The sequence below is a fragment of the Amborella trichopoda genome, chromosome 7 (assembly GCF_054954075.1).
Source record: "Amborella trichopoda isolate Santa Cruz 75 chromosome 7, AtrichopodaSantaCruz75HAP2 v2.0, whole genome shotgun sequence".
Lineage (NCBI taxonomy): Eukaryota > Viridiplantae > Streptophyta > Magnoliopsida > Amborellales > Amborellaceae > Amborella > Amborella trichopoda.
In genome coordinates, this window is record NC_142342.1 from 18,357,740 (window position 1) to 18,429,828 (window position 72,089).

Here is a 72,089-nt window from a genome sequence, read left to right on the forward strand (position 1 = left end):
CATTATTTTGGGGGAATAAGGCTCTGAGTGACTCATCAAGACTTCCACCTATAAAATGAGGCATTTCATAAGATTGGAGTCCAATAAAATAGGAGGCTAAATGGATACGTCTTGATGCTCAACATGTGCTTCATCTCATTTGAATGGTACATCCTTCTTATTTAATCTTGAGAATGGCTTGCAACGTCCCCAGAGATTGGAGATGGACCTCTTGAGAATGGCTTGCAATGTCCCCAGAGATTGGAGATGGACCTCTTGAGAATGGCTTGCAATATCCCAAAGATTGAAGATTTACCTCCTGATTTATGCTAGCTTCCATTGGAGAGACTTGAGTTCATGGAGGTTTTAGGAAATGGCATTTCTTGGGTGGCACTCACTTTGGTGGGATTGCTCTCCAAACCCTGATGCCGGATGATGAGCCATAGAAGTTTTCCAAACTTGGCGCCAAAATTTGCACTTCAACGAGTTTACTTTTAAGCTGATGAAGATGATGTCTATGGATGCCTCAGTCAAGGTTTCGGATGTGGAAGACCTATTCATTTGATTTGACCTTAAGATAATAGCATTCGACCTCTCCATGTAGTATATCTTCGAAGTTGGTGGTCATGGCTCACTGACAGGTGGCGCTAGACTATTAAGATTGAAGGGCATTACCTTATAGCAACAGACCCCTTCAAGAGTCAAGAAGGTCATCGATTCTAAGGCCATAATAACCATCCATAAATAAGAAGCCTTGATAAGCTGTTGTGGAGTTGATGAGTATTTTGGTGATAAGGAGATGGAAATCATCTTTGGCTCATGCCACATTTAGATCTTGGAAGTCAATGCATACCCGTATATGACCATTCTTGACCAGTACAACATTGACCTACAAATTTGGTTATTTGACTTCCCTTAAGAAGCCAACTTCATTATGTTTGTTGACTTCCACTTCAATTTTCAACTCTAGCTCGAGTCAAAATCTCTTCAACTTTTGCTTCCTAGGTTTGATCGATGGGTCTAACCCTGGCTTGCCGGTGGCCACAAGCGGATCAAGTCTGTGCATCTCATGATCGTGCCATGCAAATTCATCTTTATTGGTGTGAAGTCAGTTAGTGATTCTCCTTTTTCCATTGGTGACATGACAGCTGAGATAAATATTGCCTTGGGTCACCCTCATTTTCTAAGTTGATTTCTTCCAGGTCATCCACTGTAGCTTGGCCATTATCCTCTAACATGCGAGGAGCATACTCTATATCCACATCTCAAATGGATGCCTGGTCCTCAGACTCCTTAGTGATTTTCTTTGCTTCCAATTCGTGATCAGCAGGGGATGGTTCATGCTTCTTATGTTTCACTCAGATTTGTCTCCCTATGGGCCACAAAGACTGGGGAAGTGGGGCATGGATTTTCTTCTTTGTGAGATTCTAGCAGGGCCTCCTTTGGAACACATACATCCTTTCTTAGTTCTTCTGATGATCCTAGGCAATCAGAGAACTATAGACAGAATGTCATCTGATGCAACTATATGGACCATTTGCTCTATCCTCACTGAGTCTATGGGGGCGATATAGGCCCTACATAGCCAAGACTGGGAATTTCCTATGATGCAACCATATAAATCACATGCCTACCCTCATTGAGCCCAAAGGGCCGATCTACGCCTTACATAGCCAAGACCTTGTCCTCTATGATATCGAACGCTTGTGGCTTTGATTGCAACAAATGGTTCTAATCCACTCTTCAAACCTTAATTGCAAGCAGATTCCAAGTCCATCATCTTTATCATCTCGTGAGCTTGAGGCCATAAAGCTCCTATTTCGGAGGGGTCCTTTCATCGACAAGGACTTGTCTTTCCGATGTTTCCAATTGGTCATCTTTTTTTTATTCACAGACAAACCTTAGTATGGGCTTTGATGAGATGGGTAGTGGAGATGGCTCTTCTATTACTATCTTTCCTTTATCTTTGATTTGCATGTTGCTAGAAGAGTTTTGGCATTAAGAATCAACTTTGAGGTGTCATTCCTTAACTATACCTATGGTCATGGAGGGCCTTAGTGTTAAGGACTATCCTTGGTGGAGATGGGGGTTTAATTAGCAAGGCATGTTGGGTCGTGGTCTTCTACTCCACCATCATTACTCGGACGACAAGAGTTTTGAGCCTCGAGGTATACCTCACCCAATCAGGTTTATGGGGCCTATTTAATCTGATGGTCACTCTTTTTAGGACATGATTATGTTCCACTTGCGCAACTGAGGAGTGTGGCAATCTATGATCTTGAGGGAATAGGCACTGGAGGCGATTCCTCGAGGGGTTAGGAGGAGTTTTTCTTAGGCACCCGAAATCGTGGGAGTTAGAAGTTCCTCCTTTCCATATTTCTCTTCATTTTTTAACGTATTCTCCAAGGTCTTTGATGCATCTTCTATTCCCCAGTGGCAAGGCATGATCCAAAACTGGGGTTCCATTTGAGTCCTTTGATATTGGTAATAGGGGTGGCATGCTCTCCTTGTTATTTGTCTTGTTGACAAACTAATATTTGGTGTCGGCAGAGCGGGATTTAAGAGTAGGGAATGACCTCTTGTCATCATAGACTATGTATTGCCTCCCTTTCTGGTAGTATTGAAGCATTGATGCAAGGTAGATGCACAATTCCATTATCATGGAGCTCCGGGCGATCGAGTAAACATTATAAGAAGTATTGGCTTCAATGACATGGAACTAGACATGAATTCAGGTCGTTGATTTGAGCCAGAGTCAAATGCTCCAGTTAGCTTTTTGTTTGCTCGATTAAACACCTGAAATGTAAGATTTGAGGGTTGCAAGTTCTCGACTACCAATCTGATGTGTGTAAGCACTCTTTTGGGAATTAAATTTATTGTTTCCCATCAAGCATAATAGTCACCATCTCTTTTTATAATTCAAAGGAAGGAGCATCTTGCTGCCCATACATAGCAAGAGCAACACTTTCACTAGTTGTTGCTGAATTTGCTCAAGAAAAATTACGTCTAGGGCATCCAATTTGATCCCAACATGTATCCCTTGCGTGTGGAGTCTTCCCAAAACGGGTGCACTTTAACTCATCCTTTTCGTCAAATGTGGGGCTTCCACGTCCATGTCCACCAGTATAGCCTCCACCTGGACACCTAAAGTGTCCACCTTGATTATCGCTTGAACGTGAGAGTAAAGTAGATCTTTTTGTCTTGTCAATTAGCACTGCCATTATTTCGTAGCGAATTTCCTCACACTGAAGAAGAGAGAAAATAGTTATAAACAGCTAGAATGTTTGTCTCGATTGATTCATATTCCCAATAACTCATGTCAAAAGATAAAAAATATTTCTTTCTTATAATCTCTCTCTTTATTCCTTCGCATAAGATAAGCATTCTATGGGCTGATAATAACTTATTTCATCCCAAAAACCATGAAAATGCGCATAACAATCTTCATTTGACAAGTCCTCTTGTTTAAAAGTATTTATTTTTTTCTCCAATTCATAAATCTTTGCAATATCTTTGTTTTGGGAATAAGCCTTTGAAAATACTTCCCACATTTTCTTAGAGGTATTGCAGTTCATAAAAGTTCAACTCAGATTAAGCTACATAGAATATAATTACCAATTCATAATTCCCATATCATCAACATCCCAAGCTGAATATTTAGGATCCTTGAGATTTGATTTTTCTCCTCAATCTTCAATATATTCCAATTGTTTCTTTCCACCCAAGAAATAATCTAACTGACCTGGCCCATTCTAAATAATTTATGTCATCAAATTTAACTATGATAATTTGGAGTCCATATTGCTCCATATGTGACATTTTTTAAGAAGTCCTCTATTGTGGTTTAGTTCCTCAGATCTAATCAATAATAGAGATCGGGTTACACCCTCAGATCTCTTCCAAATAGAGATTTACAGATCTGATTACACATTTAGATCTGATAATTTTTTCCTATTTAAAAGAACATCTCAGATCTCCATTGAAAAAAGATATACATATCTGGTTACACCCTCAGATCTCATCACACCACTTTTCTATTCAAAAGGATATTACAAAATTACTACCAATGCTTTTATGATTAGGGTACATACCCTAATCCATATGTGAATTAGGTTTTCTATCAAACACATGATTTACATCAAGAAATCATCAAAATAACTCATCTTGACCAACACAATCATTATTGAAAAAAAAATCTCAAATTTCAAGGCATGATGATGCCTTCTACTCATATGGATGACATTAGCCCCAAATCATATCTCCACACACATTTTCTTTGATATTTTAGCCAATTATGATACTAAATTGAAAATAATCTAAGGAAAATTAAATAATAAAAAAGAATGAAAATAAATAAATTTAAGATACTAGAGTAAGAGAGGGAAAGAGAAGAGAGAAGAATGAGGAGAGAGATAGAAGCGTGAGAGAGAGAGGGAGGGAGGGAGGGAGAAGAGAGACTAGCATGATGGTCTAGAATGACTAGTACATACATCCTTATATGTTTATAAAGTGAACCAATTACAATATTTTTCATGGAAAAATGAAAAAAGGACTTATAAGTTTTAAATAAAAATAAAGACACTTATACTCCTCAAATATAACAATAATTAATTATTTACAATAGTATGTGACACTCTTTTGGTATGTGATTCTTTTATTTCTAATGATTTCATAATCCATTAAAGTTGCATAATAAGAGTCACATAACTTAAAATGCAGATAATTTATTTGTTCGTTATTACAGATAGTGTTTGGAAAAACGTTGATCTAGATCGAAATCGCTTGATCCGGATATAGTATCAGTTGAGCCGTGCCTGATCACTTAAAAAATAAATCCGGTCGTTTTGATACAAACCGGTGTTATGACATCACAAAGCCGTTTTGACATAGAGAACTAGTATGTTTTGGCATAAAAAACCGGTACGATGATGTCACAAACCATGTAGATTATGATGTCATGAAACGGTTTTCATGACATCATGCTTTGATTGTTTGTGATGTCATGAAACGGTTTTCCTGACGTCATGCTTTGATTGTTCGTGTAGATTCTGACGTCATGATCCGGATCCGGTATCGGTTGAGCCGTGCCTAATCACTTAAAAAATGAATCCAGCCATTTTGACACAAACTGCTGTTATGACATCATAAAGCCATTTTGACACAAACCAGTGTTATGACATCATAGAGTCGTTTTGATGCAAAGAATCGGTATGTTTTGACATAGAGAACCGGTATGATGATGTCACAAACCGTGTAGTTTGTGACATGCTTTGATTGTTTGTGACGTCATGAAACGGTTTTCTTGACATCATGCTTTGATCGTTCGTGTAGATTCTGATGTCTTCTTTGATTGTTTGTGACGTCATGAAACGGTTTTCCTGACATCATGCTTTGATTGTTCGTGTAGATTCTGACGTCTACTTTGATTGTTTGTGACGTCATGAAATGGTTTTCTTGACATCATGCTTTGATTGTTCGTTGTGACTGTTTGTGACATGCTTTGATTCCTTACATCATGCTTTGATTGTTCGTTGTGACTATTTATAACATGCTTTGATTGTATGCTTTGATTCCTGACATAATGCTTTGATTGTGCGTTGTGATTGTTTGTGACATGCTTTGATTGTTTGTATTGTTTGTGACTGTTTGTGACATGCTTTGATTGTTTGTATTGTTTGTGACGTCATGAAACAGTTTTCCTGAAATCATGCTTTGATTGTTCGTGTAGATTTTGACGTCTGCTCGTGTTTGTGACGTCATGAAACAGATTGTTCGTGTAGATTCTGATGTCTGCTTTGATGAAACAGTTTTCCTGACATCATGCTTTGATTGTTCATGTAGATTATGACGTCTGCTTTAATTGTTTGTGACATCATGAAATGGATTATTCGTGTAGATTCTGATGTCTGCTTTGATTGTTTGTGACGTCATGAAACGAATTGTTTGTGTTTGTGACGTCATGAAACGAATTGTTTGTGTTTGTGACGTCATGAAACAGATTGTTCGTTTAGATTCTGACGTCTGCTTTGATTGTTTGTGACGTCATGAAACGGTTTTCTTTCGTTGTGACTGTTTGTGACATGCTTTGATTGTTTGTGACCATGCTTTGATTTGATTGTTCGTGTAGATTCCTGCTTTGAATGTTTGTTTGTGACGTCATGAAACGATTTTCTTTCGTTGTGACTGTTTGTGACATGCTTTGATTGTTTGTGACCATGCTTTGATTTGATTGTTTGTGTAGATTCTGACGTCTGCTTTGATTGTTTATGACGTCATGAAACGGTTTTTTTTATTGTTCATGTAGATTTTGACGTCATGCTTTGATTTGATTGTTCATGTAGATTCTGACGTCTGCTTTGATTGTTTGTGACGTCATGAAACGGTTTTTTTGATTGTTCGTGTAAATTCTGATGTAATGACACAGTTTTCCTGACATCATGCTTTAATTGTTTGAAAATTGTGTGTTTAAATTTTTTACAAAGGTGTCAACCACATAGGTTAGTGAATTCACCACCTTTTATGGGCCCATTTTCTCCTAGATCTCTTCGATGTGGGACATTTCTTTAAATAGATCATTTCTTATCTTGTAGACTTATACCATAGGAAGGCTGACAATATCAATATCAATGCAGCGTTCACGCAAACTAGTGCTGGAGTTAGGAAAATTATCTTGTACACTACAACAACTCGTGGGTGTCTACACTATAGTGACGAGACAAGAAAACAAATTCATAAAAAAATAATAATAATTAAAAAAAAAGAAAATGATGTCCTATAATGAATACACACAAGACTGACATCGAAATAGGGATCCACGCTTCATAGGAAACCTTATGCTAATAAGTAATTAATATTTTCTTAAAAAAAGCCAAATTTTGTAGAGTTAAACTTAAAAAACATTAAGAGCTTAAGCATATTTCTGAAATAGCCTTGTCATTGGTCATTTATGTTTGATTTTTTATTTCAATTACAGAATTTACTATAAAATTAAAGTTTAATAATTATATATTGATAGCCAAATTTTGCATGTTGTTTATTAATTTATTTGTAATATAAATTATGTAACACAATATTTTTTCTTATAGTTGTAAATAAGATCTTTTAAATTAGATGATATTATAAGACATTTTATATTTGTTTTTGTTTGGATAATAAATTAATCATAAAATATAAACCAATAATTTCAATTTCAGTATATAATATTAGAGTTAGTTAAGTTGTGATAATTTTGGATGAGTAAAGCGAAATAATAAATATTTGATACTTTGATGTGATACTAATTTCACTTTATATGGAAAATATTTTTTTAATCGCATAATATAGAAGTGTTTTCCAAATATTTTCATATTATTTTGATGCAATATCATAATACTACATTGTAATTAATAATTATACAGATATCCAAACAGGAAAACAACATCTCAGTATTCACTTATTTTACAAAGTAATGAAAGTACTTAATGCACCACTCTTAATTTCTTTTAGAAACTAAAAGAACACTATTTTTAGAGATTTATAGTGATTTTTTTTTTAAAAAAAAAAAGATAACAAATACCGATTCGATCGATTCTCCGATCCGATCTACCTATCAGACACGGGCATAGGTGTGAATGATTCGGATCACCGATCTGCTTTTTTTAATGCTGATTACGAGCATTCTTGAACTAGCCCTCTCCCGCTAGAATTATGTGTCAGCTCTTTTTATTATGTGATGCATTGTCAATGATCTTAACCTCATTGAAGTTGCATATATGGGAGTCACATGACTAAAAATGCAATTCATTATTTTGAATGTGTTATTACATACACTCTTGAAGCGGCTCCCTTCCCAATATACTTGTTTGCCTGCTGTTTTTATAATTAGCATTTTTTTTGTGTCATTTGTATTATATATCGAACAATTAAAACTACTCCTTAGTCGATGATTATTGATGTTCATAATGTGACTATTAAATCTATACTTCTTTTTATTTTTATTTTATTATTTTTTTACTATATGGTGTGTATTGAAGAGTCATAAACATGGTCCAATTGTTCAATGGTGATTCAAATATTGACTTTTTCATTTTTTTTATATTCATTAAGTACTGATAAATTGGTTATGTAGTATATTGGTTTTGTATATATGAGATTGATTATACATAGTACTATACTGGTTATATATTAGAAACTTGCAAAATCCACTCTTTTAGACTAAATTAGAAGGCTTTTAATAAGAGTGTGGCATACATAAAATTACAACCTTAAACAATCAAAGTAAGGTGCACCATCAAATTTTATCATAAAATGTAATTTTCACGTAAAAAAATCATAGGATGTGCTGAGAATTTATTTTCATCTCTAATTATAAATTTTAAGATTCAAAAAGTAGTTTAAATCAAGTAGATCTATAAACACATGAAAATATTGAAATTTTGACAATCTAGAGAATATGCTAATCACACAACTTGTGTTATTATTTTTAAAAAAATATTAATTTTAAGTAAACTAATGCTTACAGTGCAAAGCGTCTTTTTTGTGGTGCTACTATGTTGTGCTACCTATTCAACTTGTGTGAAATTTATTTTAAAGAAGTTAACATGGATGTAGAATTTATTTAAACTAGACATGTTGTTTCGTTATAGAGTTTAAAGGAATATGTGCATTGGATTGCTTAAAAATTATAAAATGAAAGTTCTTTGTTATGATATTGTTATATTATAATGTATGTTTGTTTTTAATTAACTTGTAGTAGTGCAATGTGTCATTTTTATGTTGGCACTATGTTGTGTTACCTGTTTAACTTAACTTATGTCAAATTTATTTCAAAGAAGTCAATATGAACATAGAATTTATTTAAAATGAATCTATTGTTTCATTATATACTTGAAAAGGCCATGTGGCATAATGTTTTAAATGCATGGAAGAAAAAATATAAGTATTTTATTGTGGTCAGGTTTGTTTGTAATTGATGTTATGTTTTTTAAGTCAATTAAAAATTTTTAAAAACCTTTTAATTTATTTTAAAAGATATAATATAGAAATATGCTACGCATTGGCCTAGAAACCTCTATCTTTTCTTGCTATCTATTTTATTTTGTCTTTTTATTTTCTAATTTTTATTTCTTCAAAGTGAAACTTTAATAAATAGACGTATGGGTTTCTTTTTTATTTCTCTTCTACTTTTTGCTTTTCTATTTCATCTCTCTCTCTTCAATTTTCTTAAAGTTACTCTAAAAGGCTACTCTCTTAGAGAAAGCACTTAGATGCAAAATTTTAAGCTTTACCTGTATTTGCATGTGTGTAAAAATAAATCGAATAATAACATATTTTGTATGAGTATAGAAAAAATTGATAATCTCATATTGAATAGAGACAATCTAATTTTTCAATGGTCGAGACAAGAGAAAACAATAATAAGTAGCTTTTCCTGCTTGGATATAACATAGTCGCCTACCCTCAGATGTGATTATAAGGAATTAGAGGTAAGCAAATTTTATTGCTAAAATATCATAACAATAGGAAATATTAAAGAAGCCTACATATAACTTAAGGAAAAATTAAGGAAGCCTTCTCTCTCTCTCGCTATATATATATATATATATATATATATATATATATATATATATATATATATATATATCTATATATATATTAAAGAAGCCTACATATAACTTAAGGAAAAATTAAGGAAGCCTTCTCTCTCTCTCTCGCTATATATATATATATATATATATATATATATATATATATATATATATATATATATATATATATATATATATATATATATATATATATATTCAAGAATATTTTTTTTTTAACTTTGAGCTTGGATAATGAAATAATTGTACCCACCGAATTTCACATCCAAATGGTCAAGATTAATATGACCACCTTATGCCAAAGGTAAATGGTCCCATGCTATACTTATATATATATATATATATATATATATATATGGGAAGATGCCACAAAACGCCTATAGGCGAAAATGACCAGTGGTTTCGTCTGCCCTCATCACCATCCAAACTTTATCGTACGACTATAGTTGTCTAATAGTATTTCAATTTTTATTTTATTTTTACTAATCAGAATGATCTGAAATTAGGAGTGTGTATACATCTTAGTAAGGCGCACCTAATAAAAATATGAAAAACATAATTCATAATATAAATTGACCAAAATAACCATGTTAATTAAGATATACGCACGTTTAAAATTTCATGATTTGTAGAAAAAAAATGAAAATTGAAACACTACCAAACAACTGTGACCATGCGATGAAGTTTGAATGGTGATGAGGGTAGGCAAAATCACTGTCTATTTTCATTTATAGGCGCTGAAAAGAATTTTTCATATATATATATATATATATATATATATATATATATATATATATATATGTAAACATTCTAAATACAAACAACTATAATGAATAGTAATATAGGTGGAATATCAGCCGTTAGATCTTCATCGAGTGGTTCAAAATACATATCACTATTTTAATTTTAATATTTTTTATGTAAATAAGATTAATATGAAATTATGGGTATATATACGTAACACTATTTTTCACCATATAAAAATATAAAAAAATTAATTCCAAGAATTTAAAATGATCAAAATACCCCTATCATTTTTCAGGGGTATTTTGGTTACTTTATATTTTGAAAATATTTATTTTATGTTTTTTATTATGCACCCTAGTTTTTAGTTCACACGTCCAAAATTTCATTATGACTGGATTTCTAGAAAAAAAATTAAAATTCAGGTAGTGATATGCATTTTGAGCCACCCGATGAAGTTCTAACGACTTGGTTTCCACCTATATTACTATTCATTGTAGCTGCCAAGTGTTTGTGAGCTTATTAATTAGATCATACTATAAGTATTGTTGGCAATTAAATTTTTTTCTTGAATATTTTATTGATGCGAATATCTTTATTTTATCATTTTAAATATATTTATAAATCTGGTAATTATTTTTACCCTAAGTGATTTTTATCAATATAAAAATATAAAATTTAATGTCACGTGTTTTGAGTGAGAGATTGATTTTTCATCCAAAAAAATATTTTCTATTATAAATTATACAAATTTTGCATTATACCTATTGCATTATAAATTATAAGCTAGTATTATCAATTTAAACTCATTTATAATTTTTTAATAAAATTTCTAAAATTTGACCTTTTAGAACTACAATTGTAAAACAAAATTATTCAAAATATAATTTATATTTTTAATTTTTTTTTACCTTGTGTGAATATTTGTAGCTTTTTAAACGATGTAAATTTACTAAATTGGATGTGATTTCTTATTTTATAATATGAATAATTGTTTTAGATACTCAAGGACTCAATTGTCTTTTTCCTTAAAGAAGTTGGTCATTTGTAAAATTTCTAAAGTAATTATTGTTAATTTTGCCGCATCATATAACATGATATGTGGGAGCCTACTATGCAATTACTCTATCAAAATGGATAAGTACTTTTGAGATCTAATATTTAGGAATCAGTTTTTAATAAAAAATAAATACTTTCAATTCAAGAATTAAATTTTCTATTGACTAATTTTTTTTTCTATTTACTAAAACTTATATATATATTTTTCAATTGAAATAGAATATTACTAAGGGAACACAAATAGTTGTATCGGATAGACATACTTTAGGACCTTTTAAATGATTATGTAGAGTATAGTAAACATTATTTATGTAAATAAGGTTGCAATCTCCTACAAACTATACTCTTTATTAAAATGTAGTTTTTTAATTAATTAAACACCAAAATTAGAAATTTTTAAAAGTTTTATTAAAATAAAACTAGTATTCTTGGAATATTGGAATTTGCGTGAAATAAGTAGTCTTGGTACTTGCAAATCGGAGCCAATGGCATTTTGAGAAAAAAAAAAGAAAAAGATAGGATAGAATGTAATTTATGCATAAAATTAGAAAATGTTAAGCATATTATTTAAATATTGTTAATCTAAAAACAAAACGTTAACATTAATTTTTTAGGATTTTATATATTACAAATAAGTTAGTTTATTATATATTTTAATTTCTATTTAATGGCTAAGTTTGCTTTATATTTAAGAAGTTGGCATTTCATAGTTATACTGATAAGATGATTATTATTTGTTAAAAATAAAGCCGTTTATATGAAAATTTTTATCTTTAAATAAAATATTTATGCATTTATTAAAACTTAAAAATAGATTTGATGTTGCATTGTCCAACTCAAATTTCTATTTTATAGAGTGTTCATTTCAAATAATTTATGAAATTAAAATTAATGAAACATTTTCTTAATAATATGAATGATTCTATAGGTTCATATGACTATATGGTTCTTTAGCTAAAATATAGGGATAATTTGGAACAAAACAAAAAAGCATTCTTGTGGGATGACATTTTGGATGATGTCCTCCCTATTTAATGTTTGGAAGTTTACTTTGTAATGTGGGTCCTAGAGATCATATTGTATATTTATGCCTTGAGGTAAAAGACTTGTCTAATTAAAATAAATATTTTAAAATATAAATTGAAATATAAATTTTTAGTAAAACTTTTAGATGATAGATCATGTACCTAATGAACCATAATATACTTGTCTGTTGTATTTTTATTAGCTACTATTTTTTACCTAAGTTTTTATATTGTCCCCTTTATAAAATTAGAATGTGTATTCAAGCTCTGAACCAATTTCTTGATCGCCACGTGGAAACGTATAGCCTCAATTCAAACCTAACTTTTTCTTCTGTATTCTCCATACGAACGTAACTTAAAGGCGGATATGAATTTCTTGATATGAATTTCTTGAATGCCACTTAGTCACGAACCTCATTACATTTTATATATGGAAGATGCATACAAAAATATATTATTAGTCTTTAAGGGTCATGACGTAGGATATACACATATTGAGAAGAGTGTCAAAATGTCATAAGTGGATACACGGGCCTTCCCACTTTCAAAGAAGCTAAAGAAATAGTATGGATCAAATACTGATGAAGCCGAAGAGAATTTTGAATGTTAAGTAAAGAACATTGATAAAAAAGCAAAATCTCTAAACAACAATAATGTTTGAAAATTTTATTTTTTTTCCATTTAAATAATCTTAATGTTTCTTTGGAAAATGTAGATTGAGTTGCCAACTGGAAAAGAAAAACTATGAGGAGAAAAACTGAGGTTTTAGTTATTAATTTGGGATTGTACAAAGAGACCATTTATATTTTGTACATGGAGGTCACAATCATTTTCACTCATTAGATGTCAAATTAGATGGTTTAGAGTAAGTCACGTCCGAGAGTTTTTTAGAACTTTGTGTCTATCAATAACACTCTTACAACCACTTATTTTAGAATTCAAATGAGAAGAATAATTGTGATCTTCATGTACAAAAAATAAATGATACCTTTGCAGACAATTCCTATTAATTATAGTTGATTGTTTTTATGTTAATTTTTGTGGGTACGTGCACTTTAGTGAGGCACACCAAAATAAAATACAAAAAAAAAATTTAAAATAATAAAAATGACCAAATTACCTTTCTAAATATCATAGGGATATTTTTGTCATTTTTTGTATTTTTTTAATATTTTATTTTGGTGCAAGTTGATTAGATGTACCCACACTCCAAATTTCAAATGAATATAATTTAAAAAAAATATTAAAATTCAAATACTATCAAACAATCATGACCATTTGATAGACTAGATGGTGCTAAGCCATAAGCAAAATATTATAGAAATTCACTGGTGACTATTTGACAGTCTTTTCCCCCCTCTCTCTCTCTTTATATATATATATATATAACAATGATTTCATACAAGGTTGTATCATAGTATAATGCAACTACACTTCTAGAAAACTATGTTTTTGGCATTTGTATGACTTCAAATTTTGTACACACATTCTATTCATCCTCATAATCAATCTTATAGAAAAAAAATTCAATTTGCACCCTAGATATAGTCAAAATTAATACCCTCCAACAATGAATCTCGATCGTCTATTTGGTGAATTTCAAGATCTAGGCCTTGGCAATTTCAAAATTACTTTTTTCTTTTTTAGAGTTGTTAGTCTAATGATGATAACACTATATAAAAATTTTGGGAATAAAAAAAATCCTTCTGAGGCCTATATCTAACCATCTCACTAAAATGGACGGCTTATATTAATTGGGCTAGAAAAAAACTTTCTAGGGTGTTTTTTTAAAAATTTTCTTTTGTGTGATTGTTCTTTAGAATGAAAAGAGTATACATCTAAGAAATTGTGTCAAACAAATATCTCTAAAATGGTTTTTTAATGTGAGTGCATTATATTATGATACAACCGTTCCATGAAATCATTCCCCATATATATATATATGAAAAGCCTTAAAAACCTATAGGCAAAATGCTACAGTGTTTCACCCACCACCACGGGTTTGCTATGTCTGTAGAAGTTTATTGAACACACCCGCACACTGTCCATTACAGTTTCGCGTGATTTTTTTATTGTCCCTAGTACGTTCGTGACAGTACCGCCACGAACATGCTAGGTCGTGGGGGTTGAAAAACACACGCCGCCCAATTTTTTCAGATGGTGATGAGTCTATGGAAAAAGCAGTGTTCTTTTTTGCTCATAGGCATTGCATAGTATCTTCCTATATATATATATATATATATATATATATATATATATATATATATATATATATATATATATATATAAGATGGTTTTTTAAGGTTATTGCATCATATTACTATACAACGGTTGCATGAAATTACTGCCCTATATATATATATATATATATATATATATATATATATATATATAAAAGGCAATAATTTCATGCAACCGTTGTATAGTAATATGATGCAATAACCTTTAAAAACCATCTTATGGCCATTTGTTTGATCCAAATTTTGAAATATACATTCTTTTCATTCTAATGAATAATCACAAAAAAAGAAAAAATTGAAAACACAATCTAGAAAGTAGTTTCTTAGTCCAATTAACATAGGCCGTTCATTTTGGTGAGATGCTTAGATGTAGGCCTTAGAAGGATTTTGTTCACTTCCAATTTTTTCAGATGGCTTTAATATCATTAGATGAACAATTTTAAAAAAGGAAAAAATGATTTTGAGTTTATAAAGACTAAGATCTTGAAATTCACAAAATGAATGGTTTAGATTCATTTTTGGAGGGGACTCATTCTGACTATATTTGGGGTTCAAATTGAATTTTTTTTTTTTGTGGGGATTAATTATTGAGATGAAAAGAGTGTGTATAAACTTTTGGGTCATTCAAATACCACAAACATGGTTTTTTAGAAGTATCATTGCATTATACTATGATACAACCGTTGCATTGAATCATTGCTCATATATATATATATATATATATATATATATATGGGAAAAGATTAGATTAGCCCACTAGCTCATATGAATATATGAACCCAACGTCCCAGATTGATTTTGGGCCGATCTGACGATCACCGATGTCCGATAGTGTTTGAATTTTAGTTTTTTTTTTACAAATCGAAATTATTTGAAATTTTAGACGCGTGTTCATAAATAATAGGTGAATCTTCGAACAATATCAAAAAAATATTTTACATGAAAAAAATTGATCAAAATACCCCAAACCAATTTTGGTATTTTGGTAATTGTTTTCGTGGATATATATATATATATATATATATATATATATATATATGTTTTTTTATTAGGTGCGATTTGATGAGAAGAACACACACCTAAAATTTCAAGTGATTTGGATTCGTAAAAAAAATACATAAACTTCAAGCACTACAGAACATCTATGATCATCAGATTGGCCCAGATTCAATCTGAGCCGTTGGGCTCATATGTTCATATGAGCTAGTGGGCTAATCCCATATTTTTCCTATATATATATACACACAAAATTGATTATTATATTGTTTATTAAAATAATTTGCACTAATTTATAGTTGTATGCATTATCTTAAGATTGAATGTTGTTCACTTTTTAAGCCATATTATATTTTTTAGAAATTGCCTTTATTGGATAAATAACAACATCGAATCAACAAAATTTGTAATGAACAATTAAAAACAAATTTCTTTCCAAAATCCCAAAAGACGTTTACCAAATCGGTTATGTAACGTAAGAAAAGGGAAATTTATGAAAATACCGATAAGACATTAACTACTTAACATTTTACCAATATATATATTGATTTAATTTCAAAATACCCATCAAAATAATGATGAGTTGGAATAATGACAATAAGTGATCGCAAATCGAATCGGAGCGATTAACCGGACATGGGGCCAGAAGCCATTTAACGAGCCTAACCGGTCAACCGGCCAATTCAACCATTCTAACTGGGCAAGTCCTTGCCGGTAAAAAAATTATTGAAAAAAATAAAAAAATACAAAAAAAAGTCTACTAAAATATGAAAAGCATGAAGTTGAAAATTAATTTAAAAAAGGTATTTTAAAGAATTGATTTGTACCTAGGGTATTTTAAAAATTTTTTGAAGAAAATAAGAAAATATAAAAGTGTGTATTAATGACCAAAACAATTTATCTTTACCATAATGTAAACAATATTAAAAATATATTTCAAACCCAATTCCTTATTTATGGGATTTTATATATATATACTTTTAATTTGTTTATACCGAAACCGGAATCGGCCAAGGGCCGGCTCCGATCTAATCAAGTGGTTACCAGTTAGATTGCCCTGTTTATCTAGCATTGATGACAATGATATAAAATATTGAATAATATATCTCATGGGTATTTTGATAAATTTCCCGAAAATAATTACACAAGGCACTTATTACTAAATATGGGAAGGACAAGTTTGAGAAACACTTTATTGTAAAATTGTTTTCACGAGAATTCAATTTTTCATTTTCTAACCAAATATTATCTATGTATTATTATAAAAATATTTTTTTGCTAGTCCCCCATGAAAATACTAACAAGTTCATGAAAAAATATATCTGGTATGATACCCACAAGAGAGACTTGAGTTATGACTTTTAATGCACACTGGATGGGTCTTGTATGCCACTCATAACCTATGAAACACGCGCACTCAGTGGACACAAACATGCGGGTTGACACTTCCAAAAATGCAGTCACTTCCATGGAGCCTCTAATAGCATATGTCCCTTTCTTATACACATTTTGTTTTTGAAATTTAGCGTTTCTTTGTTTAGAGTCATTCTTCAACAAATAATACTTTATTTTAAAGAGAGAAAATATTTTGGAAAGATAAAAGTAGTTAAGAATAAAACAAAAATAGTAGTGTGATCATATGATTTTGGATGAATATTCAATAGCCATACATTAGGACCTAATTCAATAGCCATATAATAAGAATTTACATTTTGAATTAATAATTAGCTATTAGATTTTAGTTTTTTTTTTTTTTTTTCCATGTTGTTATGGCACAACATTGCCTTAGACTTTAAGAAATTTTTTATCAATAAAATTATGATTCACAAAGTAACATATTTTGGATTATTAATTTAATTTAAAATTTCTATGATGTTTATATGAATTGTTGAATACATAAATGCACTTATACTACATGTAAATTTCAATATATGTATATATAAATATCCATACATGTACGTAGACACTCGCATATTCTACATACATGTCATGTCCATATGTCTTTCTTTGGAGTTCACGTTTCTGAACACTCACATCCGTATAGAAAATTGACATGTATATCCATGTCTATGACCTAATAATTAAAAAACATTTCACCTAATAATTAAAGAGATAGAATATTCCAAAACGTTTGAGGCTAACAAATCCAAACTCAAATTAGAAAACCATAAAACATAATTTTGATATTTTAAAGACAGTGAAAATGTATAACAAAACTATTTTAAGAAAATGAGGATATTAATTTTTAAAATTCATAGATCGTGAAAATACCCAAATGTGTCTCAAGGAAACCACGGCATAAGTGGTTGGGGTGGTAGGTGTCATGACATGACATTTTGAGTTTTTTTTTTTTGACAAGAATAGGAAATTTTATTATATGATCAAAATTACAAGAGGTGCAAAAACCACCTGAAGGATATAAGCAAAGTAAAAGCCCCTCCCTAACAATAAAAAAAGACAAAGATGCCCCCTCCTAGCCAAACCATCGACAATAGCATTAGCCTCCTTATACACACGTTGAAAAAAAATCTATAAATCTCTGCCCAAATTAATGAAAGTCTCCAAGGTAGCCGGCTTCTTCTATTACAGCAGACATTGTGAGAGTCTCCCTCCACCACACAAAAGGCCCAATTTCCTTGTCTTTTACTAGTTTCAAGCCTTGCAAAAATGTAATGATCTCAGCCATATTAGCTGTTGGAAACCTACATGGCCCTTATAAGGAAAAATGATATGTCCATTTGAGTGTATAATAACTCCATCATGCCAAGTGAAACCAGGGTTACTCAAAAAACCTCCCATCAAAATTAAATTTTAGGCATCCCGATAATTGTGTCATTCATCTCACCTTCTATTTGGCATAAGCAGTAGAGCTTAGAATCAAATTCCTTAGATTTCAAATGAGATCCAATTTAAAGATGACCACCCTATCTTTGGTGATCGAGAACCAGCTCTATAGGCCATCTATAATTCTAGCTTAGTTTCTTCAACTTCCTAGGCTTCACTTTCAAACATTGTTCTATTTATTTCTTTCTAAATTTCCCATAGAATTGCAGCTCTAAATATCTTCCAAATCAATTGACCACACTTTGGTAAATCCGGAATCTCCATATGCAATAAAATATGTCTATGTTTTTTGGTGGCACAAGTTAAATCCCCATTAAACTGAAAGCCCACTCCCAAATGGATGTAGAAAAAGGACAATGTAAAAAAAGATGATCCCCGATTTCTTCATTAGTATCATTGGTATATATTGAAAATGTGAAATATAAGGGCCTAAATTTGAAACTTTGAACCTTTAAATCTACCCAAACCTTCATCCTTAGAGATCATCAAGCTAAAAGCCTCAGCAGTCCAAGTAAAAAGAAAAGGAGAAAGAGCATCCCTTTGTCTAATCGCCCTTGAAGCCTTAAAAATCTTTTAAGAGACCCATTTATCAAAACTGGAAAATGTGCCGATGAAATACAACCTTAAGTCCAATTCTTCCATCTAGCCCCATAGCCCATGCATCTCATCACCTCTTGAAGCACCTACCACTCCACCTAATTGTAGGTCTTTTCCATATCGAGTTTAAGCCAAGCTCCTAGCTCCCCACTTTTTACATTCTTGTGCAACAAGCATACTATCAATAATTATTCGACCTTTCATAAATGCAGATTGTGGCCTGAAATAGGCCAAGGAAGCACCCCTTGCCATGAAGTCCTCCACCATGAGCAACAAGTCACTTTCTCAGCAAATTCCAATATGAATGCTAAGGGAAATCCCAGTGATTTATTACCCGGCAATGAGAACACATCCCTTTTAAGTTCCTCCAAGGGTATAAGTTCTTCTAACTGGTTTGCTACATTAAAGGCAAAACTCTAAAAGTCGCCCCCTACAAATCCACTAAAAAACATTGTTTAGAAGTAAAGACCCTCTAAAACTGATTAACAAATTCATTCTCTCAACCCATTTGATCATATCCTCTGGAATACCCTGGAAATGGCTGCCTGAAAGATCATTTTGTCTTCTTTTTGAGCTTGTAATTGAATAAAAAAAATTTGTGTTCAAATTCCCCTCCTTCAGCCACTTCACCCTTGATCTTTGTTTCCAACACAATTCATCTAATTTCAATAGTTCATGCCATTATTATTAAGCTAACTTCTTTGCCCTTCTTGTTCAACTGTAATGGAGATTTTGTGCCTCTAAATCAATCAGCTAAATCAAGTTTAGAGTGTTATCAACTTTAACTTCAATATAAAATTTGTTTGTTTTCTTCCATTCCAAGAGCTTATGCTTGATATTAAGAAGCTTCTTATGCAATTAAAAACCCATCCATCCATACACGATAGTATTCTCAAAAGTCTGTTTAACCAAATGGACAACATCCTTTTCCTCTAACCACACCAAATCCAATCTAAAAGGGAAGTGACCCTGATCCCCCTTTCAATGTTGAGAAATATAGGGTTATGGTCTAAAGACAATTTGGGCAACGCATTTACTCACACCAAAGGAAACACGCTCTCCTATTATGTCGAAATTATAAATCTATCTTACTCATCATCAAATTGCTCATGCTATTATTGGTCCATGTAAAACAAGTGCCACTAATGAGGATATTTAGGGGACCATTCTGCATAATGGAGTTGTTAAATAATCTCATATATGAATTATGAGATGAGTATCCTTCCAACCATCTTAAAGTCACCACCAAAGCAACAAGGTAAATTCCAATTTATAGCAACTGAAATTGGATCTTGCAAAAATTGCTCCTTGAGAGAACACTGATTCCGTTCATACACATTGAAAAGGATTCATCTAAAAGAGGGAAACGAACCTTCAGAAACAAGAGCCAAAAATACATTCATAATAGATAATGTCAATACAGTTCAAAAGACTAGGTGCCCAAATATACCATAAACCCGATAAGCACTAACAAAATCCAACCCACAAACACTGACAGAACCCAACCACCAAACCTATCTAACAGAAAATAAGAATGACTAGGTCACTTAGTGTCCTAGAGAAAAAGAACATTAGCTCTATTCTTGTTAACCAGCATCAAAACCTGCCTCCCCCCAGGCCCTCTCTGATTGCATTCACGCCCTCTTATTCTTTCTTGAGTTCTATTCCTACTACAGACAGGGATACCCACTGATCTATAGAAAAAAGAAAGAGTCCTAAAGAAACCCAAGAAAATTCCAGTGTCCACTGTTTGAATGCACTCCCACCAACATCACACACACCCACACCCACACCCCAAAAACAAGAAAAAATGGTTGAATACGGGAAAAAACCTTAAACTGAAAAACATTTGACATGCACAAATTCTCAAGAGAATCCAAATCTTAAAGAGGTTGGAAACAATCCAGAGACATTTGATATGCACAGATCCTCAAGAGGATCCAAATCTTGAAGAGGCTAGAAATAATTCGATAGAAATAGGAAATTATGCATCGTGTGGTCGATGCTCAGTCAACTTGTGAATAGGATGGCAATTAGTATATTCAGTTTTCATGTCACTCGAAAAGTGGAGGTATTTAAGGGTCCACAGACACCTAAACTAGTTATGCACTGGGGCTTTTGGGTGCCACCAAAAGCATAAATGGTCAGTCCCTCAAAATGGCGTCTACCATGGTTCATTGCAAAGCAACCAGGCAAGTTTCAATATTTACCAGATCCATGGATGGAAGAAATTTGACTGCCAAACTGGGTAGGGCAAGCTTCAAATATTTCCCCGGAGGATAAAAGCATCCTAACAGAAAGAACCTCAGAGCTCTAATCAATGGGTGAGGTTTATGTAAGCCACCCACCATGGAAGGCATACCTCTAGGTTTTGCCTCAAAGATATAATTACAATGTCTGAAACCTAATGATGACTTGCAAATCAATTTTCATCGGTGGTTATGAAATTTAAAAGTTTAAAGAGGTACAGATCAAACACATCTATAAACACTTGAAAAATCTTGAAAATAGGCACTGTAAATAACTTATTATAAGATGTATTATTTTTAAGACTTAAAAATTCTTGTTTTTCTTTATATCCATATATCTATACCATTGGAGATTTTTCCAACATCAAATTACTCTGTTCAGTGGATTTTTGGGGTGCACCTTACTTTAGTAGTATAAAATTGACACAACTTTTTCCGTAATCAAATGCAAATGTAATTGGCATCAATGAAATGATGGAGATAAAAATATGATGCCAGGTAAGTCCCTAAATGCAAGTTTTACCTAGCTAAGTTTGGCCTGCTCTTTTTTCATTAGTTGGGGAAGTCAAAGATAGTTATCCCAAAGAATGAGATTGAAGTCAAATGCAATTGCAGAGAGAGTAAAAGAAATGGATATTTCAAAATAAATAAGAACAGCCTTGACCTCCCTCCCTGAACAAAAGGTCAGTAAACCAACGGCCACAACTCCGTCACTCACTATATTGCACAAAAACAATAATACATCACCACCCAAGACAGCTAAAAGCACAATCAGGCAGGCTGCAGGCAGAAGCTCTTTCCTCTCAATACTGTACACTTTTGAAGGTAAAAGAATCGACACCGCAATCTCAAACCCAGAATGCATCACCCCCAATATGCCTCGAGAAGAAACCATGCTCACTAATACTCTCCCTCAACCTGTAAAAAGCAGGCTTACTACGCGTTGTCCTCAGTGGACCCGAACCAATGTGCGGCTCTCCAATTGACCCTCCCTTCCTGGCCCCCACCAAAGTTGACGCAGATAATGGCCTATCCATTTCATCCAAAGGTCCTGAACTATACTCCATAGTCACAAATGATGGAGCATTACAATTGTATCTATAAAATGGGGTCCCCCCATTTGACCAGCTGTTATTGAGATTGCCCTTGAGCTCGGAATCTAGACCAGGGGATGAGTCATCCCTCTGGCTTTGGCCATCATTGCTACAACTATCTTCGGAATCATTGTAAACAAGTTTTAAGGCTTGGACCACTTCTCCCATGAATGGTCTTTGAGAGGCCTCGGGCTGGACACACATTGAAGCAATGGCCGCGACTTTGGCCATGTCCTCAAACTCATATTTTCCAGCAAGACATGGATCAATTAGCAGGGAAAGTCCTTCTTTGGTGGTTAACAAGGGGCGGGCCCACGTGACAAGGTTCTCCTGTCCCTGAGGTTGGGACATATCGACTGGTTTTCTCCCAGAAAGTAGCTCCAAAAGCACCACACCATAACTATAGACATCACTCTTGACGAGGAGATGCCCTGTCATGGCGTACTCAGGGGCAACGTACCTGCAATGGCAAATAAATTGTGCTTGGTGACCACGTACAGAAGAAAACCAAAGGTTGTGCTTGGGTAGACCACTTAATGGCAGTTAAATACAACTACATGATCAACAGAGATGAAAGCCCTACAAATCTTGGCTTATCAGTCAAAAGTAAACGAAGCCAACGGTTCATGCCTCCAATCCAACATATGAAGAATAATCCATTTACAGCCCAGGATGTAATGAACAACACTTGAACTTATAAAAGAAACAACAGCAAAGCCTAAGGTCTGTTCCAATACACTGGTAATCATCAAAACCTTCTGTCATATAAACAAAATCGCCCATATACAACCCATGATGCAATATTCATCGTAGAAGAAGAAACTTTTGAGAAGTGAAAATATATTTGATACAAAAAAGGAAAGAAAGAGTAAATATGAGAAGTTCAGCAGACATTTTCCACGTCAAACCAAGTTAACAGTGAACAAAACATTTCCCAGCAATCAAATCCGACAGTTTGGTCATTTTTCAGCAAATATTATCATTTTCCAGCAACTATGAATGCATCTCTTAATGAAATCTAAAATACAGTCATTTGAGAAAGTCAAGAAAGATAAAACAATACTAGACATCAATAAAATATGAAAACCAAGGATCTAAGAAGCACTATAAAGTGAGATGAGATATCCAATAAACTTATAGCTTCTATAAAGAAATTAGGATCACACGTCAAAATTAAACCCCAAATATACCACAACAATATAAAATAGATGAATGTGAACATCAACAATAAAGTGGAAGATGCTCTAACTCAAGATTATCTAATGGTCTATGGCAGAAGCTGTAGTAATGAGCTTCCATTCAGGATTATCTAATGGCCTGTGGGAGAACCTGTAATAATAACCAATTATGTTATGAATTGCGTATCTCATAATCAATTTATTTTCCTATGCTTTCAATGGGAAAGAATTATGAATTCATGATTTATGTTTGTTTTAAGTTAAGGAATGTCCATGTTTATTTCTGGATGTGGTAAATGTTGTATTACATTTAGAAGTGTAGAAAAAATTCAGCACCGACAAGTCGAGTGTTCTAATCCAAAAGCCCCATTAAGGGGTCCAAAAAATCTATACAATCATAGACATCCAAAAGATTGGTGACACAAGATATACAAAGCCGGGACTTGAGAACTCAAAAACTGCCCAAAACAGTCCCCTGCAATTGTAGTCGGTTGGCTCCCTCCATAATGAGGGAGTTGGCTACGGCATTGGCTTCCTCCCAAGTATGCTTCCATACAACATGCATATCCCTTCACAAATGCGCAAGGTGTGGCTCGTGGGGTCCAAGGTATAATGTTAGATGAGTCTCCCTCGACAATCAAAGAAGTGCCCTAGGTGTGGTTGAAGTTCCAAAGGCCAAGGAGGGCTGATGCCTCCGCCACAGTGGAGTTGGCAAGGCCAATAAGCAAGAAAAGGAGAACAGGGTACTGCCGTCTCTGACTTGGAATATGCCCCCGATGCTCGAGGGGCTTGGGATGCCCATGGAGCAACCATCAAAATTGAGTTTAGAATGGGCATAGTCTGGAGAACTCCATAGGGACCTCCAGGATACTGGCAGGTTGGAAGGAAGGCAGAGCTCACCAACTCTGATGAAAGGCCGCCGCTAAGCAGTGCTTGAAAGGTTTATTGTTTTGCGCTCAAAAGATGACCAGGGAGCGAATCTCCTCTTTGAGGGCCTCAGTATGGATCACCTCACCACAGAAAGTCCTGTTGTTCCTCTCCAACCAGATGACCCAAATTGTGACAGCCACCGCAGCTCTCCGCAGGAGGGTACCCGACTTGGTCCAAGGGGTAGATAGGAGAGACGAAAACAGTTAAAGAGGGATGGACAGTGGAGTAGCCCTTTACCAGCCAAAGAGCTAAAGTATGCTGCCCAGAGTTCTCCAGCAAGTTAACAATGAAGGATGAGGTGGGCGTTGGATTTGGCATCATTGCGGCACAGGATACACCGGCTACGAATCTGCATTCGCCTCCTTTGCAATTGGTCAACGGTAAAGACCTGTTCGGAGATAGAAATCCAACTGAAAATACTGAAAAGTTGTGTCTTTGGAGGTATGAAAGAGAACCAAGCCCTTGCTACCGAGGACGGAGACGTGGAGAGCACACAAGTAGACCTTTGAAGTGTTTGACAAAAGGACGATACTGAGAAGATGCCGACGGGGCCAGTGCCCAAACTATCTTATCCTGGCCAGAGGATGGGATAAAGGTTGAGTGGAGTAAGGCATGCAATTCAAGGAAGGCCGGCCTCTCTAGGTCGTTCACAGGCCTCCTAAACATTGGATTCCACACTCTCCCAGGGCCCAAAGGTTCAAAGTTATCTGCAACAGAGGAGAGGAGGTGGCTGGCCAGGCGGAAAAGCTTGAGGTAGCGCTCCCTTGGAGGAGTATGACAAATCCATAGGTCTGATCAAAAAGAAATTGTCCCCAGATATTCCCTGGCATCGAATGTTACCTGCAGACTGATTGAGGCAAAAGAGCAAGCCACTCCAAAGTCCTAAGGAGTTGTTAGAGACTTTGACACTGGGAACCGAGGCATTAGGTTCATAACAGTACTTGTTTTTGAGTCGGCAGATGCCTAAACTTACTTGAGACTTAGGGGAGAAGACTTTGTCCCAAGCAATAAGGGACTATTTTCTGCACCTGACCATAGAAAGTTTCTTATAATCTTCTCTAGATGGCTCACCACAGAGGCAGGCATAAGAAAAATTGACATTGGGAAGACATGAATATTTGATAGGGTTGCCTTGATAGGGGTAAGTTGACGTGCTGGTGAGAGGAATAGACCTTTCCACCCTGCGAACCTCCTATCGAACTTATCAATGATGTGACTCCACTAGCGGTGTTTGGGCTTGCCTATACACAACGGCAGGCCCAAGTAGGAGGTCGGCAAGGCTTGAGCTTTGCACCCCCATCAAAGAGCTAGATTAGTGACCATCGCGTGGTCGACAACAACCCCATCATCGTGGTCTAGGCCTTTTTTTCTTTTTTTTTTGAAACTGTTAACTGTATGGTCTTGGCCATGTTTGCTCTGAACCTGGTGCCCACTCAATGCATTTAAGAAATAGGAGCAGGCAGTCGACCTGTTGGGGGTTCGAGTCACAGAATAGAAGGGTATTCTCGGCATATTGAAGGCGTGAGATCTTGGATCCATGATTGCCGATCTTAAAACCCTTGAGAGAGCCTTGACGATACAGGCCAGAAATAGAACTGCTGAAAACCTCAGCCCTATTGAGAAAAGGAAGGGCGAGAGGGGATCCCCTTGCATTAAACCCCTAGAAGAGTGGAAAAGGCCCTTCGGGGATCTATTGACAAGGAGGGAGAAAGAAGGGCTAGAGATGCACCCTTTCATCCATTTACACCACTGAGAGCCAAAATCCATCCTCTTAAGGGTCTCGTCCAGAATCTGCCAGTTGACATGGTCATACGCGTTTTCCCAGTCCAATTTGACAACTAGACCTGGGACTTTGGCAAGATGTCGTGAGTGAATACAGTCATGAGCCATTAGAGCTCCATCGAGGATCTGCCTATCCTCAACAAAGGCCGCTTGGTTAAGGGACATAACCCAACTGAGTACCTATCGAAGTCCAGGAGCAAAGACCTTGGAGAGGATTTTGTAGGATCACAAGTCTAATGGCCCGATAGTCTTTGAGTTCCTCAGCCCCTTCTACTCTAGGGATCAAGGCTATGGATGTAGCATTCATGCCTTTGTTTATAATACCACTGTTATGGAAATCCTCCAAGAATACTAAAATGCCCAAGCGGATGGGTTGCCAAAAATGCTTATACAGGGCAATTGGAAAGCCATCCAGGCCCCGAGTACAGTCCTGGCCTAAAGATTTGACAGCAGCTAAAACTCCTCTTCAAAGAAGGGCATTCGAGCCATGCAGCCTGCTTAGAGGGTATGGTCTTAAAAGTTAAGGACACCATCCTAGGTCTAGGGCTCGATGGTGCTGAAAAAAGATGCTTAAAGAAGTCTATGATTGCCTTTTCTATGAAAGGGGCTTGGTTGAAGATCTGGTCTCCAACTTTCATGATAGAAATAGTGTTCTCACCTACGGAAATTGGCGATCTTGTGGAAGGTGGTGTGAAGATCACCATGTTTGAGCCACTTAACCCTCGAGTGCTGAGACCTTTGCGGAGTGTTTTCAGGTAAGAAACCTTCAAAAGAGATCGCAAGTACCTTTCAATAGGGGAAAGTGGTCTACTCTCTTCCAGAGAGTCCCAAGAGATAATGAGTTAAGCGAAGTTTCCTTTTGTTCATGAAAATTCCCCGGGAGATGACGGCTTACTCACGCTGCAAGATAAGACATGGAATCCTACTCATCGGGAAAATGCCATCAAGAGATCCTTTTTTGACCTTCAAGAGAAGGAAAAAATATATATTTTTACCTCTTATCACCAAAAACTTGGATATTGTTCCACTTGATTCTGACCATCAAGAGGGCCCATTTTCATGATGGCCCTCTTGATATGGCTACCAGTATGTCTAAACTAGGGTGAAGCAAGATTACAACACCATGAATCACTTCATACTACTCAGGGAAGAATATCATTACAACTCTTGGTAAAGAAATTCGGCCTGAATAATGAAGTATGAAGATTTAAGAAGTATCAGACTTCTCATTTTGAATCTCTTTCATTTTAATTATGGAACCAATAAGATTAAGATCTGAAATGTGGTATATTATCTCATTTTATTTGGAGGGATTTCAAGATGCTGATTGGGAAGTCGACATAGTTCAAAACAATCTATGGTTGATGGATCTTCACTTACAGTGGCAGTTTCTGTTGGGAACAAAAAAAAACAGAGAGAAAGACGGAAGATTTTGTATCATAATCAACCATGGAATGAGTAAGTGCTTTTAAGCTTGTGGCAGATCAAAAAATGATCATCGACCTTCTTGAAATAGATATCAATTTGTAATCATGTTGAGTAAAGCATCTCAAATGCATGGGAATGATTCAAACCTCAGATTTGCGAAGGCTACAAGCTCCAAGGAAGTACAGCCAACAACATCCAACCAAAGTTCCGTTCCATTCATAATTTGGTGAACAAAAATGTTTTAAATTTGGAATAAATCCAATTCGCATGAGTGCAACAAAACCTATTCTTATTTAGAAGACAGAAAGGTACACAACAAAAGGGTAGTTCTTAAATGCAGACAAGATCTAGAAATACATCACTGCAGTGTTCTTTCATATTAGCTCGCACAATATACTATCCAATCAAATGATAAGACTCTTTAGCAGTATAACAACAATTGGTGTTACCACCACAGCACATGCACATTTACTGTATGTATGGATTGGAACACTAATACATGTAGTAATGTTCAACCCGACCAGAAACTTGGAGGGAATGCACTGAGGCCAAGAACGAAGTTGAAATATTATAATGCAAGAACTTTGAGGTGTTTCAATGGCAGACCATCCTTTTTCTTAATAACCAACATTCGTCCAATTGAAGAAAGTGGTACAGATCAAGAAGACCATCATTTATTAGAAAAGGACATAAAAAGCATACGGAATAGAAGGTCTGTCTTTTATTCTTTGGAAATATACATAGAAGGCATCCACTTACAAAAGCAAATGATATAATTCAATCAAGAGAACAATTACATTTAAAAGCCTGAGGATTGTCACACAGCACCACAAGAATTTTTTTTTTGGTAGCATTACTCAATTTCCCTATCACCTAATAAATTAACAATTAGTCACCAATTATGTTCCTTGAAAAAAAGCAAGTAATAAATCCTCAACAGGAGAACCCTTTTTTTAATCGATAATATTTAACAGGAAAACATCGTGCAGGATATGTTTATAAATACCTAAATATCGAAGTCATTAGCATGCTAAGCTTCCACTTATTTTTTTTCGAGAGAATGCTAAGCTTCCACTTATTTCAGAGCTGAAATAAGAAAGCTCCACCTCAGTTAAAGCACCCTCTTTAGTCCATACAATAACGAATGCCCAACCATAAGGTTCAGTAGTTTCTTGTTCTTTTAAGGAGTTAGGATTTGGGTATAGTCTAAAATATTGTATATTTTAGGCAATGACCGATAACAGAACTGGGATTTATAGGAATATGTATATCATCCCGATGCATACCAAATGTCTTACTATTGAATAAAATTACTAGAGCATGCAAGTAATAAAAAACCAACAAGCACAAAAATTCAGCACAATTGCTAGAGGATAAAATAGCAACTATTAGAGGAGCATAAGAGCTCCAAAGTTTCATAACAATATTCCAAAATTCTAAAAATTCCCTTTCTATCTCTAAAAGACTAAAAAAACTACTCAAAGCATCTCCAAAAACTCCAAAATCTCTTCAAAATACTAGCCGTCCATTCATTCTAGTTTCCAATTGATGCAGGTCCTAATATCTTATTATCAAATAAAAATACTAAAGCACGCCAATAATTAAACCAACAGGCATAAAAATTCTGCACATTGGCTAGAGAAGGAATAAACAACTATTAAAGAATAGTCGACAGTTCCCAAATTCCATGGACCATGGCAATATTCCAAAAGTCCAAAGTTCCCCTTTGCCCCTCCAAAACAACTATTTAAAACAACTCCAAGAGCCCTAATCAGAGACTATTTTCTTTTCCAATACCCACCAAATTACATGGCAATCTCTCACCAGGTCGATATGGTATCTATAGACTCTTTTCTTTTCCAATACCCACCAAATTAAATCTATAATAAGCTTTCTTTAGATCAATAAAGGCCATGTAGAAGTATTTTTCCTTTACCCTAAACTACTTCTCAATCAGTTGCCTCAATAGGAAAATAGCCTCAATTGTTGACCTCCCTGGCACAAAACTGAATTGGTTTTCTGATACACTCATTTCATACCTTAATCATTGCTTAATCACTCTCTCCCACAACTTCATAGTGTGGCTCATAAGTTTGATCCCTCGATAGTCGCACAATTCTGTATCTCCTTTGTTTTGTACGTCTCTTTTGTCCTTGAAATTACCTCTAGTTGTTCCATATTACAAATAGGGAACACATTGTTTAGTACTAGTAATGCAGAACAATTAGGCTTATTTTTGTCATTTTGCACTTAAACGCTGTGCATGTAAAAAATTACAAAAATACCCCTATTTGTTCTGTGTTACTAACATTGCATACAGTGTTCGTTATTTGTAATGCAGAACAACTAGGGGCATTTTCATCATTCAATTGAAAACTCTATGGGTTCAAATTACTAAAATGCCCCTCATTGTTCCTCATTCCAAATATTGGACAATAGTAATTTGAGTATTTAGAGATTTTTTTTTAGAAGAGGTATCTAAGTGAAATAAAAAAGAAAAAGTTATACCCTCAGATAATAATAAGGATAATTTGACCCCTTCAATGATTTTTTAAGGGGTTTCATGCCCTTTAATGATATTTTCTCTATATCTTTTAGTGAATATTGATCAAACCTGCTGCATACATTTACTCATACATCATCATCATCATTTACTTACATGATAGGAAAATATAAACTGAAGATAAATAATGCCTAATAGTGCATCTATGGGTTTTTAAACTAGGACCTCTCTGTCCTTGGTCTTAAAAGAAGTATGCAGCCATCTAAGCTAGCGACCTCATTGTTTTAAGTTTTGGAAAATTTTATATATACAAAATTAAAGGAGTAAAATACTGTACAGCCCGTGCCAAAAAGTACCGATATTTTTATCTCGCATATTAGACACTGTAGACATGGGCAGACAATGACCATGTGTCGGCGTCTACGCAACACTGCTCTAAATATCTCTAAGAAACCCTAGCTGTCCATTCTAATTCTAATCTCCACCTGATACAGGCCCTAATATCTTATTGCTAAATAAAAATACTAGAGCGGGTAAAAAATAAAACCAAGCAGCACAAAATTCTGCACATTGGCTAAAGAAGGAATAATAACCAACCATTGAAGAAGAGCACAAGAGCTCCTAATTTTTTTATGATTATTCCAATAGTCATGTTTCTCATACTATGTAAACTATATTAAAAAACCTTACAAATGTCTACAAAATCCTAGCAACTGTCCATACATTCCAATCTCCACCTCCATGCTACCTCACAATTATTAAATACATATAACCCCAAATAAACCCACGATAAAGTCTCTCACAAAATAAACAATACTAAAAACTCAAAATTCACTCTAAAAACATATAAATAATAAAAAAATCTACAATAACCTTCCAACACCCATTAAGGGATATGTCTTCCTTTCCTCCCCAATTTGGAAGGTTTCCCAATTCAATTGGGATGCCATCACATCCACTACACAATCACTTGGAAAACAATTTATAACTTCCGCAAAAGTAGATTCGGACTTTGTGAGATTGGAGACTCCACTCTAAATCCAATGGATATACTAAGAATCACACTTAATGATCACTGATATATCTAGAAATACCGTATAGACTTAGGCCCATGATGAGTTGGTAAACTAAGATTTCATGTATAGCAAGTCAACTTCTAGATGTATTTTGGTTACTCAGAAGACATATATTCAGGATCTCATCATAGGAGCTCAACTTACAGATCAGAAAGTTAACACCCTTGCACTTAATGTGAGATTATGAATTGAAGACAGAAACAGGCAACCTGATACTTATAGGTGTTTGGTTAGCGGACAGTTGCAGCTTACCATCAAGAGGCCACAGATGTCCCATGTGGTCCAGATAATTACCCGCAACAAACTTATGGCTTCCTTTCTGCGCTTCTTGGTGAGGGAAAACTTTGGCTCAATCATTCAGTCGAGTTTTTCTATGGGGATCCTAAGCTCATTCATTATCCTCTTTCCAATGGTTTCTTCACAGTCCGGTCTGATTCCAACTTACTATGAATTTAGGTTACAACCACAAAGTTCCTTACATTTCACTCTCTTCACAAAGCATCATACAATTCAACTACCAGGTTCTTGAACACTGCCAATATCCAGCTTCACAAGGATCCAGACCTAGGCCTCTCCATATCATAGTTGTCTGAGCTTATCAAGGGAGGTCATTTTGGTCTTTGTCATTGACTTCTCTTTCTTTTCCGGGAGCTAATAAAGAAGACAGGGTTATGTCAAATTGTAAGTGGGTGCAAAGTAAGAGACAAATCCTCGATGAACCAAAGTAATATAAAAGAAATAGAAAAAAATAGGATCAAATGTCAGGAAGAAAAATAATGAATTGTCAATTGAAAAAGACTCCCCTCAGTCCTTGCAGAAGAAGAAATCCATGTTGCAACTAGATTCTCTCAGGACATAGGCAGGATAAGGATTCATCAGCCTTTCGCTTTCTGAGTTCTCAGAATGACTCTGATTCTTTGGACCATATTCACCTTGAGCCGAAGAGGTACATTTTAGGAGTTGATACTCAATCGAGGTCATAAAGATTTTAGGTGATTCTTGTGCACTATATAGACAGGAAATTTATTTTAAACTCAAATATTTTTTTGGAAGTTTTCTGTAAGGCCAGTATGTCCCTATTGTAACTTTTAATGCTGCAAATTTACAAATATCACTGCCACCCAAGAGAAAAAAATATACAAGAACTACGGGAAAATCAGAAGATGAATGAAACATACCCAAAAGTACCCATCACCCGAGTAGATATGTGTCGGCTTCCTTCTGAAGCTTCCCTTGCCAATCCAAAGTCTGAGACCTTAGGAGTGAAGTCATCTTCAAGAAGAACATTGCTGGCCTTGAAATCACGGTGTATGACACGAGGGTTAGAATCTTCATGAAGGTATGCAAGAGCTCTAGCAGCACCAAGAGCAATCTTCATCCTTGCATCCCAGTCAAGCTGCGACCTTTTGTCTTGTGGACCTGATATAGATTGAATCAGCTTTTTCTTCATAACAATCATAGTTAACAGTTTATTACAGCAAGATTGTGAAGAAGCATACCATTCAAATGAGACTCAACACTTCCATTATGGACAAGTTCATATACCAAGCAGCGACTATGTTTCTCGGTGCATATACCAATCAATTTGACAAGGTTTCGGTGATGTAAACGGCTTAGCATTTCAACTTCTGATCTAAACTCACAGCCACCACTATGGTCCTCTCTTATGAGCACCTTGATAGCAACTTCGGTACCATCCTCCACGATTCCACGATAAACACGCCCAAAGCCTCCCTCACCAAGTATGTTCTTTGAACTAAATCTGTCTGTGGCCTTCTCAAGCTCAGCTAGTGAAAATGGCTTCACTGAGTGCATGCAAGTTGCCATGCTGGAAGCAAGAGACATAGATATTGAGCTTGCTAAACTACTTGATAACATGGATTTCAAGCCTGCATCAATACTCCACGAATGTATTCTCGTTAAACCATAATCCAAACTTTAAGAATGGTAGAGTCATCAGCAAGCAGAAAACCTCATGATATCATGAAAGATAAAACAAAGTTTTTTTTTGAAATTAGATAAAACAAAGTTCTAATTTTATCACATAATAATTACTCAGCATAAGTCTGACGCGAGCTGAGTTGAGGTCATTCCAAAGCTTACTTGACTCAGCAAGTAAAAGCAGATGCCCAATAAATAAAAAAAGAGGTTAAAAGAAGTAATAATTGCAGAAAGTTAACAAGCTTCAATATATTCACAATGACAGGTAAAATAGAAGGGCTTTCCAAAGCAAATTTGTCTTTTGATGATTTGATATTATTGTTCTAGCTTCCAGTTTGATAAGAATTGACCTCATTCAGACAAACAATCTGATGGAGACCTCAATCAGAAGATAGTATTAACCTACATTACCAAACTCCGATTGAAGTTCACACCTGAGTAGGGCTCTAAATATATATACTATATTATTAAGCTAGAGTTAAGGAGTGGACACGTGTCGCAAAAATAAAGAGGGACCCTAATTCTATAGAGGTTGTAGGAGACATTCCCACTTTTAAGGGCAGAGAGAGTATTTGTACACATCTTTTGTAGAAGACAAAATTAGTGCGTGGTACTTCTTATTATGGTAACTCCAATCTTTCCTAAAATTGTTGCATATCACTCCTTCCTTAAAATCTCTTGCCATGAATCTAGCCATCCCTATCCTAAAACATGTAGTGCGAGGTACTTCCTCCTTAGACTCCTAAAATTAGAGCGTTGTACTTCCTCCTTAGGATGATCCGCTCTTCTAATGCACAAGTACGAGAAAATCAATTTTCCATTTAGAGAAAGAAATCAACAAAATCAATTTACAATAAAATCAAGAGAGAGATACTTACCATATCAACAAAATCAGTTCTTATCTAAACATACCATATCTTTATTTCTATATTCTAATTAGAGAGAGAGAGAGAGAAAGAGAGTATATTGGATCGATTTTAGATGCTTACCATATCAACAAAATCAATTTACAACAAAATCAATTCTTATCAATGATCTCATTGCTCCCATATAGGTCACAATATTATATAGTATCCCAGCAAATATAGAGGTTTCCCATTTTAAAGAAAGTTTAGGGATTTTAGGAACTCTTAAAATAAAGGATCCACATAGAATTATTACTATTATTATTATTATTAGTATCATTATTATTATCAGTATATTATCATTATTATCATTATTATTATCATCATCATCATCATCATCATCATCATGCACGTTGTACTTCCATGAAATCAAACTACATATGTTCATTTTTATGTAGTGCAATATTTATCAAAATAATGGAATTGGCCTCATGCATGTATACTCTTTTTTTTTATATCATCATGCATGGTGTACTTCCATAAAATCAAATAACATTCTTCATTGTTATGTAGTGCAATATTTATCTGCAATAATATTTGTTTTTCTTTATTGTGAAAAAATGCTAAAAGTTTTTGTCTTAATGTAAAAAATCATTAGCTAAAAGTCTTTGTCTTAACGTAAAAAATCATTATTTTGAGAATTGTATCTATATTCATGTAAAAATCTACCAAAATATGTTGGGCCCTGGGAGATATTGTATTTATCACATACATTACCCAAATAATTCTCAGCATGTGTTTAAAATTTATAGTGATATTATGAAATAGATCATAACCCTGAAACCACTCATATGTTTATTTGTTGTATGATTTACCGAATTAGTACACAATACATATTCAAAATTTGTAGTAATATTATGTAATAACAGGAAATGGGTCGAAATCGCTCAATTCGAAGAGTTCTTTGAACGAAGAACAATGTAGAGATGCACGTTCCCATGATCATCTTAGACTGATGCAAGGGCAGATGAGCATATGTAATATGAACAGTCTCAAAATTCAAAAGCCAATTATTTAGTTTTTTACTACTCTGCTGTATCTTACAACAACTAAAAATTATACAGGAAGTGACGGCTTTTTTTTTTTTGCAAATTTCTCTATTGAAATGACAAATTACGTGCAACGTACATAGTCCAACTAGTATATATAAATTGAAAACTATAGATCTGATTTGAAAACTATAGATCTGATTATGAATCAAGGGAAAGAAAAACAGTAGTTATCAAAGTTGTTATGATCCTACACATCCCATCACTATGTTGTCAAAAAAGTAGTCAAGGACATCATTCGCCACCTTTCAGTTATAATTGCCTCACAAAATGCATTTATAACTCCAATCAAATATGGGGCCAAAAAAAAAACAAAAGGAATTTATTTATTATAGTAACAATGCCCATCATCATGTCTGCCTTTACTAACAAATTAAATATTTGTGCACTAAAATTTCATCCAAAAAATCATTCACAAGGTCTTACCAGATCTTTTGGTGATAGATGATGTTGGAACAGGCCCGACAGCAGGAGCAGATCTTCCCATCTTGTTGCATTTCAAAAGAATAATACAAAGAAGCCCAAAACAAATCAAGAAGGCAACGACCGATGATAAGACAACAACTGCGATTGTTCCACTACTCATTTTTCCACCCCTATTTTCAGCATCAACTCCTAAAGGTTCTTCATGACTTCCAAAAATTGAACCAGGACCAGCCGCAATAGATCCATTCGCAGAGTAGGATGGCGGTGATGGAGGGAGCCCTGATATGACACACTTAGTATTTGTACAACAAATATCCATATATAGATAAAGGAAGAAAAGGAGAGAAAACGGAAACTTGAGGAGGAAAATTGGTTACTACCTGGATAACGGACATAGATAACCTCATAATCACCAAAGAGGATCTTATCAATAACCACCTTCTTTCTCCAGAACCTATCGTAAGTTAGTAAAGCAGTAGTGTTATCAAACCTCTCTCCAAGTGGCACCAAGTCGATATTCACTACTGTTTTCTCCTGATCTTGACTGAGAGCATTGGCACCCATAATCCTCACTTGACTTTGCTTCAGGTATGTACCTGCTGCAACCTCAATCTCTAGCTCCTCAACAAGAGGGAACACAGCATATGGTGCCACACCAAGGCTTAGTTCAACTTGCATGGGGAGCACACAGCCACATGGTGATCCAATTGGAGTTGAGGTGAGTGGATCAGAACAAGTAACCTGATCACAATCTGCATATTGATTGCAGAATCAGATCCTAGGCTCCTACCCAGTCCGTTACAGGATAGAAAATCACAAGAATTTCTATAAATGCTAATAATAATGATATCTAACAATCAAGAAACGGTTTTCAGCTTATAAAAATTCAAAACAACATTCACCGAATACACATCCTTCAGAATATCTTTTTCCATAGTAATTTCTAAGAGATTTAGGAGAAAACGAATAGAAAAAAAGGAACTTTACCATATGAAGGGGTAAATGTTGGGGCTGAAACAGTGCCAGGTAAAATCTCGTACTGTTCCGGTGGGTTACTGCTGGGACTAACAAAAGAGCCTGAAAAAAGAGAATAACATGATGTTTTGAGGTAATGAAATCAACGATCTGTGAAAAGCTTATTATGGAGAGTACACTTACCCTCAGGAGGGAATGTAGGTGCAGGTGAGGGTCCCAAATTTTGTTTTCCTTTGTAGTTCTGAAATTTCATTGATGGAATAAACTCTGAAACAGTTCGCACAAATTTCATTCTTAGAATGTTTTTACAGTTCCAAGCCTTCAACTTCGTCAGTAACAATGTTTTTAACTTCAAAATCACCTTTGGTAGGTTGTATCCATGGTATATGTCCAGCGGAGCTTCTTTGTGATGATAAAGTCGACTCTGAACTTCCATGGGGAAATCTAAATCCTGTTATAAAAAATATTTAGCATTTTGACAAAAGAATGTCAAAAGGAACAAAAATCCCAGTGCAGACATTTGGTCTCATACAGAACTTAAACCTTGATTTAGTGGTGGAAATGCGATCGAAGAATGACCCATTTGTTGAACTAAGTGATGGCGTAGAGGATGATAAGTTCCTGTGGCATTCATAGTTTTCAAGAGCAGTAGGCATATAATTTTCACATTTTACCATGATCAAATAATAGTTTAGGAAAGATAATTTTCTACGTAGAAGTAAAGAATACTGCAGATTCAACAAGAAAGAAACTACATGGAAAATCTAAAGTTAAAATGAGAGAAGTATTCAACCAACAGAAATAGGGCAGAAATATGATTCTCATATATGAGGGTAGCATGAATACTATACTGCGGGGTACAGGGAAAAAAGATTATGAATATTCTTGAGCCATTACATTAACATTGCAGTACGATGAAAGCAAGCATTAGCTGCAAATGTGTAACTATCAATGCCTGATATAATTATATGACATTCAGAAAGTCAAAATGGAAGGTATCTTCAGAGGCAAATAAAAACCAGCTGAGCTCCATACTGATTTTTCTTTCAACACAAACATTTTTACATGTTGACCCTGGCAACTATTCTTGTGAAGCCACCAAGACGTGCTCAAGCAAGTATAAATTACAAACCGTCGTGAAATGGTAGACCAAGGAGAGGAAATATTTCCTGCTCTTTGGAAACTTGTATAATTTTTAAATGGACACCATACATACACCACTTATCACACTTCCTAATAGAAAAAATACAAACAGACAATCCTGAGTAACAACTGATTAGTATCCATGGTGTACTTCACAGCTCAAAAATGGTGTAAACTTTCCCTTGCAAGCACTGGAAAAGTTGTATGATATGATAGCAGATTACTGTGAGGTTCTAAAGAGTGAAAAGGTGGTCCATCTTGGAGCTTTTTATTTCTTTAGTCCATAGACAAAATACTATTATAGTATATCAATGATGAATATGCTATCAAGTACCAACAGGCGACGTGAATCTAGCAACTTTTAGACTTAAAATTCCCTTGCAAGCACTGGAAAAGTTGTATGATATGATAGCAGATTACTGTGAGGTTCTAAAGAGTGAAAAGGTGGTCCATCTTGGAGCTTTTAATTTCTTTAGTCCATAGACAAAATACTATTATAGTTTATCAATGATGAATATGCTATCAAGTACCAACTGGCGACGTGAATCTAGCAACTTTTAGAGTTAAAGTACGCATTTCATGTCTGTGCAGAAACAAATAAACGAAGCACACTACTCTTCACATGAAATTATATCAGACTTGCCAAAATCTAACATGCTCATTCTCCACTTTCATCCATTGATTTTCAAGGCTACTAGGGGCTGCAGTTAGTCATTTACGTCAAAGCTGGAGATCCACAAGATCAACACATTCAAAACACAAAAATATAACTCATCTAAGATCCATCCATTTGAACAAACAAGCCAAATGAAACTGATGAACCATATAACCAGTTTAAAGCGATAATTTTTAGGACTTTAGGTGCCAAGGACCAAGAAGCTTCCAACAATGAAACTTCAGTTGAAATGAAAAAGATGAGCAATGGATCTAATGTTTCCTACAATAGGATGCCATTTAATTACAATGCAACATCCTTTCTGCACGAGATGTGGGACAGTCACCCTACATGTTGTAAGATGAACATACAAACCGTAGCTGATTTTATCAAAACTGATGCTTAAATAAATAAATAATAGATATAAAAAAGATAAGCTAATAATAAAAACTGAGCATCCATGTATCTCTTTTGAGCAAATAATCTGCTAAAGTTAAATGAGATGAGAAGCCCAGGTAGTTATGGAAAGCTTAAGGATACTTAATGCTTGAAGCATAATTATCATAATCTCTCACCAAAGGTCACGATTCCGATTCGAAATCCCGATTCCGCGATTTTGACAAGGTATCTTCACATAATACATTTCTGTGAAGTCAGGAACATCGATTATTTATTTTAGGAATATCAATTCCAACACTTATAGAAGTGCGGGAAAGAGTTCTCCAATGAGTGGATCGTCAATTCTTTTTTTGTTTTCTCAAAAAATGAATCCTATTGGTATTCCCATATATTATAGATCTTGCTTGTTCCGACCTTATCGCACTATGCATCATTTGATAACCTAAAAAATATCTTTCAATGGAGGAATTACAAGAAAAATTAGAAATAGATAGATCTTGTCAACAATGCTTCCTGTATCAGCTTCTATTCCAGGAGTATATCTATGCACTTGCTCATAATCATGGTTTAAATGGATAAATTCTTCACAAATCCATGTTAGATTTGAATCACTACAAGAAATCCAGTTCACTAAATGTAAAACGTTTAATTATTCGAATGTATCAATATTTATGTTTTATGAATTAACAGGAAGAAAGTCACAATTTTTACACTAAAAAGAAGAGGCACTGAGAGAGAGAGAGAGAGAGAGAGAGAGAGAGAGAGAGAGAGAGAGAGAGACTCTTCCAATATTAGAGAGTATAGAAAGCTTGCCTTTTTGTTATTTATGAATTAAGAGGACGAGAGGCACAATGTTTGCATTAAAAAGAAGAGGCATTTAGACATTTTTGAGAGGAGGAAACATAAAATTAGTGTCTTTGCTATTTAGTGAAAATGAAATATGTGATTGGTTTTTGGGTGGAAGATGTTCCATGGTTGGATTTATTGTCAAAAAAAAAAAAAGATGTTTCATGGTTGGGGAATCTCATTTCACCACATGTTTGCTTCCCGCCTCAAAACCAAACCCATGACAATTAGAGAGAGAGTGAGAGAGAGAGCCTAAATACAATTCGAAAAAGAAGGAAATTTAAAATCACAAACAAGAGAGAGAGAGAGAGATAGCTTAAATACAATTAGAACAAGAAGGAAAATTAAAGACAAACAAAATCACAGCAAGGGGGAGAAGAAGCGTTTGTAAGGAGCCTTGTAACCTGACCTCTCTCTTCTTTGCTCCCTTCGTCCTAAAGAGAGAATCAGAGAAGAGAGAGGAAGGAGAGAGAGAGGGGACTGAGAAAGTTGAAAGAAGGGAGGAGTAGAGAAGTTCAGGAAGTTGAGAAGGCCAGACCTCCAAATGCTTGCTACACATTCACTCTCTTTCTTTCCCTATAAGGAGAGAGAGAGAGAGAGAGAGAGAGAGAGTAAATTCAAGCACAAGATAAAGAAACTATACATGTCTTTTCACTCTATACAAATCTTGGGGCAATGTGCCCTATATATACATAGATCCCTATGGGAGTTATAACCCATTATGCATGACTGTTTCATAAATGTTACAGCCCATTATGCATGACTGTTTCATAAATGTTACAGCCCATTATGCAAGACTGTTACATGGCTGTTACAATCCATTATGCAAGACTATTACATGGCTGTTATAACCCATTATGCAAGATCGTTACGTTGCTATTACAGCCCATTATGCAAGAGTGTTACATGGCTGTCACAACCTATTATGTAAGGCTTTTATAGTCACTACACTTTCCCTCAAGCTGGAGCCTAGAGCATGTATATATATATAAACACTCAGCTTGTCCAAAGTATCGTTTAGTAGGACTCAATTAGAGGCCTTAGTAAATATTGTCTTTGAAGCGACGTTTTCTCATACAAAGTAGCAATCGATATAAATTGTTTCATGAAATATACTTGGTTCTTTCATGAAATACTTGGTTCTTTCATGAAATACAGGATTTGAATCAATATAAATTGTTGTTTAATTATCACAACATAGAGGAATATGAGCTTATACATCAACACCCATCTCTTGAAGAAAAGAACGAAGCCAAATTATTTCACATATAACACTTTCCATTGCTCGATACTCGGCTTCTGCTGAAGATTGAGCTACAACACTATGCTTCTTACTCTTCCAAGTGACTAAGTTACCACCAATTATCATAAAGTAGCCACTTGTAGATCATCGATCAAGAGAATACTCAACCCAATCCCAATTTGCATTGCAGAAACCTTGTAAATCAAGGTGCCCATGACGGGTAAAAGTAGCCCTCTCCTTGGAGCAGATTTCAAATATCTTACAAGGAGATAAACAACCTCCATGTGATGGGAGATTGGTGCAGGCATAAGCTCACTTGCCACACTTACAACATATCTAATATCTGGAGTGTAACAATAAAATAAACAAGTCTACCCACTAATCTCTTATATACGCCAGCGTTACTCAGAGGCTCCGACTACTGATCACAATTTGTGGTTTACCTCAATGGGAGATTCCATTGGTTTGGCTCTAAGCATTATTGTGTGATTGAGAAGATTGAAAGTATACTTTCTTTAAGACAAAAAATATCCTTATTTAGACCTAGCCACCTCTATTCCAAAGAATGGACCAAGATCCTTCATGTAAAAAAAATCCCCCAAGAAATCTTTCACGTTTTGGATCTTGTTTTCATTATTTCCTGTGAGCACTATATCATAGTCATACACTATCAGTATTATGGTAGAACAAGAATCTCTTTTAATAAATGTTGAATGATCTGCTCTGAAATCCGAACTAACATATTGGCATACTGAATTTTTTGAAGAAAGCCCGAATTGTTTCAATCCACATATAGCTTTTCTCAATTTACAAACTTTCCATTTCTCCCCTTGAGGATAAAACCCATGTAGTAATGCTTATACACTTCCTTTTCCAGATCTCCATGAAGAAATGCATTCTTCACGTCACTTTTTGTAATAACATCATTAATGTCCCATCCAATACCCAAAGTTTTCGATTTTATAAAATTTTAAACTTTTAAGGTCCGAAAAAAGGGTGGTTTTCGAACAAATTAAAAATAAAATCATATTGTATATGAGCGTTAATTGTAACATCTAAAGGAGAATTTCTTAGCAATTGAAAAATCAGAAATTATGAAAAGAAGGGGAAGAAATGGTGGCTTTAAAGGAAGGTTTAAAGTACTTTCCTTCCAATTTAATAATCCTTAGGCCATTGGGCCCAAACAAAATAATCTAATTAATCTGATGGTCTCTTTCGAAAGTGACTATGATTAACATAAACCATTCACAAATGTAAAATCTAAATATTGGCCAGGCCAAGTCAAGTAAATTTATCTTAGTATTATCAGCTGATTCTTGTCACTAAAAAAGGGATTTCAAGTTATTAACAACGTAATTCTTACAGTCCAAAATTTGGACAATTCTTGTTCAATATTGGGAAGTTATCTGAGGCACATAGAGAGTCCGTTTTTTTTTTCCTTTAAGATTAATCGTTAGGTTCTAAAGGCAACGGCCCCAAGACTTTGGGTCCAAAAAATGTTACTAACATAAAGTTTATCCCAAGGGAGCAATACATAATATGCTCCAGTAAGAGTAGCAATCTTTTGACATTGATTGTAACAGCAATCTGGGCATTTTCATCACTCTAATGCCCAGATATTATCTCTTGTGTGACTGTATGAAGTCACATTTTGTGTAAGTCAGCTTTTTTTTTTTCTACTTTGGGAGTATGTGAAGTGCTGCTTGTGCATTCCGATGTCGGGTGAATGGCGGCAATTTCAGCTAATGAGAGTCTCACGCAAGTGTCAAATGCATCATCAAAGTTTCCAAATTAGTTACCTTACTAACCGCCTTCTCAACGATCTTGGGGCTTTCATTTGCGGAATTCTCATTGTAGTTGGCTCAATTTGCTGCATTGTTGCCCTTAAACTGGAATTTCTTGATTCAGAGCTTCTTAATTCGGATCGTTTCCTGCTTCTAGGGTCACCTGAGATTGTCTTTCTGAGTGCCAAACTCTGTCAGGTGTCATGGGTGTTGGGGTATGGCCTTTTCGGGTTTTGGATGTTTAGGTATTTGGGTGGCTATCCCGGGGACCTTGGTTTTATATGATTTCCTCAATCAGGATTGGGATGTCTACAGTTGCCCCTCTTTGTCACTTGTATCGTACGCGCACGATGCAAGACAGGGCAGAAAAAAAATGTAAAACGTTTAATTATTCAAATTTATCAACATAATCATTTCATCATTTGGTTTTATGATTCTAACCAAAATCGATTTCTTGGGCATAGCAAGAATTCTTATTTTCAAATGGCATAAGAGGTTTTTGCAGTAAATTTGGAAATTCCATTCTCAATGCAATTAGTATCTTCCTTAGAAAAAAGATTCGAATCACATAATTTCCACAAGAATCTGGATTCCACATATAATGATACTCTCTCCATTAAATTAGAAACACAAACATAGGGCCATGAACTACAAAATAAACAATTCAAAACATATGAGAAGCATCAAATCATAAACTCGATTCCAACGCTATCAGAATCTCGATTGCATATATGAAAGAATCTCGATTCCATAGGGGTCAAATCCAAATAGGTCAGAAACTAGATTCCAAAAAGGACAGAATCTCGATCCATATATGTAGCGATCTCGATTGCATTTGGTATCGAATCTTTATTCGTATAAAGTAGAAATCTCGTTTCCGCAATTTGCCTTATACGGATGTTAATTCCAAAAACAGGAATCTTCTAGCTAGCCGCAATTCTGCGATTCTGATTCCTAAAACTATTCGGAAGGCATTTCCAACAACTATGGGCTGAAGGGAATTGAAATTCAAAACAATCCAAGTCAACTGGTGCTGTGGCATCCAATTCAGCTTCTTGACAAGCTGTCAACAATCTATGATGATTTATGCTCAAGTTGACCAGTTGATAATTCGAAATGGCTCTTAAGTTAGTCAAAAACAGTATCAATAGCATTTAGGGAGTGATTTGCATTAGGACTAGGCTTTATATAAAGCCTCACCTTAAAACTCCTCTGGAAAATGAAGTTTTGGTACCAGAAACCCATATAAAGGCTTGAAAATCAAACCTCAAGTGACAAAAATAGACCGCCCTCCATCCATGCTAGATGCCATACTCTTTTGGAGAATATTTAATTTGGTATTAATAAGATCTAATTACAAGAACACCTTTGAGAAGGAATACGTGTAGAAAAGGCACCCCACAGATCAGATGCTCAGAATTACTAAATCTGTATACACAATTGTAGTAAACCCGCCAGTCGATAGTAAGCTATACAAAAATGGGGAAATGCAACCATTACCAAAAACCTGGAGTGGTCCCCCCTGCTGCTACCGAGAGTGGGAGTAGACTCCATTAGCGGCAACCTCCTTTTCGAGAGCATTTGTTGCAAAGAAGGCCTCCCTTCCAAATGCGCCGGAATCTGAGTCAAAGAGGCCTTTAAAAGTCAGAATAGGATCATAGATGGTTCGAGTCTCCACAGACAAGGAGCTATACTTGAAGCCTACATGATTACGCTTTTCGAGTCAGCCTTCGACAATAAGGGATGAATTCCATGTTTGGTCAATCTCTTAAGGCCCTCAAGTATGGCTAATGACTCGGCCATTGTCAAGTCCACAATGCTAAGGTAGGCCCAGAAGGACATCATGTTATGACCATCTGGATTCCTGAGAGTTCCCACAGCCAGAAGGACCTGGTTTTTCGAGGGAAAACCCATCCAAGTTAAGCTCGATGTAGCCTGCTTCTAGGGATTGTAGCTGATTGGGAAGAGAGAATGGCTTGCCAGTTCAGAGTGAAATTTGCCATAATGAAGGCACTAAACTCTTTGTACGCTTTGGCTCAAAGATTGTAAGTGACTAAATTTGGTATTTGATTGCTTTCATAGTTTCTGCTTTGCCTTCAAAGGATAACAAGTTTTGCTCAAGCTATATGGTCCAAAACTCCAAATTGTGGTCATAGCATAGGATCTCCACAGGAGTATGCCAGCTTTGGGGTAGAGGGGAGTAACAGGCTGCAAAGAGTTGCTTTACGGTTTGATATGTCACCCATGACCAGTCAAAAGTAAGCAACACTATGGTTCATAACTTAGTGAAGAAAAGATGAATGAATTACTGAGGTCCATAGCTGTGTTGCCACAGGGCAGCACAGGAATAAATGGTCAAAAGTCTCTTCTTCACTTTAGCATTTGACGAAGTGATAAGACAGATAGAGACCATGTCTTTGGAGCTGGTTAACTGTTAGAGCTCCTTTCGAGAGCACCGGACAACAACCAAATCATCTTATTGAAACCTACCCATGGGATGAACATGGACAACAGTAATGCATACAGTTCCTGTAATTCAGAATAGTTGGGGCCTCCCAAAGGTGGGCTGCAGACAGAATCACCTCCTATTTGGTCCACCATTGCTTCCATGAGGGTTCTCAATAGAAAGACATCAGGGTGTAGGTTCTCCAATTTAGTGTCACCCAAACACTAACCCTTCCAAAACCAAACCCTACCCTTCTTCGGAATATATTGGATGTGTCTTATGAAGACATGATGGCTGGTCAGAAGGCTCTACCATGCCCAAGAGGCTTGCGTGCTGGATTGTTGTTTGGAGAACCATCCCAAATCATCCTGTCTGAATTTACATTCTATTGACTGCCTGCCACAAATGATCTCTCTTTCGATGATAACCCATCAAATCGGTCCAGTAAAAGGGAACATTCCAAATCAGAATGCCCAGTCAAACAGCCAATATGTAATATCACCAGAGTGCATAAACTTTTTCGCATACTCTCTTAAGATCAAATGGTTGAGAAAAACCGCAACATTATAAACAATCATTACAGCTCTTGAAGTGAAACCTAATGGGGATAAAATGAGCTTTTATTCGTTAAAGATACGCTCTTCGATGGCTGATTTATGGATTTCAGGTTAGTGTTACACTATTAATTTATTTGGTTTGCAGTTGTCCGCTATCTATTGTGCTTCATAGTTTTCTTGGTGCATGAGCTGATAAGCATGATAATAACAGCTGATTTTTTTTTTTCTTTTGATATAGGTTAACTTTGTATTATAACTAAAGTACAAAAAAGAACTCCCTTAGGCAACCCACCTAACTGCAGATATTTTTCTTATTATGGAATGGAAAGCCAGCACAAACTGCACCACCCATAACCATAATACCTTGGATCCACACTTCCAATACATTCAATGTCCTGGCATATACCCATTTCTAATGATCCACAGCAGCTTGGTATGTGGTAAATAGTTTTCTTACAAAGTTTCACTAAGTCATCTTAAAGACCATGTTTTTGAAGATACACGAGTAAGCCTAAGATGAATGGCAAGTTCATCATAGATATAATGTATTTGAACATGGCAGGCTGTTGCATGAGGCCCTTTGTACTTACACAAAAGAGCATATAAGGGAACCAAAGGCTGTCTAGGCAAAATATAGGGTACTACTTGCTGCATCAGTTATAATGGGAGCCTTTGGTCCACAGCCATAATACTTTGGATCCACGCTTCCAAGATGTTAGGTGTGTCCTAGCCCATTCCCATTTCTAATAATGCACAACATCTTAGTATGTGGAAACATATTTTAAGACTGACTCAGAGTTGGTATGGCCCTTGATAGAGCAGAATCGCGAAACAGGATATGGATATGTGTAACCAACCCCGAATAGTTGGGATAAGGCTCGGATGATGATGACGATAAAGTTTAAAAAAAAAAGAAATCTCAAAGACGCTGTTTGTTTTTTAAGATACACTAGTAATAATAAGATGAACGCAAGTTCGTCATTGATATAATACACTTGAATATGCTTGAATAGGCCCAATACAAGCATATCACTTATTTGTGCTCCCAACAAAGTGCATATGAGGGGATCAGAGGCTGTCTAGGCAAATATATCCGCCCTGATAAACTTAAAATATAGCCTCAAAATTGGTGTTTTTGTTGATTTATACTGAAGTTATATTGCTTGCTGCTTTGTTTCTAACATGGCTATATCAAAAATCTCATAAATGTATCATCAGATCTCGCTTAAGCATCCCCTGCTAACATTCCTACAATACCGGCCATTGAAATGGGTTCACTAAATATATTTCACGTGCACCTGAGGATTCATTTTTTTGTTCACATTACCCAGGTCAGAATGTGTTAGCCTATTCAAAGTCAAGTACACATTCCCTTTTCCATACCATGGCTATTGCACAGTAGCTTTGGGTTGCTTCTTAAGGTTAATGAGTAGTTCCAAATTTATAAGAATAGGACATATTAGTTATGGGCTTGGGTTGCAACTATATGATCTAGCTGCACCAACAACTGCACTACTCCAATCAATGATAGCGCAGGAAAGATGAGGACATCCTTCTCATGTCCAGCACGTATTGCATATTATACAGTGGTTTTATAGGGAGATGTCTCTACATACCTTGAGTCCATTTATTGTAGAAAGGGATCCTCTCAATATGATAAGATTGGCCAATGGGGATAAACCATACCTATAGAGATGGCAGAACATTTTGAGGATATATTGCTCATAGCTAGCACATGTGATGCACCCTTTTGATGCACATTTAGGGAAGCAGACAGTGAAGATCTACAGGCCAAACAAGCAGTTTTAGAGAACAGAAGTGTAAGAAAATTTATGGCAGCTAGTTTGCCCTCTTTCTGCTTGGTTTTAATCATGTTTGATTTTCTGTTTCTTCTCTCCTCTCTGTCAATGATGATATGTCTCAGCTGTCTGTAGTTACGGTATAAGTAGAAGACATATATTCACAGCAATGAAAGACTATTAATTATAGTCAAACACTCATTCAGAAAAAAAAAAAAAAAACTCTTAATTATCAATAAACAAAAAAATTTGTTATTTTCGTATCCAATTGCAGACATTATATCTCCACTGCATAAATGCAATGTCTAATGCGCTAGATTAGACTGTCCTAAATGTGATCCCATTAACTGTCTCTGATAAATAAATTGCTCATTTGTTCAAGTAGTTGAAGGGTCAAATGCAAAGCTATTTTTTCTATTTCCGCATCCAATTATCGCCAATTGCTGACAGTATATCTCCACACCATCCTCAAGGATCAAACCATAATTCACTCCATAAATGCAATGCTAAATTTGCTAGATTAGTCTGTTGTAAATGTGATCCATTAACTGTCTCTAATAAATAAATTTCAAGTAATTGAAGGGTCCAATGCAAAGCTTTTTTTCTTTAGTTTAGTGCATAAAAATCTTCTAGGACACGACATTAATGAAAGTGAACAGACCCAATTACCAAAAAAGGAGGTTGACAAACACAACTTATCCCCCTTCTTCCCATGCATTATGCTTTTTATAAAAGTCAACCAAAGAATTTGAAAAAGGAACCCATCAAAATTAGACCACACCCATTGTTGGAACAGATGTCCAACTCTATAAATCAGCTACAATAACCATAAATGATGCCATAAATATTAGAAGGCACTCACTTAATGCATGATAGGGGCAACTATTGCTCAAAAGGTGAAACCTAAGTTCTGGAATCATGATCTAATCCTAAGAGGTGTCAATGAAACTTGGAACAAAATCGCAGCCAATGAACGAAAATCCGGCCGCCTTGCCACCTAGGCAAGCTCAAGGTAGGCACCTAGGCGGTCTAGGCGCCCACCTAGTGCCATCCCTTAAAAAAAAAAAAAATCAAATCAACCTAAACAAAAATAAAGCCTAGTATTGCCTCTCTCTCTCTCTCTCTCACTCTCTCTTTGTCTCTCTCTCTCTCTCTCTCAAACACACAAAGATACACATGGATCCATATGCTCCCTCTTTACATGTAAGAAGAAGAAATTGGCCTCCAAATGTTCAATGTGAGGTCCCTCTCTCTCTCTCTCTCTCTCTCTCTCTCTCGATATATCCTCCAACTGTTTGAGACGTCTCCCTCACAAATACAGATCCAAAAAAAAAAAATATATAAAAAGAGGATGGTCTTTAAGAATATCATGCGAGACCTCATGCACACACATATGTGTGCATGCACATACACACACTAAACACATACACACACACACATTCACAAAACACACATACAAAACAACATATGGCCCCTAACCAACCCCCTTCCCTTAGGGCCGCCCAAGTATCTGGGTGCCCGCCTAGGCGGCCGCATCCGCCTTCTTGAACATTGATCGCAGCATTGAATGAACCAAGACAATTCATTAAAAAAAGAAACTACATGCCCACAAATGCCAGAACTTAGAACAATTTATTTATAGAATGTTGGACGACGATAGAAATTTGTGCTTAATTTAAACTTTCCATATCCATCGTGCATTCACCCAATCTTCCATCCATTGGGCCGAAAGTGATAGGTGGAATCACATGTTCCTAAAATCAACTTCTCAATTTGAAATGACTAGCCCCTGAAGGTCAAACCATATATATCGGGTCAATTGCATATTCTAGTTAAAAATAGTGATAATAATAGAAACGGCACTTGAGCATAAAATCCGGGATGTTCAAGGAAGTGCTATGGCATTTGGTCCAACTATGGGAAAAAAGAGGGTTAGCAGATTATTTGCAGAGGACCTATTAGGGAAGGTGTTGGATATAGTTTAGGAATTTCATTTAAACTTGCTGATATATAGTTGCAACATGCAAGGATTATCTCATTAGTAATATAATCCTTCCCTCTTGTTTTCCTGATAAGTATCTTATTGGGTGCATTCTCTCATTTAGGACTGAACAGTTGGTAGGATTAATTTTCTTTTCTTTTGGAAAGGAGCTAGCTTCTAATGTTGGACAAGAGAAAGGAGTAGATAGAGACCAGTCATTAATTAAAGAGCCCAAAGGGGCTCATTAGACTACTTGAGCCGGTGGGTTCAACTCCATAGCTCTCGCTTTTGCTGCAGCCTTGTGGTTGTGGGATCAAACCCATCTTACTCACCAAACAAGAAAAAGTATTAGTTGAATTGGTACCTTGAAGATAAGTATCACAAAGAGACTAACACCCGTAGCCCCAAATCCATATCCCAATGACCATTATTTCTCTTTTGCAAATGCAGAATCACAGTTATTTAGCTTAGAAGCAACACATTAAAGTATCAATGTGATTTCGGCATTTGAGATTCTCCCTCTAGTTTCCGCTAACAAATCATCATCAAAGTGAAAAACCAACACAGTTTAGTTACTTCCCCATTATGATGCACCGATTTTGGGGACAAACAACAAAAATAATAAACAAGAGTTGTCCACTGCATTAAAAACAGCAAAATAACTTAAAATGAACTCAAGAAACACAATACCAAACAGATCCCACCTTGACGGAATCAGAATAGCAGTAAAAGCAGGAAATATAGGGAATACATAGTCTCTCTCTCTCTCTCTCTCTCTCTCTCTCTCTCTCTCTCTCTCTCTCTCTCTCTCTCTCATATCAGCAAAAACAACTGTGAAAGCATAAGTGGTAAGGTGAGTAACCAACCTTGTAAGGAAGACCCACCATGAAGCAGGCATGGCCAAGAAAGCAACAACAAGCACATTATCAGAGCCAGCTGCATCATGGCTATGATCTAAGCATCACAATCAGCGAGATCCAGGTTTCACGGAAATCCATCCAAGAGAGAGCTAAACCTCTGCATTTCATCAGCTCGACGGGGCACGATGAGACAGAATGGCCTCGCCCCCATTGACGCCCTCCTCCCAAGCCACCAACCCTCATTCACCGCAAATGGTATCCATCGCCTGTCTCCCTCTCTCTCCCGTTTTTCCACTTCTCCATAATGAAAAAGGAGGCAGATCTAGAGAGAGAGAGAGACACAGTTTTGCTTCAAAAAGAGATGACAGGGGAATGACAACCAACTGAGAGGCTCCGCTGACTCAGATTCTGTGGGAAGAGCAGCAACAGTGGAAGGGAAGAAATACACAGGATTTCTTTATTTCATTTTTTTATTATTCCTCCTTCGCTCTGGTCTTGGGTCGTCTTCAAAAATGGTGGGCAGTGGGAAGCGGAGTGAGAAAGTGGAGAGAGAAAGAGGAGGGAGAAAGTGAGAGAGGAGTGAGAAAGTGGAGAGAGAGAGAGGAATGAGACAGTGGAGATAGAGGAGTAAGAAAGTGAAGAGAGCGAAAGAGAAGGGAAAAAGGGGAAAGTTTTTCCTTACCCCTCACTCTCTCTTGCGAACCCAACCACTTGGACTTTTCGTCATCAATTGTCGTTTTTGTTTGTTAATATCGTGGTTATTGATGTTTAAGCGTCTCCAACGCAACTGCAGCAATTGGGTAGTTACTTTGGTGGTTTGATTAATAAAAAAATATTTTGATAGGGCTGCTGCTTAAGAAAAATAAGTAGCGCCTCGTCTCAAAACTCACTGAAAATTATTGTGGTAAAGGAGAATATTTAAATTGATCATCTCGACATTGACTATTATAGTTGTGAAAAAATTTAAGATAGAGTTGTAGTCCAATAAAAATAAGTAAATCTTTTTTTTAAAACTCATCGAAAGTTACAGGTTTCGAAAATCCTTCAAACCGATCATCTCAAAGTTGACTATTATAGTTGTGAAAATAATTAACCCCCCAAAAAATAGTGTGTATTATAGCATTGTATCTAGAATATCTATTTTCCCTAAAACTGATTGTTCATAGATATGCAAAATATGTACTGCTTTTTAGCTTCAAATTTCATTGTCGGTATTGACAATTGAGTTTAGAACCATCATGGAGATTCCAAGGCCCAAAGTACTTTCTAGACAAGGATTTGGGGCAAAGTTTTACTTCGTTTTCATAAAGTCTAAGCCTCATAGAAATCCTTGGTTAGTTAAGGGAAAGAGGTTTGAGTGAGGCCCAAGTTTTACCAAGATAATAGTGTAAAACTGCATTTTGAGAACTTCTCAAATTTATTTGATCGACCATACCTTGTAGAAAAGAAAAATAGCATTTAAAGGTTTAAAATGGTGCTTTTAGAACTCATTATCTAAAGGAAAAAGTTTACGTAGAGCCAAGGCTCTAAACAACCAAATTAGAGCCCACCACAAGAATTTCATTAGAAAAGGTTGTTCTGATGTTCAAATATTCTCAAATTGAGCATCTCGACATCCCGATGCATGGGCATGAGAAAAGAATGGATTTCAAGTTCGAAAATAGTACATTTTGTAACATATTTTTTGGATCGTCAAGTTTTCAAGATTTTCATGTTTTTATAGATCTGCCATATCTACACTCCTATTGAAGCTTTAAATTTTATAATTATAGATAAAAATAAGCTTCGGCCAACAACAACAACTACGCCTCCGCTAGCGGCCTAGCGGCGTGGTTGACAAGATGTTGGCCAGCAAAGCTGGCAAGGCCTTCACCTTCCTCAAACGCACTTTTTATTTTGACAAACAAACTTGACTAGATTCTTAACCTGCACCCAAAACCAAAAAGATCTGAATTGGGGCAGGATCTGTTTCATGTTCTCCCAAACGGGACCGAAAGTTCAATGGACTTTGAAGGCCCTTCCATCTATGAAGATAGTGGGAGATATGGCCTAGAGTAAGGGTCCCTGCCAAACTTAGGTCTCGCCTCCCTTGTCAGATTGTGGAGCTGTTCTCCTTCCATTCTCTAGGCTATCGGAAAGATTTTTAATATCAATTTCTCGACACTATTTGAAGGTATGCTTTACTTTGATTATTTAGAGCCTCGGATCTATACAAACTGCAACCTTCTCTAAATCATACATTTATTTTCAGAGCTTCAAATTTTATACCAGAGCAAAAATATATTTTTCTCTAAATTACATCTTTCATTTGATTTTTGGGATAAGGTTTTACTTTTTAACATAAAGCCTAGCCTTTGTACTAACCACATCCTTGGTAAATAGAGGGATGATAGTTCACAATAACTAGTTGGATTACGTGCGTTACACCTCATGTATGAGGTGTAACTTAATAAGACAATATAATGAGGTATCTTAAGAATTTAAATAGGAGAGGCGAGGACTCCCACTCAAGAAAATTTTTGAGATCTTTCTCCCTCTAGTCGAAACGCAGTGAGCTCTTTCTCTCTCTAGCCGAATTTTTATCGGAATCTCAAATATTTTAGGTAAGTGACTTCATTATCTTGAAAAATAATGTGTTCTTTTTAAAAATAAAATGAAATAATTACTTCTGCTTATTATCATGAATTTTAGGCACGATAAATTTTATGCGCAAGCGACCTCATTATTTTGAAAAATCATCTTTTTAATAAAATTGTGATATTTTATCTATGTTAGAAATCTTAAATGCTGTAAATTCTTAGAAAAATAAATTTATTTATTTTTCTTGTCTATTGTTAGAAAATGCATTTGATTATAGCATTGTCTGTGAAATGTTTATTTGCAAATTGACATCCCATAAATTGTGATAAATCCGTATTCTTGAATTTCTATAAGAATTTTTCTATACATATTAGATTGGCAATTATGCTAAAATGTCTTCACGAACTGCTATCTTTCTAAATTTGAGCCCAAAATATTTGACTGGTTATTTTTGAGATGTTATTGAAAGTGACTATTATTAATGGTTTCAGTGAAATTCATATTAATAATTTCAGTGATATGTTGAGTACATGATATTGTTGCTTTCGAATATTTAAAGAGATTTAGAAACACTTTAAGTATGCAAGTGGACTCATCCGGTTCGCCAGTGAGGTATAAGTGGACCTATCCGGTACGCCGGTAGGGATTAAGTGGACTCATCCGGTACGCCGGTGAGGTATAAGTGGAACTACAAGGATTAAGTGGATCTATCTGGGACGCCGATATAGATTAAGTGGACCCATCAGGACGCTGATGGGATATATAGGTGACCTACTTGGGATGCCAGTAGGGTAATTTGTGAAATCCTTTGAATTATGCACTGCCGTTAAAATGTTTTATGCATTTCAATTATTCGGATTATACTTAATTATGCATTTTTGAAAGTGAAACTGTTAATGCATTTCTGTTAATAGATCTCCTTTTTGAAAATATTGATATCTTTCAACCATGATTATTTTTAGGATTATGATGATCACTTACTGAGTAGCCAAACTCATCAAATTATGGTAAACATTTTTTCAAGATAACTGCGGTTTCATTTTGAGTGCTCGTCAGGATCAACTCTGGAAGATATTGTAGTTGTGCTTAAACTTTCTTTTGTTACTTTGTAAGAATTCGCCACTGTAAATTTGTCCTATCAAGAGATGTGTATATGTTTTGACTGTCACATCTCAGGAAGATCAATATTGTAAATTATTGGGGTGTGACATGATGGATTGTGCTCTATCTAACCTAGGAGTTGTCAGAGGATGGTTTTCTTTGTCTAATAGTCAGATCAACAGGAGGCGCATAAGAAATATATTAGATCGTGCAATGGCAACCATTGATTGGGTTCTGGCGTTTCTAGAATCCAAGGTTGAGCTTCTTCCCAAAACCAATTCTGATCATTGTCCGATAATGGTAACAGTTTCTGATGAGGGACCCGTCGATCCAAAACTAATTAAATATTTCTCGATGTGGGAAAAACACCATGGCTTTATGGATATAGTATCTACATCATGACAAGTTAGAGTTGGGAGCATGACCATGTACAGGTTTGTTACTAAACTAAAAAGATTGAGGGCTGATTTGCATACATGGAATAAGGAGGTCTTCGGTCATGTTAGTTAATCCATTGTGGTGGTCAGATTCCAATTATCTTCTTTACATGATAACTTAACTTTAGATCCCTCGAATGAGGCATTGATCCTAGAAGAGTATGAGAGTACCCAAATGCTTCAAATTCTTTTGAGACATGAGGAGAGACTATGGAGACAGAAACCTAAACAGAATTGGCTTAAGGATGGTGACTCCAATACCAATTTCTTCCATCTTTTCACTGCGATTCGAAGAAGAAATGACATGATCATATCGCTAAAAGATCAGAATGGGGATTTGCTAGCTTTTGAAGATAATATTGATAGACATATGATCAGTTTTTTCGAGGACTTGCTTGCTCAATATAATAATATTGACACCATTCAAGCGGATATGTTTCTACCTCCATGTTCATTATCTTTGGATCAAATGGCCAAATTTGTTGAAACAGACACTATGGAGGAATTTAAAGCCACTATTTGGGACATGAAAAATGAGAGTGCTCCAAGACCGAATAGCTTCTCAGTATAATTTTATAAACTCACTTGGGAGATCATTAATAAAGACCTGTATATGGCCCTCAAGGACTTCTTTGGTAAAGGTAAGCTTCTAAAGCAGATTCATTCTACTTTCATTTGTTTGATTCCTAAGGTGGATGACCCCTCTATTGTGAAGGATTTTAGACCTATTAGTTCGTGTAATATCCTTTATAAGATTATCAGTAAAGAAATCTCAAATTGTCTTAGAGTTGTCCTTGAGGATATCATTGACCTTAGGCAGGCTGCTTTTTTGAGGATAGGCTCATTTCAAATAATCTTCGAATGGCAAATGAGATTATGTCTCTTTACTATAAGAATTCAGCTCGTCCTAAAATGTGTAGGCAGATTGATCTGAGTAGTGCATATGATAGAGTTTCATAGGAATTTATTGTGATGATGTTACATGCTTTGGGTTTCCCAAATCTATTTATTCCTATGGATTCATCTAAAAGAGCAAGGTTTTCTTCTTTGGGGTTCCAAATGGCAGTCAAACACAATTATTGAGAAAGTTGGGGTTCAGTGAGGGTTCCTTGTAGGCGCGTTATTTGGGGGCTACCTCTGTTTCATCGCCATCTCTGACATAGTTATTGTCAAAGCTTGGTTGGAAAGGTGATCAATAGGATAGGTATATGGCAAGCCTTATGTTTATCTTATTGAGAATGTCTTCAGCTGTTTAAGTCAGTCCTTAGTGCTTCGACTATTTTTTTGGATATTATCTTTTATGCTGCCAAAGAAAACCTCTAACATGATAGAGAGGCTTCAGAGGAACTTTCTATTGGCATGAGTTGCAGAAAATAAAGGGCTTCATCTTGTTAAGTGAAGGATAGTTTGTCTCCCTCAGGAGGAGGGTGGCCTGGGGGTGAGGGAAATGATAGACTTCAATATTGCAAGTATGATGAAGCTGGCATGGAGGATTTAAGAAATTCATCTTCTTTAATTGCCCAGTTCTTCAAATATAGGTATTTCAGATTATGTTCCATTTGGGAGTCTGTAGCTAAGAGGGGTCGTTCTCATGCTTGGAAGGGCATTTATGTCAGTTTATCACAGCTAAGGGATAATGTCCAGTGGTGTATTGGGAATGGGCAGACGCTGGATTTCTTGATGGATCCTTAGCTATCAGTGAAATCATTCCGAGACTCTTTAGATGCAAATGGACAGATGGATTTGAGGGAACTTGAAGAGCAAAAGGTTTTAGAGTTTATTGATGGTAACCCGCAATCATGGACATTACCTTCACATCCTTCAACTTTTCAGAATACTATATGGGTTGATACGGAGCGATATACTCTTCCCTTACAGTCTAAGGGTGATTCATTGGTATGGACTCATTCTACCAATGGAACTTTCTCAATCAAATCAGCATGGAACTTCATTCGATATAAAAGGTCATCTCAACCCTTATTTTGTACTCTTTGGTCTTCAAAATGTCACTCTTGGGCTAAGTGGCTTTCATGTTTAGATATGCATAATCGGTTACCGACTTCATTCATATTTTAGCAGCAAGGTATACACATGGCTACTATTTTCTCTTTTTGTAGAAACAACGAGGATAATTTATGTCACCTCTTATTTCACTGTCTCTATTCGTTGGCTGTTTGATGATCTTTAGCTTGGCGATGTGGCAAGAGATTTGTGCCTAATACTACGGTCTTGGATATTCTTCGCTGGTGCTTAGTCATTAAACTCAAATCACAGGGGTTACTTAACATCTTGACGGCTATTTTTTTTACAACAATCTGGTAGACGACTCTTTAGATCTAACGCTCTAAGGAGGGATCAAGTTGTAATACGTATTACTACACGTATTAAGGCTTTAGCAGAAGTTAAAAAATGGGCATTCCATTTGTTAGAAAAGGCGGTTATTGAAAACTTACAGATCAACTGACACTAGTAGAAGCCAAACTCCTCAGTCCCAGTTGCATGGTCATTTCCTGAGGTTCAGTGTTATAAGTTGAATATTGATTGTACGTCCTTACACAATCCTGGTTTCGCAAGACGAGGTGGGGTCATAAGAGATAGCAATGGTAGATTTGTGATAGCATTCGCTAAATACTTTGGAGTTGCATCTAATAATTATGCAGAATTTCAGGCTCTTGAGGAATGTATTCTCTTAGTTATCCAGTTGGGTTGCTTCCCGATATAGATAAAAAGTGATTCATCTTTGCTAGTAGATGCTATTCAGGATCGTCGCAGTGCCCTATGGAAATTACGAACGATAGTTGACAAATGTCGTTCAACGCGCTCGACACATATGTGGACTATTGCTCATGTTTTTCGTGAGGCGAATATGGTAGCTGATGCTCTAGCGTAGAAAGCATTGGCTTTTGCAGGTGCAACTATTTGGCAATATCATCTGTTAGACTTTCTTTCTCTTCTATTATTAAATGTGTTCTTCTTTTTCCTATTAATGAAGAATTTGGGTAGGGAGCCTTCTCCCCCACTGACTTACTCAAAAAAAAAAAAAAAAACACACTACCTATTATATTTTATTTCACCACTGGTTGAAAAATCTCTATACTCTCTCTCTTTTTGTATTTTCACTCTCCTACTAGCAACTCGAAGACCTTAACTATAGGAAACCCTAACCCTATCAATCATAAGACTATAATCATAACACAACATAAAATGACGTTTTATTATATTATATGATATCATATGATATTATATTATATTATATTATATTATTGTTAATATAATATTATTATTAATATAATAATATACAACTATAATGATATAAATAAACTATATAATATGAATTATAATAATTTGTTTAAACAGAAACCATAAAGTCATTACTAACTTCAATATTCATTTACAATCAAAAGAATAAGACACTTACCATGTTTTTTTTTTGTATCAATAGGCCAAAAGCCACAAAAAAATGAAAAAAAATAAATATTAGAATAAAATTAACTATACAAAATTAATATGTCAATGTAGTCTGCAATAAAAATTAGTGAAAATTAATTTTTGTAATGCACAGTGTTAGCAAGCAGTTAGCCACTTTGAGTTTACATTAAAATAATAAAATAAAACCATGTACAAATTAATTCACAACAAGTACTTATGGATTTTTTTAAAAAAAAATTACATACCTTGGGAAAAGCAAGGTTTCTCTTACCTTTTAAGATGTTTCTCAATCTTCATAAAATGGGAAGAACACCTAAAAAAATACAAACAAAGATAATGCAAAAAATAAATAAAAAGAATTACTATGACTTACCTTCAATATAAACACCTAAAAATACAAAGAACACCTTAAAAAATACAAATAATGCAATAAATAAATAAAAAGAATTACTACGACTTACCTTTAATATAAACACCTAAAAAATATAAACAAAGATAATAAATAAATAAATAAAAGGAATTACTATGACTTATCTTCAATATGGACTTTGTTAAGCTTCATTTAAACTTGAAAATTATTGCAATATCAAAATTTAGATGTAGAAATATAGTTACGAACATTTCTTTCTCTTCCCACAATTAAGCACACAATACTAAATGAAAGGTCCCTTTAGGATTTTCTAACTTCTATAACATCAAAACTCTAACTAATGAGAGAAAGAGATAGAGAGAGTGGGGCGTGCATGCATTGAGAGAGGTTATCATGCTTGGATGGGGAATCCTTTTGGATATGGAAACAATCTTAGATATGTATACATATCTTTCTCTCTCTTGAATTTAAGTTGGGGATGGGTACCAATTTTAGGAAGTTTGAACCAAAAAAATAGGAAAAAAAGAAGTGGGGCGTGCATCCATTGAGAGAGATTATCATGCTTGGATGGGGATTCTTTTTGGATATAGAAACAATATTAGATATAGATGCATATATCTCTCTCTCTTGAATTTGAGTTGGGGATAGGTGCCCATTTTATGACGTTTGAACTAGAAAATAGGAAAAAAAAGTAGGGCACACTTCCATTGAGAGATGTTATTATGTTTGGATGGGGAATACTTTTAGATATGGAAAGCATCTTAAATATGTATGGATAGCTTGATATGTATTCATATCTTTCTCTTTTGAATTTGAGTTTGTGATAGATACCTATTTTAGGAAGTTTGAACCAAAATATAGGGGAAAAAGATCTCCTATTTCTCAAATTGAGATACTGGAACTGTCTCTCTCTCTCTCTCTTCCTAAAATATCTACTTTTCTCTCAATTCCTAAAATATATACTCTTCACCCTGAAAGATTATATACTATTACAATTTCATCATAACTACACTAATGTGTTCTAGTTGGATTATGTGTGCTGTAAATAATAATGAAATATGAAAATACATAAAGGTGTTGTGGGGATACCTTTTCTGATCTCTATCCATTTCAATTTCCATACCCATGCCCCACGGGTTAGAAAATTTGAAACCTCAACAGTATAACTTTTTCCTTATCCACACCACCCATTATTTCCTTTCCTTCTATTTAGGAAATCTATCAAAAATATCTATAACAATTTACTTGCTATAAGATGTCTTATCAGTCATCATCATCATCATCGTAGCCATTTCCCAATTAATTGGGGTCGGTTACATGAATCCTGCTTCTCCATTATATTCTATTAAAGGCCATATCCTCAGTGAGGACATAAGTCCCAAATCTTTTTGGACTACTTCCAACCACAGTCCCCATATCTTTTCAGGCTACTTCCAACTACGTAAGATGTCTTATCAGTATTTTTGATAAATTTCTCGTCTACTAATCTCCCAATTCCAAAAAATCCATACCACACGCATATAAGACTTACCTCTTCCGCAACATACTTTCAACGTTTCCATGATACATTGATATATGTCTCCATCATCAAGATTTTCACGTTCTCATCAATGTTCTATCTCAAATTCGATTCGTACCTCTATTTTCTCAGGGAACCCTCTCTGTCCTTCAAACTATTTTCCCTTGATCCTGCTCTTATTTCTACTTACATAGTTCAAGCATTAATTCATTATAGCTCTAAAGCGAAGACATGACTCTTTCTTTGAGCGACAATCTCACCTACGAGACTCTAAAGACCACAAAGGATGCTTGCACCAATAAACAGGTTAATGCAGTGTTCGCCTCAACAGGCGGCTTCAGCCCTCACTCAAAAAGAAAAATCCTTGGTGTTACAATACCAGGATCCAAATATACGAGCTCTAAGTTTTGACAGCCTGAGTCCAGTTGCAAAAAGGACTCGAAAGACATAATACTCGCCATGAAGGCAAGACAAGTCTCATGAAAAAGAGCATCATTCTCACAAGGTCACCAACATACTTCCAAGATGTTGAAGATGCCCCAAGGAAGCTAAGTCAACCGTGACTTTGGAGTGGCAATCAAATGATTGTCGTAGCTGCAAAGTAGTGGGTAGGGGTGGTTGTATTCAGAGCTGGTCACCTCGATAAACTGAGGTACCCTACTCGCCAAGGAATAACTGGTTAATCATGACTTTGGAGTGGAAATCAGATGATTGTCGTAGCTACAAAGCAGTGGGTAGGGGTGGTTGTACCCAGAGCTGGTCACCTCGATAAACTAAGGTACCCTACACGCCAAGGAATGACTGATGCATGAAGCAGATGGCGTCGATGCAAGGACTTTCAGCATACTATTCATGTAATCCTCGAAACATGGCTCAACACCATAGGATATACATAAACCCAAACCAAATGGGAATGATGCCCTTCGACATGGCACTCAATTGCCAGACATGCCTGATTCTGACTAACGAGGTCTGTACAAAATCCTCAGCTCTAGAATCACAAATAGTCTGCGCGAGGGTGAGGACTTCGATAAGATCCCTCAAAGAGTCTCTTCTCCCCAAAAAATGTCTCCACGGACGGAATTACGAACAATGCATCCCTATGTCTGAGCATCCTAGTAGCACTATTACGTGATTCTCCTCGACGTTCATGTGGTCCCGTGGCTAGGAAGAAAAAAAGTAAAGACGAAGGAAATTTTTCGAATGTTGTCTTTCTCGCTTATCTCGAAGCACAACATTCAGCGGGGCAAGCTGTTTGAACACATTTTTCAGCACCTTGGTCCTTGATGCGGAATAAAGATGAAGAAAGTCAATAAAGCTTACAAAATAAGTGAAAATTTTGATAAAATCAGAATTGCCTCGTAATTTTTTAAGATCTTCATAAGCACTCCAAAAGGCCACTTGCCAAGTTTCATCACGATTAGACATACTTAAGGTAGTGAACACAAATAAATAATTTCGACAAAATCGGCTTCTTGCACTCTGAAATAGACCCCGTAACTAGAACTATGTTTTTGGTGCGTCAAACAGCTGTGGGACCACCACCATTGGATTCGACACAAATGAAAGCCCCGATGGGTCAAGTTTCGGCTTAATCAAGCACTCCAATAAAAATTTATGGGTAAAATAACGAAAAGGGGTAGGCTTCACACTATTCCCGTGTGGCCACCCTGCACTAAAACACCATTAAAGTTGATTGTTTTTACAGTCACGGGCAGTAACTTTTGGGGCCTATATCTCACTCAATTTGAGTTGGATCATGCTCAAATTTGGTGAGTGTGTTCATCTCATCAAGACGAGCGATTCGATATATGGAACGATCTAAGACGATGCCCGAGCAGGGAGAAAAACTAGATAGAAGTTTCTGATCCGTGAAGAAAGTTGCCGAAAATTCAACAGCAGCACGCCCCACTTCGACAACCAAATCACGATGCTCGCATATCCTATTGACATGAAACTAATTGCATTATGTGCGTGAGGTACGTGGCTATCTATGGTCCAAACCTCACGTACGATGAACGGTTGGATTTCACACACGGAGATGTCAAATCTGCTGTAAATTTCGACCGTTGGATTTCCAGATTCCAACCAAAAATTCAAGACCACCAAATCTTCGTCCGGACACAAAATCGAGCTACATTTGTTGCAACATGATCGTGACGGTATACTCAGTGTGATTTATTGAAGAAATAAAGAAGAAACATCAAGGAACGAGCACACAATAGATCCAAAGTTTTCCAAGATTCAAGCAAATTTCAAGTTTCACGATCATGGCTTAAAAACATGATTCATGGCTCGAAGTTGGTATTAAATCAATCGTCATGCTGAGCCCCACAAGAAAGCAACCATCTTTTGATCAAATGGGCATCAAAACAACCCTGAATCAGTCATGGAAGATCACACAAGTTCTCAGGCAGCAGCAGGGACTGTTCTGAAATTCCACACATTGTTAGGCAAGGGCAAAATAGTCTTTTTGCACCCATTTTTAGAATTTATTTTAATTCAATTAAATTGTAATTATCTTCAATTCTAGGTAGTTTTTGGATATGCACACATGTTTTAGCCTAACTCTATATAAGCATACAAAGCCAAATTGTAAAGGACCGGGGATTCATTTCACACAACGATCAATAAAATTTCAATTTCTTTTTAAACTAGTGAGTGGGTCTTGGAGAGAGAGAGAGAGAGGAGAGAGAAGAAAAGGGCTGGTACACTTCGGTAATGTAACTTTTTCTCTCTTTCCCTCTCTCTCCTCTCTATCTCTCCTCCCCTATTTCTCTCCACCTCTCTTTCTCTCTCTTTGTCTATATCTCTCCTCTCTTTCTTTCTCCTTGTCTCTATCTCTCCTCATCTCTATCTCTCTTTCTCTCTTCTTTTCATCCCTATCTCTCTTTCTCTCTCTTTTTCTTATCCCTATCTCTCTTTCTCTCTCTTCTTCTCATCTTTATCTCTCTTTCTATCCCTTCTTCTCATCTTTATCTCTCTCTCTTCTTCTCATCTCTATCTCTCTTTCTACTCTTCGTTTAACACAGTCGATAAAGCCTAGCGTCGACTACATTTTCTCTCTCTTTTCGTCTAACATAGTCGGTGAAGCTTAATGTCGATTGCATCTTATCTTTTCTCTGTCTAATACGGTTGGTGAAGCCTAGCGTCGACTACATCTTCTCTCTCTTCTCTGTTTAATACAGTCGACGAAGCCTAGCGCCTACTGAGCTTCTCTCTCTTCACTTTCTAATACAGTCGGTAAAGCCTAACGCCGACTGCATCTTCTCTCTCTTCTCTTTCCAACCCAACCGACAATGCCTAGCGCTGACTGTTTGTTTCCTTCTCATCCTCTTCCAACACAGCTGGCGATGCCTAGTGCCGCCTGTGTCTTTCATCCTCTTTTCTCCTTCCTTCTCTCTTCTCTCACACTCTTCTCCTTCTTTCTTTCCCTTCCTCTCTTTCTTTCTCTTATCTTTTTTATTCTCTTACTTCTTACTCTCTCTTTATGATTTTCATTCTTTCTATTATCCTTTCGTTTGATTAAGAAGGGTTGAGATTAGCCCCTTATGGTAGTCCTGTCGTCTAGCTGTAATGTTATTATGCCAGAATTACTGCACCCGCTTATTGCCACGACAGACTAACTATCGTGTCTAGCTAGTCAGTATTAGTATTGACGTCTAGTAGTAATCCTGTTGAGCCGGTCTAAGTTATCGAGCCTGTTTTACTACCACGTCAGGCTAGTTACCCACCAGCCTAGTCACTGTGTTCATGTCCTCGCCTAGTTAAATTCTTCTTTCCCTCCATCTTTCTTCTCTCGTTCTTTCCTTTTTTTTTTGAATGTGCACCCCTATGTACGTTCACCCTTATAACCTTTGTCATATATGGGTGATTACAGAAAACAGGAGAATACAAGCTAAGGGAGGCGATTTCGAGCCAGCTTTATTACTGGGGGGCTTTCTTCGTGATCTAAGAGGGGGTCCATGTGAGCCAGCTTGAGTAAGTCTCGAACACACCTTAAATTCCTCTCTCATCAGTTTGTAATACATGCCCTCGTTCTCGAATGAGGTTCCCGAGAGAGCGATATAAAAAGTCTTGGGTCTCCCCTGAAACCCGAGACGCCTGCCGCCCGATCATCTAGATCTAAAGGGCGAGATCGAGGCATCTGACCAATACCAACTGCTGAGAGAGGAATTTAATGTGGGCAGGACATACCTTACCTGGGTTCATGACTTACTCGGGCTGACTCATGTGGGCGCCCTCTTAGATCACTACGAAAAGCCCCCCAGTCCTTCAATTGGTTCGAAATCAACTTCTTTGACCTGTACTATCCTGTTTCTGCGATCACACGCACATGGTTAATTTATAAGACAAGTGGGCAATGGGACCCCACTTTGTCTTTGGGCGAATGTACATAGGTGTGCACATCCAAGGGAAGAAGAAAAGATAAGAGGATAGCGATTGGGGTGATGAAAGGAGAAGAAAGAGAGAATAGAGGAAAAGGAAGAGAAAAATCTGACTAAGTGGCTAGATGACACGGTAGCTAGACCAATAAGTGATTGATCCTGCGTAGCAGCAAGATGGGCATGGTAACTCAGACCGGTATGGCGGCAATACTACTTGACGACAGAACGAACACTAACATGCCTGGCGTAATGGCTAGCCTGACGTGGCAACAAGACATGCACGGTAACTCAGACCGGCACGACGGCAATACTGCTCGACGACTGGACTACCATGACAGTGCTAGTCTTAACCTCCCTTGATCAAACGAGAGGAAAAGAAAGAAGAAGAAGAAAAGAGAGGGGAAAAGAAGGAGTGGTAAGAGAGAAGAAAGAAAGAGAAAGAAGAGGAAAAAGAAGGAGAGAAGAGAAGAGAGAAAAGAAAAAGATAAGAGATTGAAAAGAGAGAAGAGGAAGAGAATAAAAGAGAGGATAAGAGAAAAGAAGAAGAAAGGAAGAGAAGAGAAGAAAGAAGAGAGGAAAGAATAAGAGAAGGAAAGAAAAGAGTAGAAAGGTAGACGAGTGAAGAGGAAGAAAGAGAAAGGAGAGGGAAGGAGAGAGAGGGAAGAAAGAGAGGAGGGAAGAAAGAAGAAAGAAAAGGGAAGATGAGAATTGAAGGAAGAGAGAGAAAGGAAAAAGAGAGTTGAAGGATAACTTTGGAATTTTGACCGGAATCTGGAATTCCGACGATGGAATTTGTAGTTGCTTCGTCGGCTTTGTGTGTAGAATCTGACCGTTCATCATGTGCAGGGTTCGGGTCAGTGATAGCTCGAGACCTTACACCCGCAATGAAATTGGTCTTGTGTCGATCGGGCTCATGAGCGTTGTGATCTGGTTGCTTGAACGAGACACAACGTTGCTGAATTTTCTGTATTTTCTTCACGGATCAATAACTTCTCTCTAGCTTTTCTTCACTCTCGGTTGTCGTCACGGGGCTGCCACCTATTGAATTGCTTGTCTTGACTAGACGAACATGCTCACCAAATTTGAGCACGATCCAACTTTGAAAGGGTGAGATATGAGCATCAAAAGTCACTGGTCGTGATTGTCCCTTCCATGGTGTGGAGTTGCAGGGTGGCCGCACGGGAATAGCACGAGGCCCCTCCTGTTTCACTATTTTACTTATAGCTTCTTCTTGGAGTGTTTGTTCGAGCTAAAATTCAACCCTTATGGATTCTTAACTGTGCCGGTTCCAATGGTGGTGGTCCCACAGTAAATTGGCATACTGAAAATATAGCTCTAGTTATAGAGTCCGTTTTAAGGTGTTAGAGGCCAATTTGTTTGAAACTGTTTCTCAATCTGCACTGCCTTAGACATGTTGAAATGTGACGAAACTTGGCTAAAGACTTTTGAGAGACCTCATGAAGATCTTGACCTGTTATGGGGCTACTCTGAGATTGTAAGAATTTCCACTGTTTGTTAGGCCTTTGTTGAGCGGGGGCCCCATGTTGATGAAAAATACCTTCCAACACATGTACTTATAGAATTGGGCCTAAACATGAGTGTACACCAAAATAATACCTAAATTGATGATAATTATATCTTAATTGAATTAAAATAAATTCTAAAATTTGGTGCAAATGGACTGTTTTGCCTCTGTCCAACAATACATGAAATTCCAAAACAGTCCGTGTTGTTGCCTTAGAACTTGCGTGATCTTCCATGGATGATTTGGGCTCGGCATGACGATTGATTTGATACCAACTTCGAGCCACGAATCGCGTTTTTGGGCCACGATCATGCGACTCGAAATTTGCATAGATCTTGAAAAATTCGGATCAATAGTGTGCTTGTTTCTTAATGATTTTTCCTTGGTTTCTTTATTGAATCACACTGACTATCCCGTCATGCAAACATTGTAACAAACGTAGGTCGATTTCGTGTCCGAACGAAGATTTTGTTGTTTTGAGTTTTTTGACGAAATCTAGAAATTCGACGGCCTGATTTACAGCAGCTTCGACGCCTCTGTGTGTGAAATCCAACCGTTGATCGTACGCAGAGTTCGAATCAGAGATAGTCTCAGACCTTACGCACATAATGCAATTGGCTTTGCATCGATCAGGTATGCGAGCTCCGTGATTTGGCCGCTCAAGTGAGATATGCTGCTGCTAAATTTTTGACAACTATCTTCATGAATCATCAATTTCTCATTATTTTTTCTCCCTGCTCAGGTATTGTCACAATGCGTGCTATATATCAAAATGCTCGTCTTGATAAGACGAACATGCTCACAAAATTTGAGAGCGATCCGACTCAAAACGAGTGAGATATATACCCCAAAAGTAATTGCTCGAGGCTACAAAAACGGTCACCTTTAATGGTGATTTGGTGCAGGAAGGGCATACGAGAATAGTGTGCGGCCTACCCCTTTTTGGTCATTTACCCATAACTTTGTCTTGAAGTGCCCAATTAAGCTGAAACTCGAACCCTAGGGGTTTTCGACCGTTTCGGATCCAATGGCCGTATTCCCACAACTGTTTATGCATCGAAAATATAGTTCTAATTATGGGATCCGTTTCAGGGTGCTAGAGGCTGATTTTTCTGAAATTGTTTCTTTGTCTACACTGCCCTAGACGTGTTGGATTGTGACGAAACTTGACATGTGGTCTTTTGGGGTTCTTAAGAAGTTATGACCCATTTTGGGGTAATTGTGAGACTGTTGGGAATTTCATTGTATGTTGAGGATTTATTGACCGGCTTCTTATTTTATTCCGCATCAGGGACCAAGGTGCTGAAAAATGTCTTCAAATAGGCTCAAGCTACCATAAATAGTCAAGGAATTTGACCAAGGTCTAAAGAATCAGGGTTGAATCCCCCTTCATTCGCTAGGGGGATGCTGCCCAAATAAGGTCTCATCACCCACAAATACCAAAATCCATGGGAAGTGTTGCCAAACTAGCAGCTCAACCCCCTCCATCCTACAAGTCTAGGGGAAATTCTATTCAATCATGGGCACATCTCCCTCCAGTATCTCAGTATAGGAGAAATGCTGCTCAACTGGTGGCTCATCCCACACTACCATGAAAGTTTAGGCGAGATGCTGCCCAATTAGAGGCACACTGTAAGGACCCGGACTATCCCGATCAGTTGAGTGCATGGAGGGATTAGTAGAATGTGGGCCGCGCGGAGATAGAAGGAGAGAAGAGTCGCACGACGATTGGGCGCACGACAGTGTGAGTAGCGTGGTGATGGTGTTCGCGGCAGGTAGGAGCAGGAGGGTCGCGCGACAATAGACGCGCGGTGATGGGAGTGCGTGGCAGAGCAGGTGAGCACACGGCGTTAGGAGCAATGAAGGCACACAGCGATGGACGGAAAGGAGAGAAGGAACACGGCGATGATGGGGGCTAATGCCGCATTCCAATTAAGCCTTATCGCTCAATATCCTGCCATGAGGGGCAATGGTGTGCGCTCACCATTAGGGTCATAACTTTTGGACAAACTAGAGTGTGAAGATGGTTCTAAAACCACTTTTGTAAAAAACACACCTATCCCTCAAATGGGATTGGTTTGAAGACAATTTGGACCCCGTTTGACCTCTTAAAGGTTCAAAGAGGTGGCACCCCTGCGGTGCACAAAGGACAGCAATGTACGCTGCTTCATATCACTATAACTTTCAAACCGTGAAGCAAATTGGGACGATTCCAAAATCAAAGTTTAATCCAAGATGTATATCTTTCTAACAAAACTAATTTGAAAGCACTTGGATTCCATTTGATGGCTCAAAGACTCATGCCAAACAAGGTGATAGTTCTGAATTTTATCCACACTACTCATAGTGATATACCTTCATAAAACAAAGTATAACCTTCAATATAAAAAGAATTTCAAAATATTTTCTCATGAAAATTTTGGCCCATTCAAAGATATTTCAAATAGCTGTGGTTCGGCAGAAAATGAGCCCCGTTTGGTTAGTTAAAATCAGTGACCACAGTGGCATTAGTGGAAAATCCAAGAAAACAGTCAAAAGTGATGTAGCTTCTCATTTTGAAGTATATCTTCATTTTTGTAAAGAATTCAAACTGTGGAAAAAAACAAAGATTTTACTAGAATCGTATACCTTTTCAATGACAGTGATTTGAACGAAAATACTAATACCGACTAGCTTGACACGATAGCTAGTCTGTCATGTCAGTAAAGCGGGCATAGTAACTCTGATCGGCACAATGACGTTACTGCTAAACGACAAAATTATCATGGAATTCTAGTCTTAACACCTATTGATCAAACAAAAGAGTAGAAGAAAGAAAAGAGAATAGAAAGAGAGAGAGAAGACTATGAGAGAGGATAGAGGGGAAAGAAAGAGGAAGAGGAGGAAGAGAGGGAAAAGCTAGGAGAAGAAGTAAGAGAGAAAAGGAAGAGGGAGGTAGACACGGACGACAATGAGAGGTGGGGAGAGAAAACTCAGACGGTAATGGGCTTCTACCATCTATGACAGAAGAAGAAAAAAGTAAACACATGCGGCAATGTGCTCCACCATTTATGAGAGAAAGAAGGGGAGAGAGAGAACATATGCGGCGATGTGTTTTCGCCATCTGTGATAAAAGGTAGAAGAGAGAGCAGACACAGGTGGCACTGTGCTCCATCAGTTGTGACAGAAGATAGAAGAGAGAAGAGAGAGGAGATGCAAGAGATGCTGAGCCTTCGACGGCCATGGTGGAAGAAGAGGGAAGAGAAGACACAAGAGGCGCTAAGCCTTCGCCGACTGTGGTGGAAGAAGAGGAAAGAGAAGACACAGGCGGTGCTAAGCCTTCCTCTGCTGTGGTGGAAGAAGACGAAAGAGAAGACACAGGCGGCACTAAGCCTTCGCCGGCTGTGGTGGAAGAAGAGGAAAGAGAAGACATAGACGGCGCTGAGCCTTCGCCAACTATGTTAGAAGAAGAGAAGAGATAGAGCCCAGACAACAATTGACTTCGATGTCTGGGATACAAGAGAGGCGAGAGAGAGCACAAACAGTAATGGACTTCGCCGTCTGAGACACAAGAGAGATGAGATAGTTTTGACAAAGGCCTAGCCCACCATCCAAGTTAGGCCCAGCTCACTATTTATGCCTCAGAGACACAAAGACATCACACCTGACGATGGGTCCGCCATGGGTGAATGGAGAAAAGAGAAAAGAGTAGGGAAAGAGAGACATGATAGACCAGAGGAAGACATGGGAAGAGAGAGAAAGATATAAAGATGAAAGAAGGAAAGAGAAAGGAAGAGACAAGAGAGAAACGAGGAGAGAGAAAGAGAATGAAAAGAAAAGAGAGATAAAGATGAGAAAAGAGGAGGAGAGATATAGATGAAAAAAGAGGAGGAGAGATAGAGATGAGAAAAGAGGAGGAGAAAAAAGTTACTTTATCGAAAGGTACCAACCCTTTTCTTCTCCATCCTCTCTCTCTCTCCAAGATGCACCCACGAACTCAAGCAATAAGCGAAATTTTTATTGAATGAATGAAGGTTTGAATCGAAGGTGCCTTTACAATTAGGCTTTGTATGTTTATATAGAATTGGGCCTAAACATGGGTGTATGCCCAAAAACTACCTAAAATTGAAGATAATTACAATTTGATTGGATTAAAAGAAATTCTAAAAATGGGTGCAAAAGGACTGCTTTGCCCCTACCTAACAATGTATAGAATTTCAAAACAGTCCCTGTTGCTGCCCGAGAACTTGCATGAACTTCCGTGACTGATCAGAGGTTGCTTTGATGCCCGTTTGATTGAAACATGATTTTTTTCCTGTAGGGCTCGACATGACGATTGTTTTGATACCAACTTCGAGCCATGGATCATGTTTTTAAGTCTATGATCATGAGACTTGAAATTTGCTTGAATCTTGAAAACTTTTGATCGATAGTGTGCTCATTCCTTGGTGTTCTTTCTTGATTTCTTCGCTGAATCACACTGAGCATGCCGTTACGATCATGTTACAGCAAACGCAGCTTGATTTCGTGTCCGGACGAAGATGTCATCGTCTTACGTTTTTCGTCGAAATCTTGAAATCTGACGGCCAAAATTTATAGCATCTTCGATGCCTTCATGTGTGAAATCCAATCGTTCATCGTACGTGGGGTTCAGACCAGAGATAGCTTGGGAGCACATAATACAATTGGTTTCATGTTGATCGGGTATGCGAATACCGTGATTTGGCTGCTCAAATGAGACATGCTGTTGCTGATTTTTCTGAAATTTGCTTCATAGATCAGCAACTTCTCTCTATTTTTCTTCCTACTCTGGCATACCCATGGGGCACACCACATATCAAAATGCTCGTCTTGATGAGACGAACATGCTCACAAAATCTAAACGCGATCCAACTCGGATCGAGTGAGATATGGGCCCTAAAAGTCACTGCCCTTGATTGTGAAAACAACCACCTTTAATGGTGTTTTGGTGTAGGGTGGCCACACGAGACTAGTGTGTGGCTTAACCCTTTTCGGTATTTACCCATAACTTTGTCCTGGAGTGCCCGATTAAGCCGAAACTTGACCCATAAGGGTTTTCGACTGTGCCAGATCCAATGGCTTTAGTCTCAAAGCTATTTGACACACCAAAAATATAGATCTAGTTACGTTGTCCATTTCAGGGTGTTAGAGGCCAATTTTTTCAAATTGTTTCCTTGTGTTCATTACCTTAGACATGTCAGACTGCGACGAAACCTGCCAGGTGGCCTTTTAGAGTGCCTATGAAGATCTTGGCCAGTTTTGGGTCCATTCAAAGACTGTCAAAATTTTCACTATTTTGTCAAGCTTTATTGACCTACTTCCTCTTTAATCCGCATCAGGGACCAAGGTGTTGAAAAATGTGTTCAAATAGTCATACTTATCAATTGAAACCATACACTGCCTGTACACTCTATCAATTTCCATAGAGCATCCCATTGGTGTGCATACTATTAGGGTATAATTAAGGTGTGCAAGTGCAACATTCAAATGACAAGCAAAATGGGATGCAAAACATGAGTGAGGAGATCTAGGGTCAATTAAGGCTCTAGCTTTAATATCATAAAGAGAGTGTACCTCAGATCATAGAGGTGGATGCCTTGGCCTCTTGTTCCGTGAGGGCGAACACTCGTCCTTAGGTCTTCGAGCGATCCTCGATCTTCATCATAGGGCAAACCCTGGTCCAATGGCTGGGCTTGCTGCATTTTAGGGACACGTTCATCTTCCTATAACACTCTTCGACGGTGTGGTTATCTTTCCCACAATAAGTACAAGCCAGGTGTCGATCAAGGTTAACACAACCTGGATCATTCCTTTGGATCCTTGGACTCGGCTGGTATGGCCTCCCTCTCACATATCTTCTTGGAATTTGTCGGGGTTTCTTCCGAACCTCCTCGACGGCACAGCCTTCATCCTTCCTTCCTTTCTGGATCGGTGATCCTCACAATCTTTCTCTATCCTCATGGCGAGGTCTACCAACGAAGTGTATGAATTTAGGTTTACTGACATTACTCTACCCCGTATATCTGGCCGTAAGCCCCTCTCAAATTTGGCTGCTTTCCACGCCTTGATGTTTATAATATGGGGTACGTACATATTGTTCCATAGTCATGTTCCCTTACTGGAGTTCAATATACTCTACTTCTTTCCTTTCCCTAACAGAGTCTGGGAAGTATTTCTCATCAAAGGCTGTTAGAAAGTTCTCCTAGGTGGATTCGGTTCCTAACTCCCTCCAAGTTTGCTTCACTGATTCCAACCAGTGTCTGGCTGCTCCTTCTAGCATGATGGTCCCAAGTCTAACTTTCTGCTCATCCGAGCAGTGCAACACCTCTAGAATCTTCTCTATCGGTCTCTTCCATCTTTCAGCCTTCTCTACTCCTCCTTGCCCTAAAAAGGTTGAGGGTGTCAGCCTTCTAAACCATGTTA

General features: G+C 36.6%; 1 protein-coding gene across 2 annotated transcripts; it reads right to left on the reverse strand.

Annotated features, from left to right (window-relative positions):
* Nucleotides 1-21,834: 21,834 nt before the first annotated feature.
* ALE2 (Protein kinase superfamily protein) lies at nt 21,835-50,796 on the reverse strand. Of its 2 annotated transcripts, XM_011627616.3 has the most exons (10): nt 50,324-50,796; nt 37,148-37,225; nt 36,966-37,055; nt 36,788-36,871; nt 36,617-36,706; nt 36,010-36,381; nt 35,630-35,908; nt 32,808-33,197; nt 32,487-32,727; nt 21,835-22,871 (listed from the first exon to the last, which is right to left on the reverse strand). In XM_011627616.3, exons 1-10 carry the CDS (start codon nt 50,400-50,402, stop codon nt 22,166-22,168), a joined length of 2,409 nt encoding a protein of 802 aa, XP_011625918.3. In that variant the 5' UTR covers nt 50,403-50,796; the 3' UTR covers nt 21,835-22,165. The 2 variants fall into 2 exon arrangements, with proteins under 2 accessions (XP_011625918.3, XP_088728903.1); XM_088872777.1 differs by lacking the exon at nt 37,148-37,225.
* Between the last annotated feature and the right edge of the window lie 21,293 nt (nt 50,797-72,089).

Coding starts and splice junctions, on each gene's coding strand:
- ALE2 (XM_011627616.3), bottom strand. CDS start 50,402: ATGATGCAGCTGGCTCTGATAATGTGCTTGTTGTTGCTTTCTTGGCCA. Junction 36,382..36,616: donor AACATTTACCCCTTCATATG/GTAAAGTTCCTT, acceptor ATCAATATGCAG/ATTGTGATCAGGTTACTTGT. Junction 33,198..35,629: donor ATCTATCACCAAAAGATCTG/GTAAGACCTTGT, acceptor GTATTGATGCAG/GCTTGAAATCCATGTTATCA.